The sequence below is a fragment of the Helianthus annuus genome, chromosome 13 (assembly GCF_002127325.2).
Source record: "Helianthus annuus cultivar XRQ/B chromosome 13, HanXRQr2.0-SUNRISE, whole genome shotgun sequence".
Classification (NCBI taxonomy): Eukaryota; Viridiplantae; Streptophyta; class Magnoliopsida; order Asterales; family Asteraceae; genus Helianthus; species Helianthus annuus.
Window position 1 is genome coordinate 88449022 of NC_035445.2, and position 72089 is coordinate 88521110.

The 72089-nt window shown below is 38.9% G+C and overlaps 3 protein-coding genes across 3 annotated transcripts; 2 read left to right on the top strand and 1 right to left on the bottom strand.

The window, feature by feature from the left end:
• Positions 1 to 16802: 16802 nt before the first annotated feature.
• Positions 16803 to 22687, bottom strand: LOC110901262 (probable polygalacturonase At3g15720). The gene is made up of 10 exons (XM_035982047.1): positions 22592 to 22687; positions 22382 to 22507; positions 22159 to 22299; positions 18874 to 19026; positions 18768 to 18797; positions 18255 to 18462; positions 18086 to 18167; positions 17542 to 17650; positions 17338 to 17460; positions 16803 to 17256 (listed from the first exon to the last, which is right to left on the bottom strand). The coding sequence occupies exons 1-10, from the start codon at positions 22607 to 22609 to the stop codon at positions 17017 to 17019; spliced, it is 1230 nt and encodes a 409-aa protein (XP_035837940.1). The 5' UTR covers positions 22610 to 22687; the 3' UTR covers positions 16803 to 17016.
• A 39640-nt stretch (positions 22688 to 62327) lies between these two features.
• Positions 62328 to 64089, top strand: LOC110901261. The gene is made up of 3 exons (XM_022148100.1): positions 62328 to 62973; positions 63063 to 63257; positions 64049 to 64089. The coding sequence occupies exons 1-3, from the start codon at positions 62328 to 62330 to the stop codon at positions 64087 to 64089; spliced, it is 882 nt and encodes a 293-aa protein (XP_022003792.1).
• A 1018-nt stretch (positions 64090 to 65107) lies between these two features.
• LOC110901260 (cold shock protein 1-like) lies at positions 65108 to 65825 on the top strand. Its single transcript, XM_022148099.1, has 2 exons — positions 65108 to 65587; positions 65808 to 65825. The coding sequence occupies exons 1-2, from the start codon at positions 65108 to 65110 to the stop codon at positions 65823 to 65825; spliced, it is 498 nt and encodes a 165-aa protein (XP_022003791.1).
• The last annotated feature ends 6264 nt before the right edge of the window (positions 65826 to 72089 follow it).

Below are 72089 nucleotides of genomic sequence, written 5' to 3' on the forward strand. Positions count from 1 at the left end.
CAGCCATTTTGGCTCTTGTTTCAGATGCATCGACGAAGGAAAAGAAATTGGAGGATATTCCAATTGTACGCGATTACCCTCAGGTGTTTCCTGAAGACTTACCTGGCTTACCGCCTCATCGTCAGGTCGAATTCCAAATCGAGCTCGCTCCAGGAGCAGCACCCATAGCTCGCGCACCATATCGTCTAGCTCCATCAGAATTGGAGGAACTGTCAAAGCAACTGCAAGAGCTCTTGGAAAAGGGTTTCATTCGTCCAAGCTCTTCGCCTTGGGGAGCTCCAGTACTTTTCGTGAAAAAGAAGGACAGTACGTTCAGGATGTGCATCGACTACCATGAACTCAACAAGGTGACGGTAAAGTACCGTTATCCTATTCCACGCATAGACGACTTATTCGACCAGTTGCAAGGGTCGAGCTACTATTCGAAGATAGATTTGAGGTCGGGGTACCATCAGCTGAGAGTCCGGGATGAGGACGTCTCCAAGACAGCCTTCAGAACTCGTTATGGTCACTACGAGTTTCTCGTCATGCCATTTGGGTTAACGAACGCGCCTGCTGTATTTATGGATCTTATGAACAGGGTGTGCAAACCCTATCTTGACAAGTTCGTCATTGTTTTCATCGACGACATTCTGATTTACTCCAAGAGTCAGGAGGAACACGAGCAGCATCTCCGTCTTATTTTGGAACTCCTTCGGAAGGAACAGCTATACGCTAAGTTTTCGAAATGCGACTTCTGGCTTCGTGAAGTCCATTTTCTAGGCCACGTAGTGAACAAGGATGGGATCCATGTCGATCCATCCAAGGTAGACTCGATCAGAAACTGGCCTGCACCGCGTACACCAACGGAAATACGCCAATTTTTGGGTCTGGCGGGTTATTACAGACGGTTTATCAAGGATTTCTCGAAGATCGCGCAACCACTTACACTACTGACACAGAAGGGTGTCACCTATCGCTGGGGAGAGCCCCAGGAGACTGCTTTTCAGCACCTAAAGGATAGGCTTTGCAGTGCACCTATTCTCTCCTTGCCAGAGGGCACAGATGACTTCGTGGTTTATTGTGATGCATCCATTCGGGGACTTGGATGTGTGTTAATGCAGCGCGACAAGGTTATCGCTTATGCCTCTCGTCAACTCAAGGTTCATGAACGGAACTACACGACGCACGACTTAGAGCTGGGAGCTGTTGTTTTCGCGCTTAAGATATGGCGACACTACCTGTACGGTACTAGGTGCACGATTTACACCGATCACAGGAGTCTCGAGCATATTCTTAAGCAGAAGGATTTGAACATGCGTCAACGAAGATGGGTTGAATTACTGAATGACTATGAATGCGCCATCAAGTACCATCCAGGCAAAGCCAATGTTGTGGCTGACGCCCTTAGTCGAAAAGACACTTTACCGAAGCGCGTGCGAGCGCTACAGCTTACGATTCAGTCTAGCCTTCCTGCACAGATACGAGATGCTCAGGTAGAAGCATTGAAACCAGAAAACGTCAAGGCTGAAGCCTTACGCGGCTCACGACAGCAAATGGAACAGAAGGCAGACGGTGCCTACTATGTAACGGGGCGTATTTGGGTCCCACTTTATGGCGGTCTACGCGAACTTGTAATGGATGAAGCTCACAAGTCTCGCTACTTGGTACATCCAGGGTCGGATAAAATGTACCACGACATCAGCACTACTTATTGGTGGCCTAGCATGAAGGCCCACATCGCTACATACGTTGGAAAATGCTTGACCTGTGCGAGAGTCAAGGTTGAATATCAGAAACCAGCTGGCCTACTTCAGCAGCCTAAGATACCGCAATGGAAATGGGAAGAAATTTCCATGGATTTTGTTACAGGCCTACCTAGATCCCAGCGTGGGAACGATACCATATGGGTGATCGTGGACCGACTCACCAAGTCTGCACACTTCCTACCTATAAAGGAAACGGATAAGTTCTCTACTCTCGCAGACGTCTATCTTAAAGAAGTTGTTTCGAGGCACGGGGTGCCCATCTCCATCATTTCGGATCGCGATGCACGATTCACGTCAGAACTTTGGCAAGCGATGCATAAATCTTTCGGCTCAAGGTTAGACATGAGCACAGCGTACCATCCTCAGACCGATGGGCAGTCTGAGCGAACGATTCAAACACTAGAAGACATGCTTCGGGCATGCGTCATCGATTTCGGCAACGGCTGGGAAAAGCATCTCCCTTTGGTGGAGTTCTCGTATAATAATAGTTATCACACCAGCATCCAAGCCGCTCCATTTGAGGCATTGTACGGGCGTAAATGCCGGTCACCTCTCTGTTGGCCAGAGGTGGGGGATAGTCAGATCACGGGTCCAGAGATTGTAGTGGACGCCACAGAAAAGATTGCACAAATAAGACAACGCATGGCGGCAGCACGCGACCGTCAGAAAGCCTACGCGGACAAGCGTAGAAAACCTTTGGAATTTCAGGTCGGGGACCGGGTTTTATTGAAAGTCTCACCCTGGAAGGGTGTGGTACGTTTTGGCAAACGGGGCAAACTAAATCCGCGGTACGTCGGACCGTTCGAAATCATTGAGAAGATTGGCAAGGTAGCCTACAGATTGAACCTACCAGCTGAACTCGGGGCAGTTCACAATGTCTTTCATGTATCGAACCTAAAGAAGTGCCTATCTGATGAAAACCTCATCATTCCTTTCAAAGAACTCACTATCGACGAGCGGTTGCAGTTCGTCGAGGAACCAGTTGAAATCACGGACCGGGATGTGAAGGTCCTCAAAAGCAAGAGAATCCCTCTTGTTCGAGTTCGTTGGAACTCCAAACGTGGCCCAGAGTACACCTGGGAACGCGAAGACAGGATGACAGAAAAGTACCCCCAATTGTTCGCGAACAGTACAACCACTGCTGAGGCTGAAGCTACTACTTCGGAATTTCGGGACGAAATTCCAGATCAACGGGGGGAGGATGTGACACCCCAGGAAAATCAGTGAACAATACAGTTTACCTAGCTTCCTCAGTGAGTGCATATCAAATTTCGGGACGAAATTTCCAATTAGTTGGGGATAATGTGACAACTCGTATTTCGAACCCGTCTGTGTAATAAATGTAACGTAGGTGATCACGTGAACCTTGATGTGTTGAATACTATTACGTGCATGTATGTATGTTAAGTGAATGATTACGTGAATGATATATCTATTTGTTGCGTGTGTTGTGTAAACGCATGTGTATGTATACAATCTAGCCCAATCGCACAATACACACTCACACAAGATCACACAAGCTATTTGGGCCGCACATCATGTGCTCGGATCAATGGCAGCCCAAGTAAGGGCCGGCCCATTGTTTTATGCGTACAAGCACACACATGAGGGGGATTGCACCTCATTTGTTACAAAACATATTCACACCAAAAACCCTAGCTTCTCTCTCTCTCTCCTTCTCGCTCAAACTCGTGGCAGCCGGACTTGATTCCTCGAAGACTCTCTCGTTCGTTATTCGGACTACCTACTTCAAACCGGTTAGTGTGTGATGTTGTTTACGTTAATAGATGATGCCTTGATTATACATGATTACATGATTAATCAATTGCCTTGCAATATGTTGTTTGGATGTTGTTATGAATCGGATTATTTAGATGATGATGTTAGATTGTATGTTTGTTAATCGACTGATGTGTGTGTTCATATATGGATGATATGCTCAATTGTTAAGTTAACGTGTATGCTAGTAATCGGACCGAATCATGCGAGTTGTTAAGATATTGGGATGTTGTTTATGTTTTAATTAGCTTAGGGTTCATGGGAATTAGATGTTTAATTGCCTTGTTTGATCGAAAAAGCATGAAACAAGAAACTGTTAGTGATTATCGCATTTTTGGAAACTTTGAATAATTTCAACTGATTGCATAATAATCGGCCATTAACTCGGTCGCACAAGACCCCTAGTCGCATAAGGGGTCTGCTCGCACAAGACCTGATCCAGTCATACAAGGACCAGTCGTACAACAGGTTCCCAGTCGCACAATATGATCTCAGTCGCACAAGAGTTAACAGATCGCACAAGGTCACGGATCTGATTAACTGATTGGGCCTTAAGCCCAATTCTAGTCGCACAACCCGTCCGAGTCGCACAAGTTATGTTGGATCGCACAATGTCACTTACACGTATATCTTTTGGACCACTTTCTGATGGGTTTAATATTTGGGCCGGGTATGTTTGGGAAACATATGATGGATCGCACAAGATGGTTGGGCTTGTGCGAGCCCAATCTTGATTATGATATAACTGTTGAACATGAGGTTACGTATTTGCCATGATCCGTGTGTGTTACCTATATGCTATCTTATGTGATAATTGTGTGCATTGCTTAAGACAAAAGCCTGACTCGTGTGGTAACCCTGTTAGGACGTGGTTGACCACTGTTAGTTCAAGAACCCTTTCTCTTTGTGTATCTGCCGAGCAAACCAAGGTGAGTTCACACAACCAAGGCATGGGATTCCCGGATTGGGAATTGGGTTGGATATGTTGATATTGAAAGAGTTACTCGTACTTACGCATTCACTAGACTATAGACCATCGTCCTCAGGATAGTCAGGACACGTTACGTAAAGCCTACGTAACCCAGTATTTGCCATTTGTCTCCCGGGTCGGGAGGACACGTTACGTAAAGCCTACGTAACCCAATACCTTCTACTGTCTTCCGGGTCGGAAGGACACGCTGCGTAAAGCCTATGTAGCCCCCACGCGTACCACTGTCCTCGGGGAAGGGCACGTCACGTAAAGCCTACGTGACCCTGTACGTATTCCTGTTCTCGGTAAAGAAGAACACATGGTTGGAAGTTAGTCTAGTAAGTACCACTAATGAGAAGCCCTCATTAGTAAGGATAAACGTGGGAAGCCCCCACCGGTAATATAAACACAAGGTTTGGGAAGCCCCCACCTTTAGCACACACTAGTATGGGAAGCCCCCACTAGTTATACTTATGCACTATGTTATGAACTTACTTTCTGTGAACTCGCTCAACTAGTTTGTTGATTATTTGCTGCATGCCTTGCAGGACCTTAGGTATACTTGGAGCTTGCACCAGAGGAGAAGCGGGTCGTTGTGGACAAGAACACGTGAATGCTTATTAAACACTTTTACATTCACACATTGATACTTATGTTTTGGGTTTTACATTTAATGCTTCCGCTACATAAACAGTGTTTGGTTTTGAACATCAATTATGTCTATGATTATTATTAAATGCTATGTTTGATATAATTGGTGGCTTGATCCTGGTCAGTCACGCCTCCAAGCGGTGGTACTCCGCGGGTGGATTTTGGGGGTGTGACAGATTGATCGAAGGATCATCTATCGACCTGAAACCTGTCGAAGGATCTACATATATCTCGAAGGATGATCTATCGAGGTCCATCAACATCCATCGAAGGTTTATCTTTCGAGCTCATCGAAGGATCTAAACTATCCTTCGATGTGACATCCTTCGACACAGACAAGTTACAATCATGTTCTAACTGTTTGGCCAAGTCAAACCAGGAGGATGGTTGACTTGGTCAAACTTACAGGACTTACAAAGGACATCGTCTTATATCATACAGAATACAGACAAAGTACAGACACAAGTGCACCAACAAAGACTGAACAAGATTACCATCAAGAAAGCCTGCAAAGAGGAGGAATACTGTAAATGAAGTGAATTTGGGATGGATTATATACATATGGTGATGCTTGAAGCATATCTTACCATTTCTTGAACCGATCAAAGGTACCTATAATAACACTTGTACCTTCATTTATAGCGTGTGTGTATATGATCTGAGAGTATATCAGATTATGTGTACATGTTTAGAGATTAACAATATCTGATTAGTTATTAAGTCATAAGCTATAATTAATTATTACGAGCACATATCTTTTTGTATCTTGTATTTAATTATACTATTATGCTACTCGGTGTGGAGGAGGCAAGTCCTTCGAGGATGTCTCTTCACGTCATCGCCACGTCAACATCATAGGAACTAGGAGATACCCCTCCAAGGATGGACCAAAGATAAATGGAGGATGGGCCTCCACATTTTTTTTATTTATTTATTTTTTAAATTCAACATGTTTTATTATCATTAATTAATTTCAGAGTTAATTACACAGATGGACCCTATGGTTTATAGCTAGTTTCACCTTTGGGTACTAAATTTTTTTTAACAGGTTTAGGTTTTATGGTTTCAATTTTGTAACACATTTGGATACTAACACCAAAATTATCAATATAATGACTAAAATACCCTTCAATTTTTTTTTTAATTTTATCAATGTAACATCTTTGGATACTAACACTTAATTTTATTTAAGTTTAAATCAATTTTACAAAGAATTTTAAATTAAAAATTATTTTTGTCTATACAATTTTAAAAAAATTGAATGCCACTTCAATTACCGTGTAACATTTTTTGTCTAATTTTATTAAAGTTTATAAAAATTGAATGCCACTTCAATTACCGTGTAGCAATTTATTACTTTTAACTATTTTTTTACACAAGTGTAAGTTTCAAGGATTTAACATAACAAATTGGGTTGATAAACATTTTGAGTTTTTATTTTTTTAAACATTTATAGGGACTTAATACATGAAAATTTGGTTCAATAAACTTTTTCAAGAAAAATAATAAAGTGGATCCTTTTTTTTGGTCATATTAATCAATAAATACAAGACTTGAATCTTAAGCATTTCAAACACAAAAGGATCACTGGATGCGGAGTTTCATCTTTGTAAATTTTTAGTCATTATGTTTGACAAAAATTGTTACACGGTAATTGAAGTGACATTAATTTTTTTTAATTGTTATAGACAATAATAATTTTAATTCAATTTTTTTTTGTAAAATTGATTTAAACTTAAATAAAATTAGGTGTTAGTACCCAAAGGTGACACATTGATAAAATTTAAAAGATGGAAGGGTATTTTAGTCATTATATTGATAATTTTGGTGTTAGTACCCAAAGATGTTACAAAATTGAAACTATAAAACCTAAACCAGTTAAAAAAAGTTAGTAACCAAAGGTGAAACTAGCTATAAACCATAGGGTCCATCTGTGTAATTAACTCTTAATTTCACCATCATCTAACCGCCATTAAAGCACAAAACTCCTCATCTTCATCACTTACAGCCACAAAACTCCTCATCCTCATCTTCATCTCCGGCGAAGAAACAGATACATATACAAAACTCCTCATCCTCATCTTCATCTCTGGCGAGAGAGAGCAAATAGATCCCAAGTCTGTCATGGTGTGTGGGATGGAACAGGGTGTGCGACAAGGTAGGGTGGTGTGGCTGTGATGGTGTGCGGCGTGGAACGGCTGACGTGGCGGCCCGACTGTAACTTCTTGGCCAAGACGAAGAGGACAACGATGACCCCTGGAAATGGTGTTAGGGACCCGACGCCGGGCTAGACGGGCCAGGGCCGTCCCCGCACTGAGTAGCCTTAATGATGATAATAATAACAACGATAACAACAACAACAACAACAACAACAACAACAACAACAACAACAACAACAACAACAACAACAACAACAACAACAACAACAATAATAATAATAATAATAATAATAATAATAATAATAATAATAATAATAATAATAATAATGACAATAATAACAATAATAATATACCTATAGTGGAGAGTTCAAATGAGAAAAATTAAAAATTAAGAATAAAAAGAATAAAGGATACAAAGGTAATTTGAACAAATCATTTAATGAGTCTATTATTTATTTTTGCTATTCAAATTAATGAACTCTAATCATTATGAGTCTAACTTATAAAATAGTTGAGCACCTTACACAATAAAAACAATCATGCACATGATCTTACATTTTCAGCGCTTCCTACACCATTAAAACAATATTTTGGTGTAGGATACAGAATGTATAGGACTCAAACACTTTTAAATAATTTTGCGACTCATAATAAAATATATGTAGGACACAAAATTTTAAATAATTTTGTCACTTCTAATAAAGTTTGTGTAGGGGCCAATACATTAATGATGGTGAAGGAGGAATTTATGGTTGCATTAATAAGACTTTCATAACTCTTTAAAATATTTATTAATATTCTACATGAAAATGTCTATAGTACCCTTAGTAATTAAAACATTAATTAAAAGTGGACAAAAATGATATCTTGATTCACAACCATTGATCAAAAAATATAAGGCCTAGATTAATTCAATTTTTTTTCTTTTAAGAAGATTCTTCTCAAATGAACCTCCCCCTAAACCTATATATATATATATAGGGAAGGGTTAAATAGAAAACCATTTATTAGGGACAAAACTGTAAACCCAATAATGACTATAGATCAACAAGATCTAATGGTTGATAAAATCATATGCTTTTTTAATTTGTTTTATTACATTGTTATTGTGTATAAAGTGTCTGAGGGGTGTTTTGATCATTGTGTTAAGAACATAAGGTACATATATAATAATATAATAAGAGTTCAAATCCCTGTGCATAGTATCTATCTCAAACAATGAGCCATTGAACCACCAAACCATATGTTAGGGACATCAAAGAAGATAACCTAAAATTATAACCCTTTCTCTTATCTTGGGCTATTGTGTTGGTGCTGTCGCTTGTTCTTAGTTACGTTTCTGATTGTACGGTCTTTGTTTAACGTGTCTATACAGTTTTGGTCGAGTCGACCAAGTCAAGATATCCTCCTATCTTGACTTGGTACGACATTTATGTTGTAATGTTGTAAAACAGCTGCTGTCTGCAGTCTTTTAGTTTGTGTTTGTTTGTTTGTTTGTTTGCTGAACTGTCTGTTTCTGCATATGTCTATCTGTTTGCGGCCTACCCACGCAGAACTGATTCTTCGTGGGATTTCATCTTCACGAAACATATCTTTCGCCCATGTGTGATAGTGACGAAGAACCCTTCTTCGTCACTTAGTTATTCGTTGGTTTGGGTGACGAAGAATCACATTCTTCGTGGACTTGAATGTTTCGTGAGCGCAGTAACATTCTTCGTAGTGTTACTGGGTCTGGGCCTATAAATAGACAACATATGTTCACAGTTTCAGTAAGAGAGGACTCAGAGTCTGTCCAAACATTGTGTGTATGTGTCTGTACTTGTTCTCTTTAGATTAATCAAGATAGTGAATCTTTGGTTACTTGTGTTTGTTCTACTTTGTTTTGGTTTGCATACTTACGTGGATTCCACACTCGTTAGTGTGTTATAAAACAAGGAAGTAGGTTTAATCTTGATCCTCTAAGTGGACCTACAAGTGGTATCAGAGCTTTAGCTCTCTTCCTTGTTTAAAACCAAGCATAGTGTTATGCTTGAGCAAGTTGTAAAGCTTCTTGGAAGTGTTCTCGAGCTTAAAACAAGAAACTTGAGTTTTTACAAGTAAAATGGTTTAAAACTTAGGGAAATCTTGTTGTTTGTTAAAAATTTTGCCAAAAACCTTGTTAAGATACATGGAGACATGTTAAAATACGGTTTTTCTTGAAATTTCATGCAAAATTTAAGTTTGACAACTTTTCCGGTGAAGTGTTTGGCCGGAAAAGTCACTGGAATATTCCTTTTGTTGAAATATATTCTTGTACTTTGTCTGTAAAATTGTTTTTTGAATGTTTGTTGGTTAACCATATCAGGATATACACCTACCAACTTTTTAAACATCAGAAACTAGATTCTGTCTTTTAAGGAAACCTTTTCACCAACCATTTTACGAAAAACCAAACCTGCGAAGTTTCATATCGACGAAGAACTGTAGTCGACGAATAACATCAGTTCTTTGTTGATTTAGTCCTCCACGAAAGATCCCTCCTGCGAAGAACTAAAGTCAGCGAACAACCTTAGTTCTTCGTTGATTTAGTTTTCTATGAAAGATCCTGTGTTCTTCGTGAACTTAAAGTCAACAAATAACTTTATTTTTTCGTGATGTGGCGTTCTATGAAAAACCTAGTGTTTCGTGGACCAGGTGTTTCGTGGAATAGAATTCTTCGTGGTTCTTCACAGTTGCAATTTTTCACAGAAGCTTTACAATTCATATTAAACTTGTTTAATTTGGTTTTTCAAGCAATTGTTCTTAAATAACAAACAAATATGGGTACAAATCCTTGGGATTGGGGTAGTAGCTCGAGTACAAGTCAAGATCCATCACAATGGGTAAAATCTTTAATGCCTCAACAAACGATTACCGCTAGTCAATGGGCATGTGTTGAAAATCAAAATCAGAGTATTCAAACTCTTCTCATGAGCGAGAGTGAAACCAGAAGCAACAATCGTCCACTAAAGTTGAATCACATGAACGATTATCCATCATGGAAAAGTCGCTTTCATACGTATGTTCTAGGTTAAAATATCGAGTTGTGGACATGCTTTACTACACCATACAATGAAGCTCTCAAAGAAGCAGGTTTCGATCCACTTACTTTGGCAAGAATGGTAGAAAGTGATAAGAAGGCTTATGATCTTGAGAAGAAGGCCTTTGCTATCCTTACACAAGCACTTCATAAGGATATCTATCATCAATTCGTGTATTATACCACTACGAAAAATTTGTGGGACACCTTGGAAGCTAGAGGGGAAGGAAATGCAGAAACAAGAAAGATCCATCGTGATCTTTTAAAGAAAGAGTTTGAGGGGTTTTTGTTCATGGAAAATGAAACACTAAACGAAATGAATACTCGATTCTATCATTTGCTTAGTGAGATGTACTCATACATGGTTCATGCATCACAACAGGAGATTGTCATGCATTTTGCTGATGCTTTACCACCTAAGTGGAGTCAATTCAATGACTTGCTAAAGTATACCGGTGTTTTAGATGGGCCCAGTATTTATGAATTCGTTCATAAGCTTGAGAACATAAATGAAGAAGAAATTCGAAAGGCAAAACGGATTCCAGTTCCACAAAACCCTGAGATGTACTTTGGAGGTATTAACACTGCTGTTAGTACCAATAAGCAACCGAATCTCCAAACAACATTTATGTCAAATATAAACCCTTTTCTACCACCAGCCAAACCAGGTTCAAGTGCTCAGCCTTATGGCGAAGAATTTGATCCAAAAGTCTTTCTTCCTTACCCATAAGATGTTAAACCACAAACCCAACAACAAGCCTCTCAACAAGCTTGTTATGGTAACAACAACTATCAACCTTCAAATCCTAACACCGTCAGACTTGATACCTCAAACCTTACTAAAGTCAGTGTGGAACTTGCATGGGAACATATGGAACTTCTAAACACAATGATAAGTGCTTATTGTAGATTAGTTTCTGGCCAAATTGGAAATATTAATTTGACAAATGAATACTATCAATAGACAAGGATGAGATGGAGCTGATGGATACCAAATGGGCGTTTGCAAGTGCGGTAAGAAGAGCAAAGGATTACATGAGTAGAACTGGGAAAACAAGCTTGGAGAGTAAATGGGATACGAAGTATGGTTTTGATAAGGATGTCGTTACATGCTTCAACTGTGGTGAGAAAGGTCATTTCAAACGAGAATGCACTCGACCTAGCAAACAAGGAAACGACAATCCTTTCCGAAATCAATCAAGCTCATCCAACACAAATCATGTTAACAATGAAAGGAGTATCATAGCAGTTAACAACCCAAATGACAATCCTTTCCGAAATCAATCAAGCTCATCCAACACAAATCATGTTAACAATGAAAGGAGTATCGTAGCAGTTAACAACCTAAACAACTCAAACCAGTCTGGGCCTTCAAACTCAAACAGAGCCTTAGTAGTTCAAGCAGACGAAGGATGTGATTGGTCAGTTCAATTGGGAAATGGAGGAGATGGAGGAACTGCTTGTTATGCTAAGATCATCAATCATATCAAACATGTCCACAAAGAGCAATTTTCTGAAGATGATGATAGTTCTGGGTATAACGGTAGTTCTGATAAGGAAAGCTCAAGTGCGGGTGGTTATTGTTCGGATTCGGATGTAAAAGAAGGAACTGATGCTGAGGTTGATAGTTTGCTGAGAGAAGCTGAGGAGCTGAAAAGCTAGAAATCTGTGTTGATAAGGAAAGCTGAAGTTGCATCCAAGGAAATGGAAAAGTTCTTCACCGAGGATGGATCTTTTTCTTATCAAACTGCCTTTATGGCTAATGTTGCAGCTTCGACAAGTCAGGTACAAACCGACACTCGTAGTATATGCAATGATTGTGCAGATTTAAAGCATAAGCTTGAAATAGTTAATAGTCACAATCAAGGGTTGGTAGTTGATCTTTCTAAATGCAAGGAGGCAAATCTGGCTTTAACTCGAAATGAAAAGGAATTCAAATATGTAATTGAAACTCTTAAGAAAAGTGTGTATGAGTTAACAAAAACAGTTTTGAACATACAAAAGGGTATTAATAACTACATTAATATCATTGAGGAAACGGAAAAGGAGTTAGCCATTGCCAAATGCGAGCATGATGCTATCAAGCTCAAATTGGAGAGTTATTCTAACTCCCGATATGTGCTAGATCACATCATCGAAGTTCAAAAACTCAAAGGGGATGTCAAGTGCATTGGTTATAAATCGTGTCCACCGCCGTTGAGACACAATTATACCAAATTGCCTGACGAGGAGGATATGCCACGCTTTGAACCATCTCTTAATCCTGAAGAGTTTGCAGCAGGATTAGGGTTCAAGCCAGACATTTCCTCAGAGGAATCTGAAAAGACAGAAAATTCGTCATTTGTTACGGAACAAAGCCCTCCAATAGTTGAGGATTATGTTTCGTCAGATGATGAATCAAATGTATCTGATCAAGATCAATCTCTTGACAAAAAGAAAGGAGTAGAAATCCCAATTGAGAATCATATCTTATGTGATCCTCCTACTCCCGTTGTGCAATCTGTTGCAAAACAAAAGATCGATCTGATCAAATCTGTCGAGGAACTTGTTTCTACATTTAAAAGCGATAATGTGTTGTATACCTTGATTGGTGATGATAAAATTTACTCAAACAAGGATTTCCCAATCAAAAATGTCAATCCATCCTTGATTGATAAAGTTTTGGAAGATTCTACTAGTAAGTTTTTGGGTAAGTCGATCCCAAGAGTTATAGTAACTCAGTGTGATCCTATTCCAAAATCCGAAGTTAGAAAGCAATACGGGAATAAAAAATTACCAATCAAGCAACAACCAATTGCTTCTAAAAGTACACAACAAGAAAACCGAGCTAAAAAACCTAAGGTTACACAACCAAAGGTTGAAGCAAAAGGAGCTCGCAACAAGAAAAATGGAAAGGATGTTACATTTGTAGCCTCAAATGGTACGGATAAAATTGAGACTTTTAAAAACACATCAAATCTGGATTTTGTTAAACAAGTCAAGATTTTGAAACGAGACAGTTAAAACAATTACACTCAACACACGAATGGGTGTGATGTTGGATCAAGTACCTCAAGGCCAACAAGTTTAACATCAAGTCATCAAACCGAATCTCTTAAATTCGTTGAAAGGAGATCATGTTTTAAATGTGAGGAGTTTGGTCACATAATTAAAAATTGTACAAACCCTCCAAAACCAAAGTTTGTTGAAAATGCCCCACCTGAAAAGGATTACCAACGTCGTTCTATGTCACCTAAACAAGACAAATGTATTGTTAAGGAACAAGAAGCAAAACAAAGACGTAAAAATATCAAAGTAATCGAGAAGGCTTTAAAACCGGATGTTGTGGAAAAGGAACCAAGTTCGTCAAGCTCGTTAAAACTAATAATGTCTAAATCTGTAAATAATAATCAATCTGTTAAACGTCAACAATCTTGGAAACCAAAAACCAGTATTGTTTTAGGGGGAGGCACACCATTTCCAAATAATCAAGAAATAGAAATCACATTTCTTGATGATAAGGGTCGACCCAAGACCACTAAGGCTTGGGTCCCCATCTCAAACTAATCGTGTAGTGTAAGGTGCAGGGTGTTCCAGGAGGAACTGTGAATAGTCATTGGTGTCACATCCCAACCGATGGCGGAATCATCGGGGGGGCGTGGCACTGAGTGAAACAAATTGTTCAAGAGAATCAACACAACTATTAAGTGACAATATTTATAAGGTTTAAAAAACGAATCCATTCCGACAACTCAAATTTTATTTGGAGAGTTTCTAGACTTCCTAACTTGTTTGCAGCATAGCATAACATCCACATCAACTTGTCACATACGTTAAAATAAAAGTCAATACATAAAGTAAAGGTCAGTACACAAGTTTGCATAGATAATAGTATGAAAAGCGTTTACGCATAACCAGCATGTAACACTTAACGGGCGAAGCATGTAACTACCAACAATGATACAACCTAACCACGAGACTGCGTTGTAGAGTATGCGCGACACATGTTCACCGAAGCAAACACGTGAAGTAAAGTAATGTGATCCCTAACAACCCTTGTCACACAGGTGCTGAGTCCAAACTATAGTAATATCGTTGCTAGAGGCGGTCTAGTGTAACACTGTGTAAGCATAGTAACAAGCATACATCAAATCACGTATAGCATGCGGGAACGATTAGCGTTTAAAGTGTTTGCGTTGTGTGTTCTGTTTTTATAGAGAACGTATGTAACACCCAAAAGTGTGTTAAATGAAAATGGGTTCGAGTATACTCACAGTGTGTATTTAGCAAGTAAACACAATCTGGATATGACTGAAGGGAGCGTGTCGGGTCAGCCTGTGCACGGAAACAGAACCATAAGTCTTCCTCAGGGCTGAATGGTTGTAAACAAAATGTTGAACGGCTTAAGTGCTCAACAGTCTATCCGAACGGATGGCCATTCGGATCGTTTGTGGGTGTTTATGAACCGTTAAAATTTTCGAAGTTTTGATTTAAAATGTTTTAACGGATATTATCAGGGTCGGGTCATCCGAGCGAATGGGTTCCAATCCGGACGGATGGCCATTCAGGTGGATGGCTGAGTTGAAGCTTTTGTAAAAATTTTCTAAGTGAGAAGTTTTAAGTTAACTGAGACGGTGTGACGACGTGTTAAACAACGGAAAATACCAAAATCCAGTTCGTCCGGCCGGGTGGGCCCAGCCCATTCGGACAAACGTGTTGTTCTTGATGAAGATTCATGTTTGACCCGTTAGTCGGTCCATCTTTTTGTTGGAAATCAGTTTTCAAGCCGGCTTTCGACTATGGAACGAGTCGAGAGTCTGATTGACAGTGTTTTGTAAAAATCAAAGAGAAGTTTCATAAATAAGTTGAAAAATCTCGATTAGCAAAGTGCACCTTATTTTTTAACGACAAGGAACGACGTGTCAACCATCGTGACACCAGGCGCTGTGGCCAAGGTCGACTACTCGACCGCCGCCAGCCTCTTGGCTCTCCCAGATGTGCGGAAAATGATAGGGAGAGTAGGAGTCGAACCTGAGTCATAAGAAACATCAAGTTTTTCCCCAACCACTCCACCACTGGTAGCAAAGTGCACCTTACTACCTGGATATATTGAATCTGTCAACAAGAGCTTTCTTGAAAACAGAAATAGAGAATTCAGGAAGTTTTTTGATTTGAACAGATAAAGTGTACCATAATTCTAACTCGGAAGGCTATATCTTTATAACAGAGAATTCAGAATTCTGATTATTTGATTCGAACAGAATACATCTTTTTTAAACATTTTCTAAAGATTCCACCCGTTTGTTGCAATGGAGCATTTGATTTTGGAATTGATGCGGAAGATTTTTGAAATTGCCAAACACCGAATTGGGTGGCTGGGTAGCATCGGAACAGCCAAATTTAATGCCATAATTTCGATGCTTTTGGAATTCCTATAGTCGATTGAGCGTACTCTTCTCTTCTGAACGATTATTCTCGCAACCGCTAACATCTGCTAACCCTGGATTTTTTTTTAAATGGAGGCCCAAAGCCCTAGTCTCAAAATACTTGGGCTTGGGCCGACCCTGCTAGCTTTTATACCTCTAAATCATGTATTCCATATTTTATACCTTCATTTCTTGTATTTATACTTCTATTTCAAGTATTTACGCATCCATTTCATTTCATGTACTTAAGCCTCAATTTCATGTATTTCTAAGCAAAAGTTTTAGCTCAAGTTTGATTTTGGCTATTAACCGAAATTAAACGAATCGAACCAAAAATCGTTAATCTAACCGAATAAACTAAACTGAAGAGATTACTAACCGATATTTTTGATTTTGGCTTCAGTTACCCTTGCAGTGTTTGTGTTTCTCGTCATATCGTATGGGCACCTTTCTAGTTTATTAAGAATTATTATATAGATTATTTAGACTTTGTTTTCGATTTTTGTTTTCAGATTCCCCCAAAATAATATGGATAAGGCTTCTCAACAACTAACCAAAGGGGAAGTCTACAGAAATTTTCATAAATCACACATTATACCAACACTATTGAAGTATGGAACTCTAGAGCTTGCATGACTCGTCTAATTGGTAATTTCTGTAGTAGACTCACAGTAATCTAATTACTGGTCAATTACGTTACAAAATAATCAACAGTAGTGGAGAGAGAAACTCACTTGGCTACCCCTTGTGTATGACATTCAAAGAAATAGGTAAAATGTATTATGAGGTTTTAACATATTAGTAATAACCGGAAGCAGTCTTTATATTCATATGGGTCTACATCTTACATTTCTTAAAACCTACCTTAGCTTTGCAATTTACTGAGTATGATGATGATGAACATATTAGTAATAACATATTAGTATTTCTAAAATATATATTTGCCAGAGTTACGTATCCTTTTAACTGATTAAATTATTTTTACCGATTTTAAACAAACGCTTACTTCAGATAATTGAAGAAGAGAATCAAAGATTGGAAAAGGCCTTTAATTTATATTCCCCTTTGATAAAATATCTAAACATTATCTTTCATTTCTACTGTCTAAAGTTTCTCATTTTTTTGGAGCTTTTAAAGCTGCAATCTTTAAGCAGCTTATTTCTCAAAGTAACTACCTAGCTTTATAAAATCAATAATCTCTGTATCTATTCTTTGATAACATTCCTATGTATGGGGCAGCATGAATCTAATAACAGCTAACACTTGGAGTGGTATCAACAAATTCTCCTTGAACGTTTTTGCAGTAAGCTAGATCTTCACCTCCAGTATCAAGATCTGCATCTCCAGTAATATGTACGTTGTTTACCACGATATTAGTACATTTATATATCTCACTGCAATTGAAAACAATCCCAAACTTTGATGCTGAAGATCCGTAGATATTCGTATATGTCACATCGCTCACTTGCACTGCTTTTGTCGACGACTAATACAGTAAAAAATAAATAATTACATGTTGGTTACGATAGCGAAGAACTAGATTGTTTCTATAGAATACAAGACTCACCTGTGGTGGGCAAACAACATTACCAGAATGGGTGCAGTAATATTGATCAATTATGATTGGATTTTGGACATTAACGAGATTAATGTCCTGAAATCGGATCCCCTTAGCATATCCGGTCCCATTCTACAATACAAAGAAAGAAGTTATATCAAATGGTATTTTAAAATCTATTAAAATGTTGTATCAGTTTATATATAATATTACCGGCACTGTCTTGATTCGTAATCCATTGCTGGTTCCTGTGATGTTACAGTTTTGTACAAGGACTTGTTCAACGGTGTCATGACCCCCATTTTCCCCAAGGCTTCCGATGCTGCCAAAACATATACATTGGTACTAAGGATCGTTAGATACTCTGATACCATGAAACAATTAAAAAAAACTTAAAAACTCTATTGGAGATATTATTTTTATGTGTATTGTATAGTTGGAAATTAGAGCTTTTTATTTAAAGATAGTATAATAATAAACCTAACCAACTAATGTTAGTACTAATTCAGCTTTTTATTTAAAGATAGTATAATAATAAATCTAACCAACTAATGTTAGTACTAATTCACTAATGATAGTTATATAATGGTTGATAAATATCTTAATATACAAACTAGAGATAGAATAATCACTAAGAAGCTTAAAGATAAATGATAAACAAAAAAGTAAAAATTATAATAGATAATAAACTCGGATAACACATGTATTCAGTTTTCTTTTTGTTAAAATGATGATTAAGCTATAAATATTTTGGTACCTTATGCCATGACCAGGTCCACACCACACATTTGTCACATTAATATCAACGACGCCACCGTTTATAGCCACACAATCATCACCTATTTATGTGTATCTCCATAATTAAACATCACATCGATCATAGATGAATGTTAGTCGCTATGAACTAAGACGTATAAACTCTGTACCAGTTTGAATATTAGAGTCATGAATATTAACATGTGAAGAATCACTGATGTCAATCCCATCAGTATTGGGGCTGTTTCCAGGTGCTTTGATTTGAAGATTTCCGATATCTACATCTTGGCATTCCTTGATACTAATATGAAGAAATGGGCTGTTAATATGTGTTGTGCCTTTCAGCCGAAGACCCGGGCACCCATTAAAATGTATAGCCTAAAACAATACGTTGTCGCATATCAGTGTTTGCTAAGTTGATATGTATTCGAGATAAATTTGAAAAGGGATAAATTGCCATTTAAATTTTATTCTAGTTGTTATGATCATCTTTTCTGTAAATGAGTAAAATGTTGTATTAATACTGAGTATTTATAAGGTTACAGTTACCTAGAGACATTCTCCTATTGACAAAAAAAGAATCATAACAACCACAAAAAATTTAAAAGATAAATATTTTCAAGTTTCTCTCTAATAACATTCATTATAATTCAATTCTAAAATGGAAAAGGCAGATATCTTACCGTTGGACGATCACAAGTTTCAGTTTTCTCCTGCAAGAAGAAACAATGAGTCCAGATCTTTTTATGTTGCTAGATATTGAAACCGAGCCCGAATAAAAAACTTAACCTTTATCCTCCACCAGGTCGAGCCTTGCCCATCAAATCGGCCAGGTCCATCAATGGTGAGTCCTTTCACCGCTACGAAAACTATCCAAAACTGTCTGTGTACACAATCTTTCCATCCATCGAGTGTATTTGGGGCAGTGATAGTGCCCAAAAGCTACCAGTCGAAAAAGAAAAATGACATGATCACGTTTTATAGATAGAACTTATAAACAATTTAGGGGTGTTCATTTATTTTGGTTTGAGGATCTTTTTTGTCGAAATTGAACCAAACTGAATTCAGTTTCAGTTTATGCTTCAACCTTATAACCTGAAGATGAATTTCAGTTTATGTTTTCCATAATTTCTTATTGGATTGGGCTAAATAATATTGGACTTATATTGTTGGCATAATTCCGATAGAATTCAAGGGTGGAAAAGATTGGAGCCAACAATTCAAAATCAGAACATAAAGATAAAGTTTGACTTTCGAGTTTAAAAGGACAAGATTAGGGCTGTAAACGAACCGAACGAACACGAACAAGGCTATGTTCGTGTTCGTTCGTTAAGGAAATTGGGATGTTCGTGAACTGTTCGCGAACACATGACGAACAAAAGTTTGTGTTCGTGTTCGTTCGTTGAGGAATTTTGTTTGTTCGCGAACAGTTCGTGAACACTAACCACGAACGCAAACGGACACAAATGAACATTAATTTTGAAAATTAAAAAAAAAGGCACCGTTAAGGCCACATGGGTTATTAGTTTTTACTAATTTTTTAATATAATTAGTGTACTGAAGTGTAGGAATTAGGCGGGAAAGTAAAAAAAGGTGGGAAAGGTAAACAAAAAGAGAGGGAAATAATACTTATGGAAGAAAGTAAAAAATTAATAAAACATTAAAAAACTTTTAGAAAAATAAACATAAAAGACCAAACACGAACGAACACGAATGGACATAAACGAACGAACACGAACGAACATAAACGAACATATTACCGAACGTTCACGAACGCAGTCGAACGAACGAGACCTTTGTTCGTGTTCGTTCGTTAAGCTTATCGAACGAAATTTTTTGTTCGTGTTCGTTCGTTAAGCTTATCGAACGAACATAAACGAACTTCCCGCCGAACGGTTCACGAACTGTTCGCTGAACGTTCGGTTCGTTTACAGCCCTAGACAAGATCACAAGATCATGAGAATACTCATTATTCTTGAGGAAACCAAAAAACTTCATACTACACATGCAGTATATAATATATTACACTGTATATATGCAGTATTATACATTGCATATATGCAATATATACTACATAGATCATAGATGCAATATATCCAAGATATATGTAGGATGGAGTTTTTTAGTTTTCTTACGAATGAATGAGAGTTCTTTCTCGAGCCTTCCCATCGAGTTTAGATGATTAAATTTATTGTTTTTTTAGAAAGGCATCTAAGTTTATTTTTTTTAAGGTATTTACATCCCCAAGTCGGGGACCCTAACCAAGTCTGTCCCAGACTTACGTTGTCTTAACCGGGTCCGCACTGGGAGTGGTCAGACTTGGCTAACGGCGTTCGCCCGGAAACCGCCTCCACACGAGACACCTCGCTGGAGTAACGGCCGGATTAAAACCGGGGCGGCTCAGGCTCGAACTTGCGCAACATTGGCTTACAAGCACTTACCATCATTGCCTGGTCCCCACTCCTTTGCTACACCCGGGAGTCGAACCGGAGTCTCCAAGGAAACAAACCGGCCCAACTCCCAACTGAGCTGGGGTGGGAGATAGGCATCTAAGTTTATTGATTAAGAGTTATTTTGCTTACTATATTAGGCTAGTCTTGTTCTAGTATAAATACAGACTAATTTAATCAATTTTGGTGTTATTATTATAATTAGTGTTGAAAGAGAAACGTGTACATACGAAAATGGTTAGGGTTTATTGCCTTGTGAAAAGTGTACAGAACAATGAAAAATAAAAACAAACTAGTTTTTTTTACGTCGCGCGTTGCGGCGAAACCAAGCAAATGATAATGTAAAACAAACGTGATTCGAAAATAAAACATGTTGTCTAGAAAGTCAAACCATTAGAACGGCTTAGTTTATCATCGTACAGTTTTGAGTACAATTTCGTTTTTAACAAAACTTCTAGCGGAATGTCGAGGGGAAAAATCAAGCACAACTACGTACTTAAGTTTTTAGAAAAAAAATTATATATATAAATTATTAAAGAAGTATCAAATTAATTGATAAATATAAATTATTAAAGAAGTATCAAATTAATTGATAAATTAATAGATATTCTAAAAAAAGAAAAAATAATTATTAAAAAATGGAAAATGAAATGTATGGTTTTAGAAAGAGAAAAAAATTAAAAATATGTTATTAAAAGCAAATATAATAATAAACTATTATAATATACTAAATTAAAATAATAATAATAATAAAAAACTATATATTATTATAAAAATAAAGTTATTATTAATCAAGCTTTTTCAACAATATATATATATATATAGTGTAAAAATGGCCTAAAATGTGAGAAGTGTGAGAAGTGTATTATAACACTATATATAATAGTATATAACACTATATAAACACAGTATAACAATATGTAACACCATATAATACCATATAACACTATGTAATAATATATAACATTATATAACAAATATAACACTATACATCTATCATAGACATGCTATCAGACAAACTATAGTCAGGAGGTTACGGTCACGGGCTTACTAGTTAACGGGTCAAAGCCCACAATTAAACTGAACTTCTTTATTATGATAACAATTAGATCATAGTAGGCATGGCCAGGCTTAAAGGTGGGCGGGGAGGACCATTGGGCAGGGCCCGATATTTCGAACGGCACGTTATTTTTAAAAAAAACTCCGATATGTATATGACATTAGATTTAGACCTTTAGTGAGCACAATATCCAATTTCGTTAAGGCCTAGGGCACGTTTTTTCGAGCTCGAACATGGTACATGAATTCTCGGGGCCGGCCCTGATAGTAAGAATGGGTTGCTTAAAAAACCCTCGTGTTAGTCATGTTGGGTTTGTATTAATCGGATCTTGGAGCTACATATATATCATATTTGTTATTCGGTTTGAACCAAATTTAGATTTTGGTAGCCGAAAAACCAATCTGTAAATTCGTTTTGGTTCGTAACTGAACAAAAACCAAATCTAATTCGGTTTGGTTTGGTTTTAAACAACTTTAATTTGGATTCAGATTTAATTGGTTTGAAACCAAATAACAAACACCCGTAATTAGATATGATATTATCTTGAATGGAGTGTGATTTTACCTTGATATTTATATTAAGGGATTTGCATGACGAACCATCGAATGTCAGCGGGCTTATTAAAAATGTCATGCCTGATGGTATGATTAATGTTGGGTATGTCGAATCATCACCACACAAGTCAGCCCATGCTTGAAGGAAAGCCTGCAAAGATGCACATAACTAATTAGAAAACAGCTAACTAACTGGTTAATTTGTTCTTCTTTTGCATGGAACCATGGTTTACTTGAGAGTCATCTGTACTCCCATCGCCCTTTGCACCGTAAGATGTTACATCGAAAGTCGCCGCACTTGCGATTTCCAGGCTAAACAATAGGTAAGAAAAGCCGAACAAGACTACCACCAAGAAACCCTGCAAAGAGAATGACAACGAGTGTTGTAACTAATGCATTCATCTATAGACATATGACTTCTTGCACGGGTTTGGTTTACTTACCTTTCCTGTGAAAGCCATTGAAGCTGGTGAATCTGCTTTAGTGTTTCACTACCCCTTCCTGTAGATTTGAGAATATGTTAGATAATTTTTTTTTTCCTTTTGTACGAGAAAGTATATTTTGATTATTTGATTTCAAGATATGTGTATATATAGCATTAGTATAAAGAATCTTGTCATATCTCTTTATATATTAACGGATTGATGTTACCATAATCATTGTCTAAGTATATGGTAACCTTATATCAGTTATCATTTTGCCCGTATTGGCTATAGGGTGTGGTCATGACTCTCATGACCACCATGACCCTCCACATAGGCGTCATGTCAATATGTCATCGATCTTTAATTCACCACTCAAAATCACTACCCTAAGGTTGTGGTCATGACCCAAACCACTATCCCCTTTAATTTTTTAATTTATTTTTGTCTTAAAATTATCAAATGGGAGGGTCGTGGTAATCGTGATTTAATCCATGAAAACCACCAGGGGATGGTGTACCATTTAATTAATGATCCTGTGTGGAAATAATATTCCAATCCATGCCCCTCATACCCCATATATAAATAAAGTTTCTGATTTGAGATATATATGTCAATCCGTTTCTCTCTTTATCAAAGTTTATCTAGTTTTTGAACTTCTGGCAATTTAAAACTAGATAAACTTGCTAACAAATTAAATAAACTGATAATTCAAAAACTTTCAAACTAATATTTAAAAACTAATAAATCAAACTTAAAACTTTAACCTCTTCAACTTTCGCCAATGATCTCTAGATTAAGTGGTGGAGGGCTCGCATTTCTCTTAAGAGATGCAGGTTCGACTCCCACTTGGTGTAGAGTGAGGCACTAGTGGGCAATGATAGGAGACCCAGGGAAACCTGGGTTGGATCCTTGAGCCAAACGGGTTTTACCGGTAATTTCATTGCCGTGCCTACGGACGGGTGGGTTATCGGGTTTTCCCAGGAATTGGTGGTGGACTCGGGTTACTTTCGGAGTACTCCGTTTGTCCAGTGGGTGCCCCGAAAGTGCTCGGGATTGAGTTTGTTGGCTGTTAAAAAAAAAAAAAAACCTCTTCAACTTTCTTTATGATCCATTTCAGAATTAAAGTCAAACAGTTTTCTCCTTAATCTTGAAACAATTAACCTGTTTGTTCTTCATAACACTGTTATCGACATATATCTTCATGAACCAAATTCGCTTCCTCCTTTTATCCTCCCACTTGGTGCATTCATTCACAAAGTGATCAAGTTCACCACATTCCTAGCACCTGAACTCGCTTTTGTATTTAGTTCCTCGACCTGTACCTCTTTCACGTCCTCCGCCAAACCTCTTTCTTGACCACGACTTTGATCAGCTCGTCCCTTTCTATGATGCCAGCTTTTAGGATCATTGACCTTCAGATTACTTGAATTTGCCATTAAAAGCCTACCTCATCTTGACTTCTAAGATCGTCTTCAAGTGCTTTTATTCTTGTCACTACTTCCTCAAATGGCATTTTGTCAAATTCTGAATACTACTCGATAGATGCCACGATAGGTAGAAACTTCTTTGGAACCAAGTTAAGCAGTTTCCTTACAGTTACCTTATTTTGCACTTCTTAACTTATCCGCAAACTCATTCACAGTCTCGTTCTCTTTCATTTTAGGGTTTCTTGCTCATTCCTTGGGGTTTGTAGACGTGCTTTCTAAACTAAATCGGCTCCAAAACCTTCATTCAATTTTATACCTCTTTTGCGCTTGGGTATTGTGCAACTTGTAGCATAACATCTTCTAGTACAGTTTGGAAAATTGGTGCTTTCTCGTATGCCTCTTCTTCTCATCTACTCTTGTTGCCATTGCTGAATTGATTGTCTTCCAAAGACTGTAAGCCTTCGACATCGTCTCCATCAAGATAGCACACATGGTTTTCTTAGTCAATATTAGACATTGCAGAGACACCTTTCCTTTCTCATTTAGTGGTACCATCACGTTGTTACCTTGTGGTACCATCACGTTGTTAACTTTACTTTCTTAGTCAATTTTGGACATTGCAGAGACACCTTTACTTTCTTAGTCAATTTAAACATAGATGATATACTTATTTGTAATTTCATAATTCTTTATATTGCATATCGTTCATGGTATCAACCACTTCCTGACTTCCCTCCTCTCTGCATCCGATTCCTTCCCCTCCCCTTCTCATTTTCCGTCTTGCCCTACCTCTTGCTTTCCCGTGGCTGGTTCATCTTCCCCCAGTGATTCAAGCTTTGCGATGAATACGATTATCCACATGTAGTGGCGAAGCTTGAGATTTCCGAACGAGGGGTCGAAAACGTATATACCAAAAATTTCTATAAAACCGGAGGGTCAAAAACGTATATACCAAAAATTTCTATACGAAAACTACATACTCTCCGCTAACGAGGAAAACAAGGAAATTTCCTTTGTAAGGAAGATTTTGTTTCTGAGCTGTGCAGTCTGAAAGTAGTTAGAAGGATCTAATCAATATGTTAATGGCCTTTAACAAGTCTGGTACAATTATGGGCTTGACGGTACGAGACTTTAGACTTAATTTTGAAGGCAATATTTTGGAAAACAACTTACTTAGAGAACAAGCATTCGCATGTCGCTAGCACCAATCCATCCTCTAAACTTATCCTCTCTATATATGATTCTATTGTATTTGTAATAATAAACTTCTACAGCAAAAAAGGTCGTTGATAAATAAATATCTTCGATTAAATCACATGGATTAAGTAAACTATTTAAATTTTGTGACCTTTTCCTTTCTTGCAAGTTTTATTTGTGGTTTCCTTTATCATGTGACCGTTTCATGATCTAGTATCAATACAATAGTGAGACTTAAGCGCCTCCTAATCTATATTATTTTATTAGATATATTAATATTAATATATTAATATTAATTATTTAGGGTTCAATGTAATTATCTATATTTATTTACAACTATAGTTATCTCTTTATATTTTTCCTTATTTTATACGTGGATTAATAAATATACATTAAAGGGTATTCATTATTTATTCTAAAGAATTACTTGAATTGAACCCTTTAATTCGTGTCCATGTATCAGAGATTTGGTCTAGTGTTGCTAATATTGGATGGGATATATTTCTCTTTATGTCTTTGTTTATTTGGAAAGTTGGTTCATGGGAAAATTAAGGCTAGCAAATCATGTCAAACACGACCTGTTATGACACAAACACAAATTACTGAGATGTGTAACGTCTTGCTTTTTGAAACCTTTCTTATTTAGAAAGATCATTTATATTCCTATTTTGGAAACTTATATCCGTATCGTATTTGTATTTTACTTCCAGCTTCGTAATTCGCAACGTCAATCGTAATAAAAACGTGATCATTTTATGAGAATTATACCTAGATTACGCATACTCGTTTTACTTTCAAGATACATGTTTGATATACATGCATCTCACGTGAAAACACATACTTGTTTTACTAACAATCGATCGTAAATACGTGATTTAATTCATTTTATACATACAAATACTTAATTATATATTCACAATACTTGAGTTATACTTTTATACTTAATTCGTGCTTAATTACATGTTAAATATATAAGAAATACCTTAAAATGCGCCAAAAACCAAAGTGTAAAAAAAAAGTTTCTCCGGAGTCAATCGGCCGCGACACGCGCATGGTTCCTATTCCCCGTGCGCGACACGCCTGTGATCCCGATCCATAGCCACTTGATTCTTGCATGCGCATTGGTCCATTATTCACTCCCAACTCTCATCTAATCACATTTAAAACCTCTTTAACACTAAACCTAACTTTCCCACTATAAATACCACCTCCCTAACCCTTATTTTCACTTTACAAACATTAAAATCACACTCAAATCCTCTCAAAACTCTTTAGAATTCTGATTTTTTTGGGCAGAAAGTTTGCAAGACTTTTAAATGAGTTCTAGCTCACTTCACTACTCATTTCTTCTTGTTTATTCTATCATTTTACTTGGATAACCTCTAGGAAAGTTTTCACAAGTTTGCCATGGCAAACTAAGGTGAAACCTCACCATATTTGAGGTTCAAAGTAAGATTAAATTATGTTTTGTTCAATGTTCTTATATCTTCTATTTCCTTTCTAAACTTGGTGCAATCTTGTACCCACCAAGCTCACAACTTAGGCCATAGTTGTGGGTTTGTGTTGAGGTTGATTCCATCAAGTTGTGAGTTCAAAAACTCTTTACTTTAAGTTCATACATGTTATATTCAAGTGTTGAAAACATTCACGATTCACCATCTTCCATATGGTTGAACTTGTGTCTTGTAAAAGTGTGAACCATGGGAGCTTGGGCTTTCCAAGCTAGTGGCACTACCTCACTTGTGAACCTTGTGTATGAAAACTCAAGTAGCTTTCTAGTTTCAAAGTAACTACCCCGTCTAGCCTCCAACACTTAGTTAACTCTTTCCATGGTGTGGTGGTTCACCTGGTTTAGGTCTTACTTAGCTACTTGATGATGTATTAGTTAGTTGTTTATTTCTTTTCATTCATGTCCCTCTGAATCATCCTTGTGATGATTTGTGTATGAGATTAATCCTCCATGCTTGACATACATGACAACCTATGAAACTCATGATGGACTTAGCTTAGATTTATTATTATTAAAACTATATAAACACACACACACACACACACACACATATATATATAGGTACGGAATTAGGAGAAAATGGTGAAAAGTGTGAGAACGGTGAGAATGGATCCTGGCCGTCCATGTGGTATAGCGCTCTAAATTATGTGTGGAGTACGATTGTTATTGTCCACTTCTTGCTAAATAACGGCGTTATGATTCCGTTGCAAAAAAATTTAAATAGAAATGGCGTTTTCATCGTTATGCTAGTTTTTGTAGGTCCCGATTTTCGGAGGATCGATTACGAAACCAAACCCTTGTTTATATCAAACACGGTCACGAGTGTGGAATCCCCGTGACGATGCCAAACCAAACACAGATAGTAACAAGCCGAAGTAACCAACGAAACACAATCAATTCATTAAAACGGATGAGAACAAGGATCAAACAAATACACACAATGTTTGACAGTAAACTTTTACAGTAGGTATGCTCTCATGGTTTCACACAGAAACCATGTTGTGTTTATATAGGCAGCCCAGCCCAAGTGTTGACGAAACACAGAATGGGCTTGACGAAACACCAATGTTTCGTCACTGTTCATGGCGAAACTTGGATAACCATCCAAAGGGTGTTTCGTCATACATCTACTCGACGAAAGACATGTCTTTCGTCGAGGGCTGCAAAACTTGATATGCCGCAAACAGACAGTTTGCAACAAACAGATAAACACACACATAAACATACCAAATATGCAACATGCACAGTCTTAGAACATTACAAAACAATGATACAGATGTCAGACCCAAGTAGGATAGGAGGATATCCGACTTGGACGACTAACGGACATACAAACTCGATAAATAAAGACCGTAAATTACAACGCTTAATAAAGACAAGTTGCAGACACAAAACGATGCACCAACAAACTCCCCCTTGTCTGTTACTTGGTCTTTGGTCTTCAATCTTTAGTGCTTCAGCGACCAGGTGCTTCCAGCGTGAATTCCTCGGTAAAAGCAGTAACAAGCGACGTGTTGAAATTGTAGCGCTTGATGAGCGTTCTTTTCTTCATAAAATATATCATGCCAAAAAAGCTTGCTGATGTCGTTCGCTGACATATTCACGATCCACATTGGATCTAGCATCCGAAAATTCTCTCGATCACCCTTAAACACAATCACCACTTCATGACTATCCGAGTCGTAACACCACAACGCCATTTCTTCAAGAAAGTTCTGTTCCATAGGCATCAATGGAATCTTGTTCAAGACCTTCGTCGGCTGGTATATAAGCTTGTATCGAGCCGTGTTAGTCGCTAGATCCAACGTGAACTTGATCTGTTGATATATTGGAAACCGTGGCTTGTACGACGCATCCTTCCATCCTTTCTTCCGCTCAAACTTGATTTTCCTTACAAATAATGTTGCGCCGAAGTAGTTTGAACGATTAATGATCTCCAACTTCGATAAGGCAGCAACAACATAGAACGGTAGAGATACGATACTCAGCATGGAGTTGAAGTATTGGATACCGTGTTCGCGCTTGATCGCAACACAATGAATTTCCTTTACGAACATCCAACTCAGAATTTTCCCATGCGGCTTAACTTTCTCAAACTGCAGAAAATCAACCTGTGCTTCCGGAGGCGTAGGCTTTTCAACCTTTGACAAGAATCGTTTTCTCCATTCTTGGAATGAATCAGTCGGATTATCAGAAGACGTACGATTCTTTAACTGCTCATCAATGTCTTCTTGATTTTCTTTCATCCATTCTTCATCAACGGATCAAACTCCATTCCGTCGGCACGAACATAAGTTGATTTGCCTGATTCGCCTTCAAACATTATTTCTTCAATGTTTTCAACATCTGCAGTCTCTGGTTCAACCGGCATTTGATCAATCACGGAATCTTTAACTGATCTCATTTCGTTCAAGGCAAGCAGCTGTTCTTGTGACAGATCCGCAACAAACTCTCCTTCTTCAAGATCTTCTCCAGTGATAGGATGAACAGCCTGCAAAGCAAGATCAGCAGTGCTAGGAACAGAAGATGTATCAGGCGAAGAGCTTTCAATGTAAGAATTGCTTTCAAGCTGTTGTATCTCTTCAACGGCTCCATTAGAGGTTCCTTGTTCAGATTCAAGCTGCGAAGGCTTGAAGACAACGAATTGAGTAGAGGTAGTTGCTAGCGGTTGCTCCGATGTGGCAGAAGGGTCAGGGTTACCCGGATCCTCAGCATCATGATCCTTTTTCTGTAACACTTCTTGCTGTTTGCATCGATCGACCCACAGAATATTGACGCGCTTTCTAACAAACTCAAAGCCTTTAGTGATTCTCTTGACTTCATCAACTATCGTGGTATTTCGAGAATGCACCACTCCTTCATATAGTCATGCCTTTCTTTGAGAGCCTTGGCTAACCTCTGAAGCTCAAAGCATCTTTCTTTCACATGGATCATTTCAATACCACGAGTATTATCTCTTGCTCGCATCTGTTGCAACTGTCATCCTCTCTCTTAATCTGCAGCTTTCAAACAAGCATTTTCAGCTTTCAATTGCTCTATTTCTGCTTATTGGCGAGTGATCTCTGGTTGTTGTCGACCAACAGTGGAGTTCAACATATTTATTTCCAACTGTTGTTTGATCATGTCGCCTTTTGTTAGGTTGATCACTGCCGAATGTCTATTGATTTGACCTGCAGCAGCCTGCAATTGAGAAAATAAGAAGTCTATCTTTTCATCTTGTGGCATCTGAGAGAATCTACTTTGTCTACGCTCTGAGGCCGGTTGAGAAGTCGTTGCATGAATGGTCGATGCTATGGAGGGAGCTGGTTCTTGAGGAGTCACTGTAGGAGTTTCAGGAGCTGAAGTCACTACAGGAGTTGGTTCTGATGACCTTGGAGGAGAAGACATAAAAGTATCAGCTTTATTGGCCGTGAATCCAAGGTTTGGATCCATTTATGCTTCTTGTGTAGGTTCTTGTTGTGGAATGGATTGCTGCACAGACGAAGAACTACTGTTCTTTCTTGCCCTTTTCTTTCGACGTGCAACACTGTTGATGCATGGGATGTCTGTTGACTACGTCTACATAAAGTCTTAGGTCAAGATAGGTCAACAGAGGGTCTAGATAGTCAAAATCATGTTTTAATGATGTAGGTTCGCTTTTATGTACAAAATAGAAGTAGGTCCGCTCTTAGGGTTGTTTAGGTTCGCTTATGTGACATCAGGCAGGTCCGCTTATGCGTCAATGATGTAGGTCCGCTCATATGGCTGTCCATATGAGCGAACCCCTCCAGCCTATAAATACCTGATGTGCATGTTCATTCGAGCGGACGTATCTGTGTGCTTGTGGAACGGAACTCTGTCAAAATCATTTCAGAAAGCAATAAAAAGCATAGGAATTGAAAGAACAAGCTGTGTAACTTCATATATACTGATTCCGCCTTTATATACGAAGATGAACTGTCTCGGCTGACTTTTCGGGTCAAAACAACGGTCCAACAAGTAACAAGCTGTGTAACTTCATATATACTGATTCCGCCTTTATATACGAAGATGAACTGTCTCGGCTGACTTTTCGGGTCAAAACAACGGTCCAACAAGTGGTATCAGAGCTCAGGACGAGGAGTTCATACTACTACAGCTTGAATCTGCAGAAATCTCTCTTTTCTACTCACTTTCTCTCATACTTTTTCGGTTTACAGTGGTTCCTACGGTTGAAATTGTCTGAAAATTGAGTATAACGTGTAAAACTTACTAGTAACAAACCCTAGGAAGTTTCAGGCTAAAACTCGGACTAAAAATGGTTAAAACAAGGTAAAAACAGTGATCCGCTTTTTCGAACAAGAGATTCGCTTTTTCGGACAAAAATTGAATTAGGTTAGCTCGAAACTCAACAGGTTCGGTTGAAATCATATGTCTGGTTCGCTCATTCAGACAGTTTCACTAATAGATTCGCTCGAACGGACACATACAGGTCCGCTCGAACGTACTTGTTTGGTCCGCTTATTTGTCCAAGTGCTAGATTGGCTCATCCGGTTCGCTTATCCGGATTGTTATTGGTTCGCTCGAACAGACATTAGTAGATTCGCTCGAGTGGTTCGCTTTTAGGCATTCACTTATTAGAACATTGACTGGTCCGCTTATCTGAACCATACAGATTCGCTTATCTGTCATTCTTTCAGATAGATCCGCTTATTAGTCTGTGTTGTTCAAATATTTCGAAAAATTTTTCTAAGTGTCGGTTGATTTTGCAGGTACAGTCAAAATGGATGATATTTTCATGAATCCGTTCAGCGATATGTACGTATTCACGGGAAGTTCCGGAAACAATGATACGTCGTCGAGCAATACGAACGAGGATCCACCGAAAGAGAAAAAGAAAGAAGCTTGGGAGTCCGAGAGTGCATTCGGAACATTTAACAAACCTCCGAAGCTTATGGCAATCGAGGAGTACAGCCGTTGGTCAAGAAAATTTGAAGATTGGTTGATGGCGTTTGCTTTTGCAAGTTGGAAAAGTCTGAAAAATGGGTACATACTTGGAAACAAAAGTGGAGAAACTTTATCATCAGCTGAAGAAATTGAATCTTTTGTAGCCGAACAGAAGTGTGTAGCCTTGTTGTTCCAATCAGTTCGGGAGGATATTATTTCTTTAATAGACTATTCAAATGCGAAATATTTGTGGCATAAGCTTGAAAAGAAGTGTTTAGGAAGTTCGGAAATAGTGAAAAACAAACGAAAGCTTCTTAGAAAAGAATTTGATCTTTTTGGATATCTAAAGAATGAATCGGTTTGTAAAATGATAGAAAGGTTCGGTCATCTGAAGCTGGAATTAGCAAGACATGAAATCAAGTTTTCTGATGAAGAACTAGTTGACAAACTGTTCGATTCATTACCAGATGAGGTTGATTGGAGATATTGTGCGCTTATGTTGAAAAACACTATTGCTCTTAAAGATTTGACTCCAGATTTGGTGATTGAGAGACTTGAAAGTCACGAGCTGGAACTGAAGAAAACTTACAAAGTCAATCACTCTTCTTATCAGCAGAATTTGGATCTCTATTATCCAAAAAGCATGATGCCAAAAGCAACTTCTCCAAAGACTGCATTTTCAGCTGAGAATGCTTCTCCAGCAAGCAAAGAAAGTCAAAGCAGTCCAAGCAGCGGAAGTCACAGTGGTTATCACAGTGGATCTTCGTCTTCTGCAAATCGTTTTGATGCGAAGTTTTCTTGCAACATCGCGATAGATCTGAAGAACGCACAGAATTTTGATGAGGAGTCGGCTAAGCAACAGATGGTCTTTTTGGCATCTGTGTTAGAATCTTATGAAGGGTTGGTGGCTGGAAAGATCGGGAATACAAATCTGATGAAAGAAGATTACGATCAGATAGATCCCGAAGAAATGGAGCTGATCGACATTCGTTGGGCGATGGCGAGTGCTGTTCGACGTGCTCAGCGTTTAATGGAAATTACCGGGAGGAAGACGATCGGTGGTCCGTCTACAAAGCTAGGGTTCGATAAATCGAAGGTGACGTGCTTTAAGTGTAAGCAGAAGGGTCACTTCAAACGTGAATGCAGAAATGCTTATGCGGACGAGTCAGAAAATCCTTTCAGAGATGATTACTACAAGAAGGCGATTTATCATCAGAATAAATCCGAGCCACCTAGATTGAAGCAGCCTGAAGACAACAGAGACAAATCTAGAGCTCTTGCAGTGATCTACGATGATGAGGGGTATGATTGGAGCAAAGAGGTTCTACCGGAGGAAGACGCAGTTGGTTATGCTTTCATGGAAAAGAATGAACCTATTCCGTGGAAAGATAATCGAACAGAGGATCAGAAGTATAGATACCGAAAAATGATTGCTGAAAACAAAATTATCAGAATTTCTGGTATCTTTCTGGAAGCTAGAAGAGCGAAAAGATGGGATCCGGACAGAGAATGCTACCTTGATCCGTATGGCAACATTGCAATTGATGATAAGACACTTGATATAGAAGCCATCATCAAGGAGTACGAAGAAGAGGATGAGTATTGGCAACACAAATGGTGGGGAATGCCAACCAAGAAAATGATTGAAGAAGAGAAAGAGAAAGAGAGAAAGGAAAAAGAGGAGAAAGAGAAGATAGAAAAAGAAGAAATCGAGAAATCAAAGAAGGTTGATACGGGCATCATCGATACTACGCAGGAGTTGACGGCAGAGAACCTGGGAAAAAGGGCTGACAAAGTGCTAGCTGTGAAAGCACTTGAGGTAGACTCTAATTCTGTGACTGAGTCTAAGGGCCAAGTCAGTCCAAGTGCGTCAACAAATGCGTCAGGTAAAAAGATCGATGGAAATGCTGACTGCAAAAATTGCACCAAAGAATGCAATTTTTGTAGCACTGTCACGTACCTCAACAGTGAGAAAATTAAAAATCTGACAGCAAAGGTTAGAAGTGTTGAGGATCAAATACTTGGTCGTGACAAAACTGTGAAAGCTTCAACTGAACGGATTAGAGAATTAACTGGTCAAATTGAAAAAGATAAAATTGATCATGAAAAGATTAAAAATGAAAATGAAAAGTTAATTCATGAAAATCATCAGATTTCTGAAAAATTTGAAAAACTCAAAAGTACTGTTAAAGAAAGTGATGATCGAAATGGTAAAACGTTTAAAGAAAACGAACATCTGAGAGCTGTGGTAAGAATAAAAGAAGAATCAATTAATAAACAACTGGATGAAATCGCTAAATTGAAACTTAAAGTTCAAGAAGCTGAAATAGAGAACGAACGAATTCAGTTGAAACTTAACAGTTATAGCTCCGCAAGCTTTGTGTTGCAGCACATTGTTCCTAAACCTATAGGGAAAAACAAAGCTGGCGAAGATGTGTTTTCTGACGGTACCGGTGTAGGGTTTCACAAAGTTCCACCGCCGATTTTGCATAATTACACTAAAAAAGAATCTGGGTTGGTTGAACTTGAGGAGGGAAGTGAAGTGCAACTTCCTGAGAACATTGATGTCATGTTCACGTCTTCCAATGACGAGAGTGTCCAGAATGATGTGGTAAAAAGTGTGGTTGACAAAGTGCTAAAACCGGATTGTGACACTTCTGAGGAGGATGGGTGTTTTCTGGACAAATACATTCCGAAACAACAGTCCAAAAACAACTTAAATGAAGAATCATACCTTGTCATGTACAAGATGATGGGTTCGGATAAGTTGTTTTCGGATTCAGAGTTTCCGATCGAGAATGTTAACATGAACAAATTGACAAATGTTTTCAAACTTGTTGAAGTTGAGTTGTCAGCAGTGAATAATCTGTGTCAAAAGAAAGATAAAATGAAATTTGTGAAAGAAAAGATTTATAACAAGAAATCTGTTTATCCACCGCGTTTTTACAATAACAACAGAAACAACTGGTCGGGTGGTTATCAGGGGGGTAAACCGTATCAGAAAAGAAATGTTCCAAACAAGACATTTGTCGAGAAGAAAAAGTTTGTGAATAGTTCGAATTCACTTGCTGATGAAGAAAAGGAAACTTTTTCAAAATCAAACAAAGAGTTTTTTTGAGAAGAGAGTTTCACAGGCTCAGTCTGAAGGCACGAGTCGAGTAGCTGATACTCGTACTTGTTTTAGCTGTGATCAGGTTGGTCACATTGCACGAAAGTGTACATTTGAGAAGCCTAAGACTGAAGCTGTGAAAGTTCAACAGAAGAAGGTTGATGTGAAGGGTAAAGCACCGATGAGTGTTGAGAAAAAGGTTGTTGAGAAGAAGAATGTTAAAATTGATAACATCAAAGTGAAAAATGAACCCGTAAAGAAGTTGGTAACTCAAAATGATAAATTTTACAAAAGGGTTGTAGTAACTCAACAGGTGTGGAATCCTAAAATTGAATCAAAAGTTGAGAAGAAAGTTTCAACTTCTGAGGTGAAAAAGGGTGAAGAATCAATTACGGTTGATTATGATGCAAATTTTCCACCACTCAAGGCTGAAAATTTCAAAATTCAAATTGCGAGAGTCAAGGTTACACCTAAGGCTGATGAGGCCTGGGTGGACACCATGTTTGACTAAACAGTTTGAATTGCCGGAGCTTCCTGGATCGCGAAGCATGAATCGGCATCTTTCTTGAAGTTGTTTAAGTGATGATTTGTTATGTGCAGGATCTTCCAAAACTTGTATCCAGGTGGATCGTGGATAGTGGAGCATCGAGACATATGACAGGGAAGACCGCATTGCTGTATGATGTGAGGAACATTAACGGTGGTTATGTGGGTTTTGCGGGTAATCAAGGAGGAAAGATCATAGGTGAAGGAACGTTATCGAACGACATCGTAACGTTTGAGAGAGTTAACTACATCGCTGAGCTGGAGAACAACCTGCTGAGTATCTCCCAGATCTGTGACAGGATGTATACTACTCATTTCACTGACAAAGAATGTTTGATCTTGAAACCGGGATTTGTGGTACCTGAAGAATGGATCATCATGAGGGCACCAAGGGTCAATGATCTGTACGTGTTGGACATGAGCGTAGCTACTACAACCACGGGTCAGGCTCATTGTTTTGTGTCCAGAGCAACGTAAAAAGAGTCAAGATTGTGGCACCGAAAGATGGGGCATATTCACCTAAGGAAGATGAATCATTTGGTGCATAACGATTTGGTCACAGGAGTGCATGTCAAAGATTTTCATCTGGAAGGGGAGTGCATAAGTTGTGTCAAAGGCAAACAGAAGAAAAAGTCACACACTACAAAGCAAGTCAATTCAGTTTCAAGACCTTTGGAAAGACTTCACATAGATTTGTTTGGTCCGGTGAACGTCAAGAGTATAACAGGAGATTACTACTGTTTGGTCATGACTGATGATTATTCCAGATTCTCGTGGGTTTCATTTTTGAAATCAAAAGACGAAACGTTTGACAGCCTGATGGCATTGTTTAAAAGAATTGAGAATCTGTACCAGAAGCCTATCTGTAGAATTCGCAGTGATAATGGTACTGAATTCAAAAACAGTAGTATGGAAGAATTTTGTGATGAAAGAGGTATACTGCATGAGTTTAGTGCTCCGTACACTCCGCAGCAGAATGGAGTTGCAGAACGCAAAAACCGGACGCTAATCGAGACAGCCAGAACAATGCTTGCAGACTCTAAGTTGCCAATAAATTTCTGGGCTGAAGCTATTTCTGCTGCATGCTATACTCTCAACAGAGTTCTTACTGTCAAGAAATTCAACAAGACATGTTTTGAGCTAATCAATAACCGCAAGCCGAATTTGAAGTATCTAGAACCGTTTGGGTCTCCCTGTACGGTGATAGAGCCTAATGGAAAGTTTGGTCCGAAGAGCATTGAGGGTATCTTTGTTGGCTATTCAAGTCCTACACGACGTGTCTTTGTTCCAAGCGAAAAGCGGATTATTGAAGCAGCGAATGTTGAATGTCAAGGTTACTCTATGCCGCCACAGAATCCTGGTGATTCATGGCGATATCATTATGAAAAACTTTGGGATTCGTTTGACATGAGAGAAGAATCAGAGGAAGAAGAAGATTTCTTTGATGAGCTGGATATTTTGCGAGAGTATGAGTCGCAGCTCAGGTTCCCAGCAGAGTATTCTGAAAGACCTCGGGAAACTTCAAATGACGATGAAGCAGGTCCTAGTAATGCTGGTGAACATGATGATGAAGTTGCTCCTGGTAATCAGTCGGAGGTGAATGATGATCAAGAAGCTGATAACATGCCAGTATTTGACCATGGTGATTCAGATCTTGAGGGGGAGCAGATTCAGTTGTCAAGTCAAACAAACCAAGTTGGTGAACAAGATGCAGAGCAGAATGTTACTAATCTGGAGGGAAATGTAGATGTTCCAAGAGAAGTGATGCCGCGAACTCTTTCTTCTCATTCAGAGGAGTTAATCATAGGAGAATTGCAATCGGGTGTTCGCACGAGACGTCAAATTGACCAGGGCTTAACATGTTTTTATTCTACAGTAGCACCTTTACAAACTGAATTTTCGCAGGTTGAACCGAGAACTTACAAAGAGGCGCTTACTGAAGACTCTTGGGTCATAGTGACGCAAGAAGAGTTAAGTCAGTTTGAAAAGTTGGGAGTGTGGAAGTTAGTGGATTTGCCGGATGGTCAAAGGAAAATCAATACAAAATGGGTTTTCAAATGTAAGAGGGGCGACAGAGGAGTGGTTGTAAGGAACAAAGCTCGACTCGTTGTTCAGGGCTTTAGTCAACAGGAGGGGATTGATTTTACAGAAGTCTATGCTCCTGTCGCACGACTAGAGGCTATCAGAATTTTCCTAGCATTTGCGTCTTGGAAGAATTTCAAAGTATATCAGTTGGATGTAAAGTCAGCGTTTCTTTATGGGAAGGTCAAAGAGGAGGTTTATGTTGGTCAGCCGCCGGGCTTTACTGACCCAATCCACAAGAACAAAGTTTATTTGCTGGACAAAGCATTGTATGGTCTACATCAGGCACCGAGAGCCTGGTACGAGACTTTGTCTCAACACCTACTCGCTAACCAGTTCATACGTGGAAAAGTGGATGCCACTCTCTTCACTAAAGTCGTTGATGGTCATCTTCTGATAGTACAAATTTATGTGGATGATATAATTTTTGGGTCAACGAATGAGAAATTGTGCAAAGATTTCGAACAGGTGATGAAGCAGAAATTTGAAATGTCATCAATGGGGGAGATGAAATTCTTTCTGGGTCTACAAGTTGAACAACTTCCTGAGGGAATTTTCATTCATCAAACGAAGTACGTGCATGATATTCTAGAGAAATTTGGAATGTCAAGTTCTACTCCAGCTGCTACCCCACTTGCGAATAATCATGGGATTCACCCAGATCTGACCGGAGACAGGGCTGATGAAACGTTTTATCGTTCCATGATAGGTTCTTTGATGTATCTGACTGCTTCACGTCCTGATATCATGTACCCAACGTGCCTCGCAGCAAGATTTCAGTCTAACCCGAGAGCTTCGCACATGATCATTGTCAAAAGGATATTTCGTTACTTGAAAGGCACACCCACATTGGGGTTGTGGTATCCTAGAAAAGGAGATTTTACGCTCGAGGGGTATTCCGATTCAGATTTCGGAATCTGCAAAGTCAACACGAAATCAACAACTGCAGGATGCCAGTTCTTTGGACCTAGATTGGTTACCTGGCAGTGTAAGAAACAAACATCTGTGGCGCTATCTACATGTGAAGCGGAGTATGTTTCTGCTACCAGTTGCTGCTCTCAGATCCTGTGGATACAACAACAGATGCGCGACTACGGTTTGCAGTTTCTTAACACACCTTTGTTTGTTGATAATGAGGCCGCAATTAATATTACTAAAAATCCAGTACATCACGCTAAAACTAAACATATAGAAATTCGTCATCACTTTATTCGCGATTGCTTCGAGAAAAAGTTGATACAAATTGAGAAAATCCACACTGACGAACAAAAAGCTGATTTGCATACCAAAGCTTTTGATAAAAATCGATTTCAATATTTGTTAAAACTTAATGGTATGAAATTGCTTTCGGTGTCGGATGGGATTGTGAGCGTTGATGAGAGTACTGTTGCGGATGAAGACGAGAAACAATCTGCAATGGTTTGTCGATTTTTTACGTGTTTTGGTATTTAGGGGGAGATAGATAGTTGTACATAGTTTATTTTCAGAAAATACAAAAAACAGTAAAAAAATGAAAAATACAAAAACATGATAAGATTGAAAAAGAGCTTGTGTATATAGGGAAAATGATTGTACATCAGCTAGACAATTACAGTATGCTAAAGATTTGTAAAGTTTAAATGAGTTAAACAGTCTCACTATTGATGTGTCAATAGGTTTTCATACATTTAGTAAATTTATTCGGGATATAAACCTAAAATTTCAAACTTGTGAAATTTGTGGGGAACACTGCTTGGATATATAGGTAACCCCTGAAATCTCGTTTGAAAGGTCCCATATTCTGAGATACTAGGTCTTTATACTCAGTGGTATCTGGGGTATTATTCCGGGACTTCTCCTGTATGGAAGTACTGACCTAGTCCCCGAATAATACTTTCTGCAAAATGCTTGAAACATAGCATCACCCTCAGCAAGCTGATGAAACAATAAAATTGATAGTCGCTGCTGTTGTAACAAAAAGATCCTCTAAAGGGGACACACCAAAAGTCGAGCCGTCATCTCTCTGCTGAACGGAAGTTCTGACCTGAGCCCTCACGGTTTCGCATTTAACCCCTTACAGATATCATCTGTGGTATACTCACCTGTAAGACTGAATATCTGGGATTCTGGATACGGGAATATATTCAAGAGGTGGGACACATGAATTGAACTAAGTTCTTAAGACACTTAAACTGTATCCTGAATAGATTGAAGTTTGTGTGAAAATTTAAGATGGATCAGTATATCGACAATCGAGGTGTATTGTTTAAATCTGAGTATGAAATGTAGCTTAACGGTACTAGTAATTTGTCTGTAAAGCTGATATGATTCCCTGACACGCTCGCCAAAAATAAACTTGTAAATAGTTTACTTTCTGCAATTTAAGTTTTCTGTTATTTCATTTCTTAGTTTAGATCACATTAAAAATCCAAAAAGATTTTATTTCTGCTTTATTTTAGACAAACCAGAGTGGAAAGTTAATTGTCAGATTCTAGAAAGATGAAGCAGATGCAGGAGATTCTGAGCTGAAGAATGAGGAGAGCTTACTTTGTTGGAAGTTTGATTGTTTTCAAAGTCAAAAACAAGTTCATTAACTTGATACTTGTTATTTTCAGAAAAAGTTGAAAATGATTTTACTAAATCAGTTTGATTCGTCAAAAGATCAACCAGGGTCATTCAATTGAACTTGGTAGATTAATCAAGTGATCAGGGTCATTAACTTGAACTTGAATACTTGAGTGGATGTTTATAACTGATTGAATTTGTGTTTATTGTTAGAAAAGATAGATTGTAATGTTATTGGTTGAGTAACAGGTTTGGAGACTTCATTATTCCCAACGGAGGCAAATTGTCAAAGCTTGATCCAGAACAAGACCTTAGATCCCAGTATACTGAGAGGGGGAGTCTGTGAAAGGGGGAGTCTGGATCAACTGCTAAAGGGAAGATGGAAGTTAAAGTCAGGTGTTAATTCTGGAACCTATGAAGAATGCTTATGAGGAGAAGACAGAGTCGGAGAAAAGACCAAGACTGAAGACTCAGGACCTAAAGTCTGCTGAAGACTACGTCAACATCCAAGGGGGAGTCTGTTGATGCATGGGATGTCTGTTGACTACGTCTACATAAAGTCTTAGGTCAAGATAGGTCAACAGAGGGTCTAGATAGTGAAAATCATGTTTTAATGATGTAGGTTCGCTTTTATGTACAAAATAGAAGTAGGTCCGCTCTTAGGGTTGTTTAGGTTCGCTTATGTGACATCAGGCAGGTCCGCTTATGCGTCAATGATGTAGGTCCGCTCATATGGCTGTCCATATGAGCGAACCCCTCCAGCCTATAAATACCTGATGTGCATGTTCATTCGAGCGGACGTATCTGTGTGCTTGTGGAACGGAACTCTGTCAAAATCATTTCAGAAAGCAATAAAAAGCATAGGAATTGAAAGAACAAGCTGTGTAACTTCATATATACTGATTCCGCCTTTATATACGAAGATGAACTGTCTCGGCTGACTTTTTGGGTCAAAACAACGGTCCAACAAGTAACAAGCTGTGTAACTTCATATATACTGATTCCACCTTTATATACGAAGATGAACTGTCTCGGCTGACTTTTCGGGTCAAAACAACGGTCCAACAAACACTTTCCTTTTTCTTTAAACGTTCAGCTTCGGTATCCGAAGGAACGTATTCATCATCATCATCCTCCCGTCTAATCTTCCTGACCTACCTTACACCACGTTCATCCTAATAGAATTCGTACCCAGGCTCAGGAACATTGTCATCTGATTTAGTATCCTCTTCATCATTACCAGCTGAAGTAACACCAGTTGTACCAGCAGTCGATGCACCCACACCAGATACACCAACGACACCTACATTCACCACCATCACTGTCACTGTCGGAAGAATCCAAATCCTTTCGCCCAAACTTTTCTTCCATCTTTTTCTTTAACTCCGGCTCTTCATCATCAGATTGGCTGTCACTGTGACGCCATTTGTCCTCTTCTGGAGCGATGTAGTCGGTTTTATCAAGAGCACCGAACAATTTCCTAGGCGACTCGCTTTCTTTGTATCTCTTTATTGCAAGGCCCCTGAATATCTTCAGTGAATGTTCGATCATAGAATCTATCTTCAAGATGTCATCATCGGCTTTTGGAAGATTGGGATGCTGGAAATTCATGATCATTTTTAGAAAACGAGGATACATCCAGAACTTATGCCCAGTTGTTCTACCACCAGTTCTTGTCATGTTCTCCTTCATGTTTGCAAAGATGTACTTTGAAAAGCTAAACGGTTTGTTCAGCACTAATGCCACCATGAGACCCATGAGATCGTTGCCTACCATGTCATAGCCAGCTCGCCTGTTGCTAAGACATTGAATAAGTACGTGTAATAAAAACTTGTACCACATGGCCAGATCTCCCTTGATGATTTGATTGCTAAAGATATCACCAATACACTTCATCCTTAGTAAACAACCGCGAGTACACATGATTGGAATAGAGGACGGTGCATTTGGATCGTCTTGTAGTTCTAGAACGGTGTTCAAGATTTCCGGTGAGACATTCACATTCACATCATTCACTTGCCCTTGAATAACTTCAGTTCCATCAACTTGGACAACGCTTGTAGAAATCCAGAATGCTTTGACGAGCGACTTGTAAACTGGAGTTGAAAAAGTGACAGCTTTGTTTATCCGCGACTCCCTTATCCACTGCGTGATCTCCTTTAATTCAGTGATCTTCCCTTCCAGATCAAGATTGGCAATCATATTGTGACGCCTTTCGGACATCACTAGTTCTTCCGGTTTGTCGGTTATCTTTGTCGCAAGCTTACGTTTCTTCTCTTTTGGTGCCATCTGTATTCGAAAATGTCCACAATAAGTTAAAGTGTCATATTATGTGCATTACACATAAGTCTATGCAAGTTCAAGTATCAAGTGGACAATTAACATTCAAATACACATCTTCTGTGAAAGGGCATTCTAAGTGTTGGACGATGAAACATTAGCACTTTGACGAAACACTCTTCTTCATGGCGAAACACCCTTGGTCAAATCAAGTCAACATTGAATTTTGACCACTAGTGTTTTGTCGAGAGTCTCTCGATGAAAGTTACTCCTTTTTTTAAACGGGTGTTTCGTCACAGGGTGTTTCGTCGTTTTTAGTTTGAAGAAACATAAGTTTCGTCGTCAAAGGGGCTTCGTCGTCGGCAGTTAGGGTTTCGTCGAATTGGGGGGTTTTCAAATTCAAAGGGGTTTTTCGCCGACCGGCGGTAAACCGATGACCGATTCACAATCAAACCAACATTATGACACTTTGTTTCACCCAAACCTGAAGAAAACAACCCAGAAGTACATCCGACACAATTTTGGCCGTAAAACATACCCAAATCGGTTACACATTCAATAATAATCCAACCCCTGTTTTTGTTATAAGAAACCCAACCCAAATCAAAGTATAAATCATACCAATACTGGTTCTATCAGTTTTCATGAAAAACCAAGACAACAAGAAGTTATTATACGAACAAATCAAATAATGAGAGGTGTCCGAGGTTTTTTGTAACAATCGAGCAAACACAGAAGGTCCCTTATGATTTGAAACATGAAAATATCCTTTTGAATACCTTGATTTTATGAAAAGTTTTGAGAGAAAATGAAGGGTTTTGAGTCGGTTAAAAGGGGGAATGGTGGGTTGAGTGTGGAAGAAGGTGAACAGGGTAGTGGGTTTGAAAAAGTGATACCTCTGATTGAACTAGGACCCCTTTAAATACCCTGACCCCGACGAAACTTCATCCTCGACGAAACTTGTGTTGGGCTCGATGAAACACTTGGTTGGGCTTGAACAGTAAGCCCATGACGAAAGTTAATGCGACCCAATGGTGTTTCGTCGTGACCTCGATGAAAATCATGAGTTTCGTCGCAAACAAATTCAATTTTCACCAAGACTTGAAAACAGTTGACCAAGAAAGGTTTTTCGTCGACCTATGGGTGTTTCATGAACATTTTTTTCCCCAAATTTACCCAGTCCTGAAATTTTGCACACTTGAACATATTTTGTTTATTTGAACAGATTTTCATTTTGATTGAGTTTACCAAATGTAAGGACATTTATGAAGTAGGTTTCAGGCTTTCGGCAGATAACTCCAAGTTACAACTTCGGCCAATCAAAAACGAACTTTACAATTTAAACTAGAACAGAAATTAAAGTGCGGTAAACTAACGAAAAACTATAAAAAGCAGAAAAACAACTAAGTTTCAAGGAAAAGGAATCATACCAGCTTACGGTCTTACTCAACATGGTTTTGTTCGGTTTAAAGCTTTGGATAAGTATACTACCATGATTATCGGTATTGTTGTCCACTCAAGCTCAACTGATCAGATGTAATCACAATTAGGAGATACGATTTATGGTAAGGATTATACTTACAAGTCGATGTTCATCCACTCACGACACATTCCCGTATCAAGGTATGCACGAGAGTTCATCTTATCAGTGAGTATACTGTTTATCATCTGTTTGACCGTATAAAAGAATGTGAGAAACTCACTTATTTTGATTGAAAACAAGCCCTGTGTGATAGAATCACTTATTGAGGAGGAACTTGATTTTCATATGCATGAGGGCACATGAGCAAGTCCGTGAACAGGTCCGTACATCGTACAGCAGAGAGACGAACTTGACTCCCGGATAAATGTGATATTTTATCACTTATTTTGTTTGGACATGTGATTTTTGATCACTTATTGAGGTCGAATGCAATATGTACACGTATGTATAGTATCATGGAAGATCTAGACTTTGTCTCCGTTATTTTTTGGTAAAAGATACAACCATGATACCCAGATGATAAAACAACATAAAGACCGAATATCTCAGAACCTCGACAATCAATCAAATGAATTTTCGGTACCAAGACCATATGCCAATGAATGGTTCCCACCTAACTTGAAGTCTGTTAGGTTTGTATCATCCTGCACATTTTAATCTGATTATGAGCCTACCGATACATCGTTAGTAGAGATACTTATCATTTCTCAATTTTTGTTTTACACATTTTTTTAAACACGTTGACCGACCACACCAGTGAATATCATCATTTTCCTTTATCTAAGAAACTCACTTTTGGTTTTCTCATTTTTTTGAATTTTCCAATTTTTTGAATTTTTTTTAAACGTAAAGACAGAAAGTAAAGACATATTTTTGGATTTTTGACTTTTTCGAATGTTTTTGTATTTTCTTGAAATTTTCTCCCCCTAAAATGCTAAAAGGTTACGAAATTGAAAATCTTTTTGTATTTTTTAGGGTTTTTTAAGAAAATATTTACAAAAGCGATTAGCCAAAGAAGTTTTACTCGGGTATCACCTTAATGCCACTGACCAAAAGTAGATAATCAAAATGTGATTTATCAAAACCTTTAGTGAACAGGTCGGCACGTTGGTGATCGGTGTGGACTTTAACAACATCGATGAGTATTTTGTCATTTTAATCACGTATGAAGTGATATTTAATTTCAGTGTGTTTGGTCTTGGAATGCTGTACAAGATTTCTAGTGATCTGTAAGGCCGCATTGTTATCAACAAAAATAGGAGTAGATAGGAATTGAAAACCGTAGTCGCGCATTTGTTGTTGAATCCACAAGACTTGGGAGCAACAACTAGATGCAGCAATGTATTCTGCTTCACAAGTTGATGTAGCAACACAGGTTTGCTTCTTGCACTGCCACGTGACCAGGCGATTTCCTAAGAATTGACATCCAGCTGTTGTTGATTTGTCGTCGATTTTGCAGCCACCAAAATCAGAATCATTAAACGCGATCAAGTCGAAGCTATCATCCCTAGGGTACCAGAGACCGGTGTCCGGGAAACCCTTCAAATAGCAGAAAATCCTTTTAACAGTTGCCAGATGTGAGGCCTTCGGGTTGGCTTGATATCTTGCAAGCAGGCACGTCGGATACATGATGTCGGGCCTCGATGCTGTGAGATACATGAGAGATCCGATCATAGCGCGATAATATGAAGAGTTAATGCTTTCACCCTTCAGATCCGGAGTAATCTCGTGATTCTGCAGAAGTGGGGTACCGATGGGCGTTGCGTCAGACATCTGGAACAGGCTCAAGATGTCACCAACATATTTAGTCTGATGGATGAATATCCCAGACTCGGTTTGTTGAACTTGTAGGCCCAAGAAAAAAATCATTTCCCCCATTGCGCTCATCTCGAATTTTTCTTGCATAACACGCTCGAATTGCTTGTACAAAGAATCATTAGTTGAACAAAATATTATATCATCAACGTATACCTGTGCCAACAGAAGATCTCCATCCTGTTCTTTAATGAAGAGAGTGCAATCAATAAGACCTCGCTGGAAACCATTTCCAATAGATAGTTAGATAAGGTTGCATACCAAGCTCTCGGGTGCCTGATGTAAACCATAAAGAGCTTGGTTGAGCAACCAAATCCGATCCGGATGAATATGATCTTCAAAACCCGGAGGTTGTTCGACGTACACCTCTTCTTCAACCACACCATGTAAGAAAGCACTTTTGACTTCCATCTGGTAGACTTTGAATTCTTTAAATGAAGCATAAGCTAGAAAGATCCGAATAGCTTCCAGACGTGCAACCGGTGCATAAACTTCATTGTAGTCAATGCCTTTGATCTGATGAAATCCTTGAAAAACTAATCTCGCCTTGTTTCGAATAACTACTCCACGATCGTCCTTTTTGCATTTAAAAACCCAACGTGTGCCAATTTTCTTGTAATTTTCAGGCCTTTCAACAAGCATCCAAACACCCAGCTTTTGAAATTGTTGCAGTTCTTCCTGCATAGCTTCCATCCAAGAATTATCCTTTAAAGCTTCTTTCCAAGACTTTTGGCGCTCGTGGGGAGGGCAGGACTCTTCCATCATGATGTCCTTCAACTCGTCCCACGTCAGCCCGTAAGCTGCATCATTCCCTATTTTGTTTCTCTTGGCCGTCCACCAGTCTAAAGCACGGGACTGGAAGACGCCGATGGCGTTAATAGTTCGGAGATTATCAGGATAGTTGCTCTGACACAAGGTGACTTCTATCGAATCAAACCATTGAAACATGGTCGTAGGACCATCTTCTCCGATAAATTCTTTCGGGCCGCAAGCTTTGAACTGCTAGAAGCTAAAAGTAGCTTTGGGCGAATCTGTTCAGGACTCTTCAGACGATTTGCTAGCATTTTCATTCAACTCGCTAATGATCTGCGGAATGACTTTCGCAATCTGCTTAGCAACCAGAGAGGCGATGCGTTTGTCATCATGATTGCGGCGAGCTGAGCGCGAGTGAAACGATCCAAATGACGATATTGTCGGCAACAGACGGCGTCATAGGATTCAAAACGCTATATAATCGAATCTCACTTCACACGTACTACTACTAAAGCGCAGGAACACATCAACCATACAAACACATAATCCCATAAGCATATAATCACAGAACACATAAGCACGTAGGAGCACGTAAGCACGTAAGGCACAGAAACACATGAAGGAGTCAAAACGCAGAAACCTATCATTCAAAGTTCACGCATTCGAGAAATAGCGATTGTGATTATCGAGTACACAACAAGTAGCATAACATAAGTGAGTAATTACAACATGCGATCATCCATATGTTGTAACGATTTGTTAGCGATTTGAGATAGATGTGAAGTGCGATTTGTGTGTCAATCAAAGTGAACAACGGAAAGCTTATAAATCACCAAAAATCGAAACACGTAAACAGGCAAAACCACATAAACACATAAAGTTCCACACAAAACGACAATTATCAGGGTCATCAGTTGTGGGCTCAGAATTGAAACACATAAAATCAGCGATAACGAGCTTGAAAATCGAAGATAGATTGTCTAAGGCTAGATAGACATTGACTACCCAAAGTGATCCGACTATTCTCAATGACTACAAGTATACATTTTGGCTTAATACACTGTGCTCTATCACCGATGCATGGTGAATGGCATGCATCTTCTTGGTTATTCACGCAACTTGAGTTGTTGGAATCCATCGGGACTTCGGTGAGAGTTTTGTAAAACCAAAATAGCGAACAGAACAAGTCGTCTAGGTTCGGGTTTCACCCCTAACTGAACAACTTTGTTCCTGTTTTGATAAAGTAGGGCGGAAAATCTGCGTCGAAGTGCGGATTTCACTCCTGATTCAACGCAAATTCTCGTGTTTACTGTAAAAATGCGGGTCGAACAAGCGATTTAGTCAAGAGTTTGCGGTTTTCACACCTAATCTTGATCAAATCACTGGTTCATTTTCGAAGATAGTGTAGTGCAACTACCTTAGGAAAGGTTGTGTGATAGTGTAGCGTGGGTGCGAGTCGATCGAGGAATAGCAATAGGCTCGTACGAAACCCCTAACAGGTTTGCACAAGGCGGTCTGTTGGTACTTAGACTATAGACTAGGTCGTTTCTAAGACAGCGACCCGGACTAGGTCGAGTCTTGCCTAATTCCCTATAGTTATGGCTCTGATACCAATCTGTCACACCCCAACCGATGGTGGAAACATCAGGGCATGACACTGAGCAAAACAGATTGTCCAAGAGAAATCATAACAACTAATTTACCAGATATTTAAATATTATGTCCCATACCATAACATACCAAAGTAAATAATTATTACAGACCAAATATCTCAAAGACAAAGAACATGTTTCGACAACTCAGATTTAAATTGTTTTTGTTTCTAGACTCTCATCCCTACTTGATTCCACAAAAGCAGGTAAAGCACAGCATCCTAGGTACCTGTCACATACGTTAAAATAAAGGTTAATACACATAGTGTAAAGGTGAGCATACAAGTTTAATAGTATATTGACTTTGACTTTCGTAACACGGGGTGTTACAACTTCTCCTACTTAAGGGAATTTCATCCCGAAATTAGGCTTAAGCCGTAACAAACAACTGCGGGTACTTTGCCTTAATGTCACTTTCGAGTTCCCAGGTGAACTTTGCGCCTCGTTTGCCTTCCCATCAAACCTTCGCAATGGGAATGCGTGAGTGCCTGAGCTTCTTGGTTTCTCGATCCATGATCTCGACAGGCTTCTCCACGAAGGGTTATGTTTCGTCCACTTGGAGATCCTCTAGCGGAACTTATAAATCTTGCTCGGCTAGGCACTTTCTGAGGTTCGATACATGGAAAGTCGGGTGGCCGTTTCTAAGTTCCTCCGGTAGATCGAGTCTGTAGGCCACTTTTTCGATTCTTTCCAGAATCTTGAAGGGTCCAACATATCGAGGCGCGAGCTTTCCTTTCTTGCTGAATCTGACCACACCCTTCCAATACCTTTAGGAGTACATGGTCACCAACGTCAAATTCAAGGGGCTTGCGTCGTCTATCGGCGTAACTTTTCTGACGACTCCGAGCTTTCAGCAGACTGTCTCGAATTTGGTGGATCTTGTCAGTCGTTTCTTGCAGTAGCTCAGGACCGATTAGTTTATCATTTGATGAGTGGTATAAAATTCAAACCTTCAAATCTAAATAAATACCAATTATTAAAATCGTTAAATCTTTTTTTCTTACAAGAGTGTATATATAAAATTCGTTTGATGCTTACTAATCTTTTAAAATCAACTCCTATTTATAGAACCCTTATATTCATAAATCAAAGTTCACTACTAATCAACGAGGTTAATATTTAAGAACAAAAATAAATCATACCTTTAGACAATTGACGGTTTACACATTTTTACAATCAAAATAGAATAATTAGAAGTTTATTGATGGAACTCAAGTCTCATAGTTGAGTCATATGACTATACAATATATCACGAGACGACTGATAAACTAACTGTAAACTAACAGACTGGTTTGATTAATTTGAAGCTTATGGTTGTGCTTTTGTTGGCTTGGCGCTGTTCAATTTGTTTACATACTTTTAAAACTCTTTAAATCCCCATGACCGGTTTTGAAGTACCTTAACCAAAAATTTAGATTTTTGTTATAACCCAACTGAACTGAACCTTCTCATGCACACCCTTAGAATTACTAGCAAGTGTTGTGTTTTCCGTTGCATCGCGAATTTGCTTTTGGTTATGGCTCAAAACTGAACCGCCCCATACATAGCCGTAAACTCACCAACCTAAGTGATATGTTTCCTGCCGCATCGCGCGGGTAAACGGTTAGTATATATATATATATATTATATGAACTTGCCCGAATTTGTAATAATAATCGGTTTATGATTATTCGTCATGAACCTAGGGCAACTTATCTATGATTCTAAGTCTCTCATTGTTGATTCGAATGGGCAAACTAGGACCAATGAAATCACATAAAACTTAGTGTCAAAATGTGTACTTAGACTAGATATACTTTTATGCACAACAGACTTTTGTACTTGAATTCTAAATCCTAATTCTAATCACTCCATAAATGCCGTTTGACCTTACCTTCGATTCCCATTCTAAAACAACTCGTCACTCACGGATAATCGGAAAGCTTTGCAAAATTGTGAGTTTACTCGACACCCTTTTTCGTTTACATTTTTGGGTGCAACATGTTTACATTATACAAACTTACACAAACACACCTTCTTTATGCAATTACACAGCAATCCAATACATGCATGCTAATATGTTATACTTGATTCGTTATTCTGGGGTTATTCTTTTTGTGATAAACTTGTCATTAACTTCGTACGAGTCTACCCTTAAAATGTATAACGCTATAGGAGTAACGCATCGTCCGCATTCTTGAGGTCATGTTAAGTCATTCATTCATACTTGCGGTAATCTTTGGGTTGACTTGTTTATTCAGATGCCAGTAATGCGTTAATCTTGTTAACTAAGTTTGTCATGTGGATTGTTTAGTTTTTATATACTTATGCTAGTACTCAAACTTGTATGCTCGCCAATACTTTTTGTATTGAACTATACTTTAATACATGTTATAGGATTATGGATGATGATGATGCACGAAATCTAGTAGGATGCCTATAAACGCACCCTAAATTCAAATACTTGTTGTATTTTACTTGTTTCAATCTTGTTGTATTTCTATTTCAAACTATGTAATTGATGTTAGTAATGAAATGAAATTTGTTATTAAATAGCTGTCACAATTTAGTGTTATAAAGTCTCGAGCAATCTCGTTTTTGTCTCACTCCGATGATTCCGCCATCGGTTGGGGTGTGACAGATTGGTATCAGAGCCATAACTATAGGGAATTAGGAAAAATTGCCATGCTTTTGACCTAGTCTATAGTTAAGCACCATACTCGACCATACTTGATTTATGTGCTAAATTCTTGAAACGTCTTTATGTGCTCATATTTATTTTTCCTAATTCAAAACATATGCTTTTCCTAAGGCAACTTTACACGATTACGTTAAAACATGAAAACACTCATATTATACAAACGAGATGACTTCACCAAAATATGCTGAAACCAACAATTTGGTGAACGACTTTCAATCTGCTCGTTCGTTTTTGCAGAAATTCGCCATCAAGTTAGGAGCGAAATCCTTACCTTGATGGAAAATTTCCATTGCAAATCTAGTGGACCCTCGTCAACGTGTCAGAATTAACTTTCTTGACCCGACGGGTACTAACCACACTTAGGGTACGATGTTGCCAAGTTAGGGATGAAACCCGCATCTTGTCAACCAGTCTCACTCCTCGATTTTGAAAATCCCGACAAGTCTTAAACTTTCAATTGATTAGGGACATGTAGTAACCGGAAGGGTAAATGTCGTTAACCGAAATTCCGGCGAGAGTATTCTACCTATTAGGCCAAAGCATGCTTTCCAAATTCAAAAGAACTTTCGACCACTTTGGTTTAGTCAAAGTTCCGTTTTGGAACAATCCAAGTTTTAATCAAACCTCCATTTTACGAGTATCAATTTTACGTGAGCAATCAGAGCACGAGCTGCTTCCCAAACTCAAAAGAACTTTCGACCACTTTGGTTTAGTCAAAGTTCTGTTTTGGAACAATCCAAGTTTTAATCAAACCTCCATTTTACTAGTTCTTGCAATTCTCTCGGTGCAAGACGATAAGGAGCAAGAGCAATCGGAGCTGCTCCTGGCGTAAGTTCGATCTGGAATTCCACTTGTCAGTATGGAGGTTGTCCTAGAAGTTCCTTGGGAAAGACATCGGAAAAGTCACGAATGACTATAATGTCTTCGATCTTCTTTTCCTAATACTGAGTATCAGTAACGAGAGCTAAAATTAACGGATAACCCTTCCCTAAGCACTTCTGGGCTTTCGGAGCCGAAATGATGCCAACCGTAGCACCACTCTGATGACCTTGAACAGACAGTGAATCTCCACTAGGGAGAGGGATACGAATGATCTCTTTGCATAGAATTTTCGCTTGGTGTTTGGACAACCAGTTCATACCAACGACTACGTTAAAGCTATCTAGATTGATGGGAAGAGGGTCAATGTCAAACACTTGACCTAGAAGGTCGAGTTTGCACCCAATATGAACATGGGATGCTTCAATTGGTTTACCATCAGCCAATTCTACGATATGCTTGGTTTCGAGAGGTGTTGGGGTCGATCCTAACAGCCTACCGAATTTCAAGGACATGTAACTCCAAACGGTACTGGAATCGAATAAGACAGAGGCGAAAAGATTGTTCATAGAAAACGTATCGGTCACGACGTTGCCACCATTCCTGGCGTCAACCGAATAGTGAATGTCCTCCCGCGAGCACCATTTCCACCGTCGTTACCGTTGTTAATGTTATGATTCCCGGCATTGTTGTTGTTGTTGTTGTTGTTATTGTTGTTTCCTATGTTGTTCGAGTTCTGGTTTAACTGTAGGCAATCTTCTTAAAGTGACCCTCACTTCCACCTTGAAAGCACCCCTCTGGATTACCCTGATTCTACTATGGCTGTTGCCTCTGTTGTTGCTGCGGCTGTTGCTGTTGTTGAGGTTGTTGTGGTTTCGGGAACGGAGCTCTGTAGTCGTTCGCAATTGGTTTATCACACCTCTGACATGTTCGAGTGCAATGCCCATCATGATGGTAGTTACACTTGTGGCACTTTGGTTGCTTGCCCGCATAAGAACCATGATTCTGATTGGTACCTTGGTTTTGATTTGCAGCCGAAGACTGTTTGAAGTTGCGATTATTGCCGTTGTTAGCCTTCTTCTATTGCCGACTGGAGTTGGAGGCCTTGTCTGAATCATTCCACTTAAGTTTGTTGTCGGCAGCAGAAGTAGTCACGACATCACGCTCTGGTAGTGTACCACGTTTGACCTCTTGATCTGTAATTTTGTGAGCCAAATGAATGATCCGTGGTAAGTTATCAAGATTCCCTGAAGTAACCGTACTTTTGATCTGCGGCGCTACACCATTGATGTACAACTCGATCCTCTTGTAGGGTGGGTTCGATAAGTTAGGGCACATATTTGCAAGCTCATGAGAACGTTTCGTGTACGCTTCAATCTCTGATCCACCATCTTCAAATGATAATACCCGTTCTCCAACTTTTGAATCTGTTCACGAGGACAATACTCCTCCCGCATTAATTCCTTGAAATCGTCCCAAGTAGTAGCATTCGCCATGTCTATTCCCAACATCTGAACTTAGGCGTTCCACCAAGTTAAGGCACCATGCTCCAGTGTGTTTGAAGCAAACTTCACCTTGTCCCCAGCTGGACAGTTACACATAGCAAACGCTAATTCGGCCTTCTCAAACCAGCGAAGGAGTCCCACTGCTCCTTCAGTCCCACTGAAAGTTTGTGGCTTACAATCCATGAATGTCTTGAAAGTGCAGATGTGCGGATTATTCTGATTCTAGTTCACGTGTTGACCTGAAGGCGAAAGAATGTACAACACATGAATGAGAATTTGAATATACGAATAAAGAACAAAACTATCTTGTTGTGAATGTTGTACGAACTTGCTGAGCTACTAAAGCCTTAGCCACACGTGTGTTGATGAGATCCGTGAACTCCGACTGAGTCATGACGATGTTGCCACGTCTACCACCTCGACCACCACCACGTCCACCGCGTCTACTCATCATTCTGCATCACAAGAAGAGTGGAAAGAGTAAGGATCAATATTGAGTAGAAGTCAATCATCGCTATAACTCCTATAGATTGTTGAATCCCCAATTATGTCGGATAATGGGTCCTAATCCTTTACACTTGCTAGGTCTCACTCGGACTCACATGCACCCCAAACTATTATTACATGTGCACCCATAATGATAATGTGATTTGCATGTTCATCTCAGTTCCTCCTAACTTGTATCAAAGATCCCCAGATTCTAGTGTCAAAAGCAGGTGTTGTCAAAATGATAAGGATCACAAAAGGTCTAGAGATCATGTCATACTAACGGTGCATCAAAATGTAAACAAGTAACACATGCAATTGTACTATAATGCTCGGTATGCAACTATATGGAATGCAATGGAATGCATATGTGTACGCTAGATGTATAATGTATGCGATAAATAAAAGACAGACCTTGCAATCTGGATCATAGTGTCATGGTCGCTTTCGGAACTGATTCGGTTATAGTCTGGTTTTATAAAAGCTTTTTAAAACCTAGTTAACTATAACCAGTAGCTCTGATACCAAACTATCACACCCTCAAAATACCACACGCGGATTTCACCGTGAGGCGTGTGATGTACCAGGATCTAGCCACTAATAACATTAAACTAACAGTAGAATAATAAACGCATAATCTTATTCAACATGAAAAGTGCATTTCAAAACATTTGATTAAAACAAGTAAACATTCAGCGGAAGCATAAATCATCGTTCAAACAACCTACTTCATTTTGTTTGGAAAACATAAGAAAAAACGTTAAATGTAGCCTCAAGCGACACGACCCATGACAACTCTAGCTCCACAGACTGCAAGTTCCATTCCGTGATGTACCTATTGACCTGCAAGCATGCAGAAAAAGTGTGTCAACATAAAGTTCGCGAGTTCATAGTTTTGTTTTACGTCAATTGATGTGTGGAATGTATATTAATTAAATTCAACAAGTTTTAGAAATTGGAAAAACCGTAAACCACACACTACCGGCAAGGGTACCAGTCGTAAGTAGTAAAACAAGTAAGTCCGAGTATCGAACCGTGGACACAATCTAGTGACTCTTGATACTAAACCTCTATCGACCCATAGCCTAATAATTTGGTTTTGTTTTGAGAAAAAATATTTTTAAACTAAAAAAAAAAAACAATTTAAATAAGTAGACGACCAAACAGCAGCCAACGCAGACAACTAGAAACTGGACTAGAACTCAAGTATGAGAAAAATAGGTTACCTAGGTAAGAATCCCTAGACTCAGGAATAAAATCCTAACCTTGGTTTAGAATGAAGACTATGCCTAACCCGATCAACCCCGGAAGGTAAATCGAACCTGACAGTATGACAAGTGATGAAGTGCTAAAATGGACTGACTCGACTTATCGACCACCAAGTCCCACAACTATCAGGTATAAAGTAATTTATTTACTAAAACCCTCAAATTATGAAGCAGAAATAACAAAGAACACCGAGACCCTAGGAAACTCTAGACGCGAATAAACAGATGAACCGAGTTATCGGCCACCCAAACTGCCAAACAACGCACGGCTAATAACCTAGCAATTCTAGATTAGATTTCTCACCTGTAGAAAAGATTGCACGTTTTAATTAATCGGTTTTAATAATTATTAAACTTGAATTAGATTTCTCACTTTCAAGGTCTAGACCGTAAGATTACAATCTAGACTAACTCCCACTCTAAAGTATATTTCTAAGTATCTAGAGCAATGGAACCAACAAATAAATTATCAAACCAATCAAAACCAACACACAAATAATTAGACTCGAGTTCTAAAATTTATAACATGTAAATCATCACATTCATTCAAAACCAAAAATTAATCATTCAGACAATCATCTAGTTTATCAACCCTAGGCATCCGTAAAAAGTTTAGCTACTCATAGTAAATAAAAACACATAAACAATATTTAATATAACCGGATATATCATGTTTAAAAATTAAAAAAAAAAACAAAATTTAGTGTTTAAATCTACCCGGGTTGCGAACTAATATATTCAAAATCAAAATAAATAATAACAATAACATTCTTTTTCTTGTTTTTTCTTTTCCCTTGCGCCAAAGCAACCAGCCCTCTTCTTTTATTTTTCTTCGTGCCCTATGCCTTCTGCCCAATGCCTTCATGTCCCATATATATGTATATAATGTGCCTTTAGGGTTTATTAATCCACTAAGTTGTTTCACAAAAGCCCAAAAAGAAAACCAATACAATTCCCCCAAAATATCTTGTTGTGAATTATGCATGGATGTGGAGCAAGTTCTTTTTTTGGCGGCCCACTGAACAGTTTTGCAAAGATGCCTTTTCAATGGAATCCAAATTCCTTCATATTGGTGGCCCACGGGCATTTCTTCCAACTTGACGCACGTGAGTTTCCAACAATCAACATATAATACCTTTATTCTTTATTCTTTCGTTGATTGTGATAATCTCTATTAGCTTTCTATAATATAAAGACAAAGTGGGTTCGACCCACTCATGAGAAATGACTGCAATTTTTATTTGGTCGCTGGCGGTCTACTCTACTCAACTAGCTAGATATCTCTTTATTACTCGTCTTCACTTCATTTACACCAGTACCTGCCAAAACACAAAATAATATAATATAATACTAAAAATAAATAAAAATAAATAAAAATTATACATAAATTATAAACTTTACATGGGACAAATGTGTGTATTTTACCACATATCAAATAGCCTCACACTTAACCTTTTGCTTGTCCCTAAGCAAAATCCCAAGCAACAAGTCCAACTGAAACACTTAACAATAACGCAAGTCTCGAACAAATTATCACGCGAACTACGAAATCATTAAACACAACGGTTTCGCGAGACTTACAGCGCTCAAAAAGTTGACGAATCATAATATTTAAATGAAAATGGGCCTACCTAATCAAGTTTTTCTTACCTTCAAGCAATCAATTATGCATTCTCCACACCCCTCACAATGTCACTCATCTCTCGGCTAATATATATGTAATTTCGAGTGAACTCTCAAAACCGTACTATGAAACATACTATCATAAGCTTGTACGTCAATCAAATCTCAACCTAAGTGTTAGAATTCGACACGGATCAAGAGGGCTTTAACATGTAGGTAAGGGCTAAAGGTAGGTTATTTTTGCTTAAGAAAAAATGGCTAAACACATAATCACACGATAAACCGGATAACCACTAAACAGATACTAACATATTGGTCATTTCAACCCACAACTTTATTCTATTTTATTTTACGTTTTTCTTTTTTTTCCATTTATTTTATTCCTTTTCAAGATAAAGATAACAAAAAACACAATACGATCCGTTTATCACAACAACAATGGGTAACAAACGAATGGTTTTAGGCTCAAAGTGGTGTCTAAAGGTGATGGTGAAACAGGTCAAACACAAGGCTACACAAATAGGGTAATCCTAATGCCTCTATCACATCCATGTCAAATCCTAACCGAAGGTCTCAAACTGTATCAAAACGCACAAGTTCTAAAGTAATGCAACAAAGTCAGTAAACACACATGAAATGCAAATAGTGATCGAGTATATATATATATATATATTTATATATATATATATGACATATAAAGGCTCAAATCTCACTATCATGTGGAAAATAGGGCTACCGATATCGACAATGCACAACCAATTAACTCTCCGGCTCCATCCACTATCCTAGGCATCCCAAAACCTTTTACTCCCCAAAAACCGATTCAGTCAACCTACTATCCCGCAACTTAAAGAAACATGCGCTCTCGACTCGTAAATTCGACCATTAAACCGTATGCTTCATCACGCAACTCCTCTAACTCATGTATCTGGAGAAATCGGTTTTTACCTGCGGCGTCTATATCAAGATTTACCTTTCGCAAGGCCCAATACGCCTGGTGCTCCAACTCAACCGAAAGATGGCACAGTTTCCCATAAATCATCCTAATGGGTGTGGTCCCGATATGTGTCTTATACCTAGTGCGGAAAGCCTAGAGTACGTCACCTAAATTGTTGGCCCAGTCAATACGGATCTGTCCGACAGTCTTCTCCAAGATACGATTAATGCCACGATTAGCATTCTCCACCTGTCCACTCGTCTGAGGGTGATAGGCAGCCCAAAGCCGATGGATGACCCCATAGCGTTTCAACACCTTCTCCATCTGCGAGTTACAGAAATGGGTGCCACGATCACTAATGATGGCCTTAGGAGTGCCGATCTTAATAAAAACTCTCTCAGGAACTTCACTACAGCCCTAGCAATATTAGTGGCCAAAGCTTTCGCCTCTACCCACTTAGACACATAATCGATAGCTACAAGGATGTAACAACTCCCACGTGACATGGTGAAGGGTCCCATGAAATCGATGCCCCAGATATCGAAAATCTCAACTGGATGGGGTTTTGAGACATCTCATTCTGGGATGAGATGTTGCCGAATCTTTGGCAAGTATCACAGCTACGGACAAACTCGTGAGCGTCCCTAAAGATGGTTGGCCAATAAAATCCCGAATCAAACACCCGCTTAGCGGTATACGCTCCCCCGTAGTGGCCACCAGCCGGCCCCGAATGACAATGCTCAAGAATACTACGAGTTTCGGGTGCAGTCACACACCTCCTAACCATCTGATTCGCACCTATCCTAAACAAATAAGGATCCTCCCATATGTAGAATTTAAGGTCGGCAAATAATTTCTTCTTCTACTGATATGTCATCTCGTGCGGAAGCTCTCCCGTGGACAGATAGTTCGCAAAATCTGCAAACCAGGGATAGCCCTCCTCCTGGGCCCTCACATACAATGGAATCGTCTATCGGCCCCCCGCTAGCCAGCTCACTCTCAAGCCTAGATAGTGTGACAACCCTCACAATTACAGTTATCCGTACAATTAATTAATATTAAATTTGGGATTAATGACTGTGCTAAATTCCAACTGATGATTAAACTGCTATCTGATTTCTGTTACATACATACATATGCATCACATTTCATATTGTCACTCCATCTATTACATACAAACTTTAGTGACAAACTTGGTGCACAAAGCACAATTAGCACAGTGAGCGGATAATTCAGAAACATGCTGATAATGCCAGCACATAGACAGACAATGTATTGAGGCCAATATGAGCCAGAGTCAAGGTACTACACTAGTATGGAGTGTAGGGAAGTAAGGACCATAAAACTGCGTCACTAGGTGATAGCTTAGGTGCCGAAAAGTGCCTAAAACCCTCTAATAATGCAAATTTTTGCATCTATTAACAAAATTCAGCATTTTAATATGCTAGTCACTTGCAAAAATATGGCAAAATGGTCCTATATGCTTTCCTAAGTGTCGGGAATTAAATGGGTCACTAAAAGTTACATAAAGGACACTTTACGATATCACTTAGCACTTTAACGGAACGGTATCTAACCAAACAACCGGACATTACCAAGAACACAAAAATATTGTTATAAACATTGTTTCACTTTTCCTGAGCTAGTATTGCTCCCCGAACACTTAATCACACTACATAAGACATGGTACACACTAAACACTAACACTTACACTTAACACCCCATTAATCACCTCCTTACCCTCAAAATTTTCATCTTACCCCCCCCCCCCCTTGTGTGACCGTCCCCAAGGGCCCCCACCCTCACAAGATTTGATTTAAATCACCAATCTTTCTATAATCTTTTCTTGGAACTAGTGAGATTATGATATGATTATGTGTGTACTTTAGTTGAAATCTTATCCTTTGGACAATAGATCACGGGGATTATAAAACACATAGCATCTTCACTAATCACCAAACTTCCTTCTTCTCTCCCTCTAAACAAAGCTCGGCCGAAACCCCTTGTCACCACCATATTTTTTCAATTTTGATAAAAGTATTCCAAGACCATCCCAAGGTGTATCAAGGTGAATCACAAAGTGTGGAGCTCACCGATCATCAAGGACCTCTCTCGTGTGCCTTTATCCACTCATTTTCTCTAGTGTTTCTTCCCTAGCTTAAAAGCTAGTAGTAAGCTTCTTTGATTCTCATTTGCTTCATGTTTATGGTGGTTAATAGTAAGATTATGATGAAAATACAAGAACACTAAAAGACCATAAACCTAAGTCTTGAACATAATGCTAATATGATGATGAAATAAGATGAAATCATGATGAAATAAAGTTGTTTTGTCATGTTGTTGAGTACTTGATGTTTACTTAATGATTACTAGTAACATGATGTTGAACATCATGGTTGAACTTGTTAAAGTAAGATTAAAAACTTAAGTTAACAAGGTCGGAGGTGATTATTGATCTACATAAAAGAATCACCTCCATGTTTCAACATAAACTTGGTAACAAAGTGATTTCTAAAAAAATAAATAGGTGAACTAAGTGAGTTGATGATCATATGGATCCGAGGTTTACAAATGATTTCTCTAAACAAACCAAGTTAAAAGACGGATTTTTGAAAGGTCATGATTCTTACACTATTTTTGGAAGGAAATAAGTATATGAATATTAGTAAGACTTGAAAATATTGTGAATGGATATTTTTGTAAAATAAGTTCACAAGTTGTGAACATCTAAAAATCCAGAGAGCAAGATTTTAACAAAAACAAACACACTTTGTAGGGTAACTAAACCCACTAAACACACCACTAAGTTACTACGTGTTTTTATGAAAAACCAAGTTCATGTTGTTATGTAAAGTGCATTGTTTTTGCACTTGGCTAGTGTAATGTTGTTTAGTAACATGTTGTTGATTGATTGAGTGATTTCCGAAAAGAAAATGATATGCTGATGAGCATGGACGCCTCCATTTACAAAGGAAACTCTGGCGAAATTTTCTAAAATTCCAACACTTAGAAAATACTTTTCTAGCAAGTGTTTACTAATATGTTTTAACTATGTTTTCAAAATAAACTTCACCATGGGTTTTGTTACAAAATACCAGGTATCAGAGGTTGGTTTTTGTAAATAAAAATGGATTAATATATATTTAGAATATATATTTTATACTAAAACGCTTGTGTGAATATTTGTTTACTTTGTGAACTAGTTATATAATTTTTGGGTAAAATGATATAACTTGACAAAACACCTTGACATTTACAACTCCAAAATAATACCAAAAATATCAAGGAATAAAATGTTTAAGTTACATGTATAATATTGTGAAACCGAACAAGAATACGTAACTTATGAGTTATTCCAGAAAATACTCTTACACATATATTTTTGAGTAAAATATTATTTTGGAAACTAAAGAAGTGAAAATATATTATTTTTGGGAAAAATACATATGTTTGGAAATATGTTATTCTTGGACAAATAAGTTATATATATTTTTCGTAAATGGGACATAAAATATATCTTTCGAAACTACAAATATACATGTATAAAATACCCCCATCCTTGGGAAGAAAATGCACTTATAAAATACTTGAGAAGTATGGATACGAAATAGTTGCCTAACTATTATTCCTAAACCCTAAAAACAAAACTTAAGTTAAAGTAATTATTATTATTTTAACAAAAAGTTATAACTTGGAATAATATCAAAGTAACGTAACTCAAACCCGTAAATACAAAAGCAAGGCACGGCCCGTTCGTCTAATAGACAATAGTACATTGTAGGTTGTCGTGTAGAGGACCAAGTTTGAGTTGACGATAAGATTCAGGAGACGCACTACTGTGAGTTCATGTCCCCCTTTTCTCTTAACTGTTTTAAGTTTTATACTTCGGGGGTGGAATACATGTTACAAATTATTACAGACATTTTTATACAAGGTATGGTTAGCCTAAGGAGGGTATACTACTTAGATCATGTGAGTGGTGGGTACAACACTTAAGGCCATTAATCCTCGTCGTAGGACCGAGGGACATGAGTGATAGATCTATTTGGGTGTAGCGAGCCCACACCCATGAGGCCAGGGTGGCCCATAGTGGTGACTATGTCTTCCAGCCGGAAGCCCAATGCAACTCCGCTAGGTTTGAGTTTTCTGCATCACTTCACACATACCAGTGGCTTTGCAACCCATTGGTGATCTCTTTTTCCTTATTGCTACATACCAGGGACTTTTATACATACAGACATACTTTAAAGGTTTATACATACTCACATACACATGAACTCGCTCAACTTTTGTTGATTTTTCAAACTACATGTATTTCAGGAAACTAAGGGATCTGGCAAGTGTCTGCATACGTGTCAAGTTGGTTTGAATAAATATGTCATCCAAGGTAGTAGGTTTAGGAGGTGTAACCCTTACCTGGACGGGTTACATATCTTTAAACCACGTTTTATTTAAAGTCTTTTGTCGTGTCTTATGAACACGTTTTAAACAAGTATGGTTTGTAACTTATCTTAAGTGTCGACATTTTCAAACAATGATGTTGTGGTATTATCAAACTTAATGAATGGGTGAACATCTTGTGTTTTATTTTCATATAGCATTGTTATGATTGTCGCTATGGTATTAAGAAGTCACACCAAATAAACCACGCTTCCGCAAAAGCCACGATGTGACAGCTTGGTATCAGAGCCTCGATCATAGCGAACTAGGATTCTTTCTCGAGTCTAGGCTATGATCACTAGGGCTCTCACGAAAACAATTTTACATTGCATACGCAAGCGTCCAGATCCAGGGTACAAACGTTTTTACAAACAAAAGGCACAAATACACGTTTCAAAATTTATATTTATAATTCAGTCTTAGAGACTGAGGGAGTTCAGCCTTAGAGGCGGGGGGAAGTTCAGTCTTAGGTTCAATCTTAGATATTGGGGAGGTTTAGTCTTAGAGACTGGGAAGGTCTGGTCTTAGAGGCCAGGGAGGTAGTCTGAGAGACTAGGGAGTTCACTCTAAGAGACTGGGTGGGATAGTCTGGGGAAGACTAGGATGATTACTTGCTTACATTGATTGTGACTTACATGCTTATTTGATTACATGTTGATATATGTGCATATGTGTGGTTGTGTTACAGACAGCATGTCATCTTCGGATATCGGAGTGTCAGACACGCTTGATCCTATGGCGGTAGTCTCGGGCGACGAGATCCTATCTGAGAGCGAGGTTTATACGTCAGATACTACGAGCAGTGATGAGGAAGACTTCCATCCTTTTGCCCTACCAGACTTTGTGGATGATATGCCTCTAGCTGATGGTCCTTTCGATGGGGATCTACCTCTTATTCAGGTCCCTGCTCCTTTCCCACTCGCTGCAGTTCCTGTCGAGGATCTGCCACATGACGAGTTCGCTGATGATGACATCGATTTATTCATTGAGGGTCCACCGGAGGGTGACCAGGATGGTGTGGCCCTTATGGATGACGATTTCCTTCCTACTGATGTTCCCGTTGATGACCATGTTGTTCCCATGGTTGAGGTTCCTGCTGATGTTCTAGTTGCTGACCCTGTTGTTCCTGTTGAGGCTCCTGTTGAGGAGGCCTTATCCGATCCGTCTGATCCAGACTCGTTTGAGTCTGTAGCGTCCGGTTCACTTCACACCCAGGGCGTGCAGTACTACTCATTCGACTCCGATTCAGACATGGCGATGTCTGTTGCGCCCCTCGTTCCCCACGACGTTGACCCAGATCCTGAGGTCGAGTTCGTACCTACTGAGCCTGCTCTAGTTGGCCCAGAGCCTGACATTGCCCACGACCCTATTGATGCCCCAGCTATTGCACCTTTGCATGATCCTTTTCCAGAACCTGATCTATACCAGTCCTGGCACCACCTATTGTTGATGCACCAGTCGTCGTACCACCGGTTTCTGATGTTCCTATTGTTGATGCACCAGTCATCGTACCACCGATTTCTGATGTTCCTTTTGTTGATGCACCACTGCCTGATCCTGTGCCGGTGTTTGTTGACCGTGCACCTTTTGCCACACATGTCGATCCGAGATATGCTGACACCCGTAATGGGTGGGTCGAGGATGGCGATTATCCTTCTTTTGTTGTACCAGTCACACCCACTGCTGCACCTGTTTTTGCACCGCTTGATGTTTCCCAGTTTCATCCACACATATCTGATGTCCACCGCACGGACCTACCCATTACTTTTCTACAGGACATCCCTTTTCCCCGTCCAGGGGAAGGACCTTCCACATAGCAGCCCGATCATATGCCCCATACGACAGAGGCTTTTTCATTTATGCCTCCTTTTACACCTGCCCCACACACTACTTTTCCTGCTTCGGCACCTCTGGGCGAGCCATTTTTGTGGTCATCGCCCAATGTTATGCCTCTGTCAGACCTATATCATCCTTACCATGTCGGATATACCACAGATGACATACTTATATCCCTACAATTACAGCAGGATGCGTTGAGCCGTCGAGTCCAGGAGCTGGAGAGGACTCCGCGTCCTCCCCCTTGACATTGTCAGTCTCCTTTTGCTACACCACCAGCTCCTCTTCCACTACCCCCTGATTCTGATGTTCATTTCCTCACTCTTGAACAACAGATTGCTTACCTGCTGCGCGTTATCCATGCACTTGAGGAGGATTGGGTGCGTTTGCGCCGTTTGATTTTCTTCCGTCCTCCTCCTCCTCCCCCTCCCCCATCAGCATGAGGATTTTTGGTCTGTTGCAGGTAGCGTTACTTTTGGTGAGAAGACAGCTATTGAACCGACTACACAGCATTTTGAAGACCGTATTTTGACATCATGATTTTTGATATTTGATTTTTGGTTGTTGTATATGACTAGATAGTTCAGACGAGGGCGATGTGGCCCTTAGCCGCTTTTGATGTACGATATAGTTATAAAACTTGTAAACATTGTATTGTGGTCTTGATTATATGATAGCTAAATCGCAGTGTTCTCATTATATGCGTTGTTGAATTATTTGTTTTATAGCATGGGATGTTATGTGTTATTATGTTGATGAATGTTATTACGTACGCATATTACTTACTTAATATAACCTGACCAATATGATCTCCTTTTAGAAGATGCCTCCACGACGAGACACACGTTTGCCTACCACTGAGTTGTCGCAGCAATAGCACAGTATGAGGCCTCCCGCGCAAAGACTAGCGGAGGTTCCTCAAGAAACAACAACAACAACCCACCCAATGGTAATGTCCAAGTCGCTTGAGACACATTACGATACATTTGGATATTTCTTGCACGACCGCTAATACTATCTATAAATGTTATCGCTTGTGCAGGCTGCACCTATAAACAATTTCTGGACTGTAAGACCTTAAATTACGACGGCACTGGAGGTGCTGTTGCCTTCGTCAGGTGAGCAGAAAAGACGAATTCTATTTTAAGGATGAGCAAGTGTGCTCCAGAGCAGCAAGTTATATACATCTCTGGGCTTTTTCTTGATGGTGCTCTATCATGGTGGAATCTGCAAGTACAGACCCTGGGAGAGGCGGCGGCGTATGCATTAACATGGATTGAGCTGAAGGAGCTCATGAGGAAGAAATACTGTTCACGGGCCGAAATACAAAAGCTGGAAACGGAATTCTGGAACCTAAAGATGGACGACCCAAAAAACGCCGAGTATGTTCAAAGGTTTCATGATCTGTCCCATGTGGTGCCATACATAGTTACGCCTGAATTCAAATACGTAGAGCGTTTCATCTGGGGATTAGCACCCCAGATCATGAGCATGGTAACGACGTCGAAGCCTCCAACAATTACCGAATCCATTGATCTCAGCGTGGCGCTTACAGAAGAAGCCATTCGGTTAAACAAGTTTTCAATTTCTGAACCAAAGAAAAAGGAGACACATGTCGAATCCTCAGGAGAGAAAACATGAGGAAGTTCTCCAAATTTAAGAAGAGCACCGGCAATGCCAACAAGAGGAAGGAAGTGAACCCACTAGCGGGGGCTAGGGGTGGTGATGAAGCCAAAGGGTATATGGGCACACTGTCTAAATGTGAAATATGTCAGTATCATCATGCTGGCCAGTGTAGAGTTAGAAAATGTGAATCTTGTGGGAAGGTTGGCCATTTAAAAGAAACGTGTTGGGTTGGTACTGGCCGTGGCGGTCAAAGGGGTTTTGGTAACAATAACCGTGGGGGTAATGGAAATGGAAACCGCCCACAAGGAGGGAACGGTGGAAATGGTAATCGAGGAAATTTTGGAAATCAAGTTGGAGGTGGGAATCGCAACCAAAACAACGCGCAAGGCGGTAATGGAGATGGTAACGGTCGAGGATCGGGATGTTTTAACTGCGGAGACATCGGGCACTTCAAGCGTGAATGCCCAAAACTCAATCAAGCTCGTGGGAGGGTATTAAACATTGGAGCAAGGGAAGCACGCCAGGACCCGAATGTTGTCACTGGTACGTTCCCTATAAACCAAAGCTTTGCATCTGTACTATTTGACACTGGTGCCGACTATAGTTTTGTATCACTAGAATTTAAGAATATGCTTGGGTTAACTGCTAGTAAGTTAGACGTTCCGTACTCAATTGAATTGGCTAATGGATAGCTAGTTGAAACAAATGAAGTCATTAGAGGATGCATGATAGAGCTGGGAGAACGCGAGTTTGCACTGGATCTACTGCCAGTCAAGTTGGGAAGCTTCGACGTGGTAGTAGGGATGGACTGGTTGTCCAGTAATCAGGCCGAAATTGTATGTCACGAGAAGACCATCCGTATCCCAATGGCAGATGGAGAAACGATTGTGGTTCACGGAGAGAAGCGCGATACGACCTTAAGGATCATTAACTGTTTGAAAACTAGAAAGTGTTTGGAGAAGGGATGTGTTGCCTTCTTGCCACACATCGTTGATAAGGAAGCCGCTGAGCTGAAGTTAGAAGATATTCCAGTCGTGAAGGAGTATCCTGAAGTCTTTACAGAAGACTTGCCAGGATTGCCACCGCAAAGACAAGTCGAGTTTCACATTGACTTAGTTCTAGGCGCCGCGCCTGTAGCTAAGGCACCTTATCGACTTGCGCCTTCGGAGATGCAAGAGCTGTCAATGCAACTCCAGGAGTTACTGGATAAGGGATTTATCAGACCAAGCTTATCGCCTTGGGGAGCTCCAGTTTTGTTTGTTAAGAAGAAGGATGGTAGTTTTCGCAAGTGTATCGACTACCAGGAGCTGAACAAGTTGACAATCAAGAATAGATATCCTTTGCCAAGGATTGATGACCTATTCGATTAGTTGCAAGGTTCAAGTTTTTACTCAAAAATAGATCTTCGATCAGGTTATCACCAGTTGAGAATACAAGATTAAAGTATTCCCAAGACTGCTTTTAGGACTCGTTATGGACATTACGAGTTCCTGGTTATGCCGTTTGGGCTGACAAACGCACTGACAGTTTTCATGGATTTGATGAACAGAGTTTGCAAGCCGTACCTCGATAAGTTCGTGATTGTTTTCATTGATGAAATTTTTATCTACTCGAAGACGAAAGAGGAGCATGAGCAACATTTAAGAGCTATTTTAGAGCTACTTAAAAAGGAGAAGTTGTACACACAGTTCTCGAAGTGCGAGTTCTGGTTACGCGAAGTCCACTTTCTTGGTCATATGGTTAATGGAAATGGAATTCATGTGGATCCCACAAAGATCGAGGCGATCAAGAACTGGGAGACCCCAAAGATGCCAACCGAGATTCGACAGTTCTTAGGTTTGGCTGGTTATTATCGAAGGTTCATTGAAGATTTCTCGAAAATCGCTCAACCTTTGACCTCCCTTACCCAAAAAGACAAGAAGTTTGATTGGGGAGACAAACAGGAAGAAGCATTCTAGTTGTTGAAAAACAAGCTTTGCGACGCGCCAATCCTCTCTCTGTCCGAAGGCACGAATGACTTCGTGGTATATTGCGACGCCTCGCGTCAGGGTTTAGGCTGCGTGTTGATGCAGCGACAGAAGGTTATAGCATTTGCGTCTCGCCAATTAAAGGTCCAAGAGAAAAATTATACCACGCATGACTTGGAGTTAGGCGCGGTGGTATTTGCATTGAAGATCTGGCGACATTACTTATATGGCACGCGATGTACAATCTATACTGATCACAAGAGCCTACAACACATATTTGATCAAAAAGAGCTTAACATGAGACAAAGACGCTGGGTTCAACTATTGAACGAATATGATTATGAGATCAAGTATCACCCAGGGAAGGAGAATGTGGTCACCGATGCCCTGAGTCGAAAGGAAAGGATCAAGCCCATAAGTGTTAGGGCTTTGGAAATGATCATACAAACGAACCTCTCATTGCGCATTCGTGTCGCGCAGAGAGAAGCACTCAAGGAAAAGAATATTGAGAATGAGTATCTCCGTGGGATGGAGAAACAGTTGGTACAGAACGGGGAAGGGACGTTGTGCTTCATGAAACGAATTTGGGTTCCCTTGCTTGGTGGTCTGAGAAATGTTATTTTTGACGAAGCTCACAAATCTCGGTACTCGATTCATCCAGGAGCGGATAAGATGTACCAAGATCTTAAGGATTTCTATTGGTGGCCAAGGATGAAAGGCGATGTTGCGGTATATGTTGGCAAATGTTTAACTTGCGCCAAGGTAAAGGTCGAATACCAGAAGCCTTCAGGTCTTCTGCAGCAACCGAAAATACCCCAATGGAAATGGGAACAAATTTTGATGGACTTCATAACGAAATTGCCAAGGACGCCCAAGGGCCATGATACGATTTGGGTAATTGTAGACCGTTTAACGAAATCTGCACACTTTTTGCCCATCAAGGAAAAAGACAACATGAGCAAGCTAGCTGAGCTATACATGAGAGAAATTGTTGCACGACATGGAGTACCTCTCTCAATTATCTCTGATAGAGATGGAAGATTCATGTCAAGGATTTGGCAGTCCTTTCAAGAAGCTTTTGGATCTCAGTTAAATCTGAGTACCGCATTTCACCCGCAAACAGACGAACAGAGCGAACGAACGATTCAAATTTTGGAAGACATGTTGCGAGCTTGCGTAATGGATTTAGGTGGAAGTTGGGACACTCACCTACCATTGGTTGAATTTTCATACAATAACAGTTACCAGGCAAGTATTCAAGCCGCACCGTTCGATGCTCTTTATGGACGCAAATGTCGATCACCAATTTGTTGGGCTGACGCGGGTGATAGATAGCTAGTTGGTCCTGAATTGGTCCAGGAAACGACCGACAAGATTGCACAGATCCGAGAGCGCATCAAAGCGGCTCGTGATCGACAAAAGTGTTATGCGGACCGAAGAAGGAAACCTCTCGAGTTCGAGGTGGGAGATATGGTTTTGTAGAAAGTTTCACCCTGGAAGGGTGTGGCACGCTTTGGGAAGCGTGGGAAGTTGAACCCTAGGTACATTGGTCCATTCAAAATTCTGAAGAGGGTTGGTTTTGTAGCATACAAGTTGGACCTACTTGCTGAAATTAATGGCCTTCATGATACATTTCATGTATCCAATCTGAAAAAGAGTCCAACTCAAGAAACAGTAGTCATTCCTGCCGACGAAGTTCATATTGACGACACACTCCACTTTACTAAAGAACCCGTCGAGGTTACTGATTGGAAGGTTAACAAGACACGCCGGAGTAGTGTCAAACTCGTCAAAGTTCGATGGAATGCACGACACGGGCCAAAATTCACGTGGGAACCTGAGGATCGTATGAAAGAGAAGTACCCAAATTTGTTCCCCTAGACCCCTGCAGCTAGTAGCAGAACCTAAAATTTCGGGACGAAATTTTCTTAACGGGGGGAGAATGTGACAACCCTCACAATTACAGGTATCCGTACAATTAATTAATATTAAATTTGTGCTTAATGACTGTGCTAAATTCCAACTGATGATTAAACTTCTATCTGATTTCTGTTACATACATACATATGCATCACATTTCATATTGCCACTCCATCTATTACATACAAACTTTAGTGACAAACATGATGCACAAAGCACAGTTAGCACAGTGAGCGGATAATTCAGAAACATGCTGACAATGCCAGCACATAGACAAACAATGTATTGAGGCCCATATGAGCCATAGTCAAGGTACTACACTAGTATGGAGTGTAGGGAAGTAAAGACCATAAAACTGCGTCACTAGGTGATAGCTTAGGTGCCGGAAAGTGCCTAAAACCCTCTAATAATGCAAATTTCTGCATCTATTAACAAAATTCAACATTTTAATATGCTAGTCACTTGCAAAAATATGGCAAAACGGTCCTGTATGCTTTCCTAAGTGTTGGGAATTAAAAGGGTCACTAAAAGTTACATAAAGGACACTTTACGATATCACTTAGCACTTTAACGGAATGGTATCTAACCAAACAACCGGACATTACCAAGAACACAAAAATATTGTTATAAACATTGTTTCACTTTTCCTGAGCTAGTATTGCTCCCCGAACACTTAATCACACTACATAAGACATGGTACACACTAAACACTAACACTTACACTTAACACCCCATTAATCACCTCCTTACCCTCAAAATTTTCATCTTACCCCCCCCCCCCCCTTGTGTGACCGTCCCCAAGGGCCCCCACCCTCACAAGATTTGATTTAAATCACCAATCTTTCTATAATCTTTTCTTGGAACTAGTGAGATTATGATATGATTATGTGTGTACTTTAGTTGAAATCTTATCCTTTGGACAATAGATCACGGGGATTATAAAACACATAGCATCTTCACTAATCACCAAACTTCCTTCTTCTCTCCCTCTAAACAAAGCTCGGCCGAAACCCCTTGTCACCACCATATTTTTTCAATTTTGATAAAAGTATTCCAAGACCATCCCAAGGTGTATCAAGGTGAATCACAAAGTGTGGAGCTCACCGATCATCAAGGACCTCTCTCGTGTGCCTTTATCCACTCATTTTCTCTAGTGTTTCTTCCCTAGCTTAAAAGCTAGTAGTAAGCTTCTTTGATTCTCATTTGCTTCATGTTTATGGTGGTTAATAGTAAGATTATGATGAAAATACAAGAACACTAAAAGACCATAAACCTAAGTCTTGAACATAATGCTAATATGATGATGAAATAAGATGAAATCATGATGAAATAAAGTTGTTTTGTCATGTTGTTGAGTACTTGATGTTTACTTAATGATTACTAGTAACATGATGTTGAACTTCATGGTTAAACTTGTTAAATTAAGATTAAAAACTTAAGTTAACAAGTTCGGAGGTGATTAGTGATCTACATAAAAGAATCACCTCCATGTTTCAACATAAAGTGATTTCTAAAAAAAATAGGTGAACTAAGTGAGTTGATGATCGTATGGATCCTCTAAACAAACCAAGTTAAAAGACGGATTTTTGAAAGGTCATGATTCTTACACTATTTTTGGAAGGAAATAAGTATATGAATACTAGTAAGACATGAAAATGTTGTGAATGGATATTTTTGTAAAATAAGTTCACAAGTTGTGAACATCTAAAAATCCCGAGAGCAAGATTTTAACAAAAACAAACACACTTTGGAGGGAAACTAAACCCACTAAACACCCCACTAAGTTACTACGCGTTTTTATGAAAAACCAAGTTCATGTTGGTATGTAACTAAACACCCCTCTAATAGACAAAAGAAAGGCGCGGCCCGTTCCTCTAATAGACAATAGTACGTTGTTGCTACAAATGATTTCTCTAAACAAACCAAGTTAAAAGACGGATTTTTGAAAGGTCATGATTCTTACACTATTTTTGGAAGGAAATAAGTATATGAATACTAGTAAGACATGAAAATGTTGTGAATGGATATTTTTGTAAAATAAGTTCACAAGTTGTGAACATCTAAAAATCCCGAGAGCAAGATTTTAACAAAAACAAACACACTTTGGAGGGTAACTAAACCCGCTAAACACCCCACTAAGTTACTACGCGTTTTTATGAAAAACCAAGTTCATGTTGTTATGTAAAGTGCATTGTTTTTGCACTTGACTAGTGTAATGTTGTTTAGTAACTTGTTGATTGATTGAGTGATTTCCGAAAAGAAAATGATATGCTGATGAGCATGGACGCCTCCATTTACAAAGGAAACTCTGGCGAAATTTTCTAAAATTCCAACACTTGGAAAATACTTTTCTAGCAAGTGTTTACTAATAGGTTTTAACTATGTTTTCAAAATAAACTTCACCATGGGTTTTGTTACAAAATACAAGGTATCAGAGGTTGGTTTTTGTAAATTAAAATGGATAAATATATATTTAGAATATATATTTTATACTAAAATGCTTGTGTGAATATTTGTTTACTTTGTGAACTAGTTATATAATTTTAGGGTAAAATGATATAACTTGACAAAACACCTTGACATTTACAACTCCAAAATAATACCAAAAATATCAAGGAATAAAATATTTAAGTTACATGTATAATATCGTGAAACCAAGCAAGAATACGTAACTTATGAATTATTCCAGAATACTCTGACACATATATTTTTGAGTAAAATATTATTTTGGAAACTAAAGAAATGAAAATATATTATTTTTGGGATAAATACATATGTTTGGAAATATTTTATTCTTGGATAAATAAGTTAAATATATTTTTCCTAAATGAGACTTAAAATATATCTTTCGAAACTACAAATATACATGTATAAAATACCCCCATCCTTGGGAAGGAAATGCACTTATAAAATACTTGAGAAGTATGGATACGAAATAGTTGCCTAACTATTATTCCTAAACCCTAAAAACAAAACTTAAGTTAAAGTAATTATTATTATTATTTTAACAAAAAGTTATAACTTGGAATAATATCAAAGTAACGTAACTCAAACCCGTAAATACAAAAGCAAGGCACGGCCCGTTCCTCTAATAGACAATAGTACG

Bases quoted from the DNA above. Each gene is read 5' to 3' on its own strand.
- LOC110901260 (XM_022148099.1), top strand. From the start codon at position 65,108: ATGAGGAAGTTCTCCAAATTTAAGAAGAGCACCGGCAATGCCAACAAG.
- LOC110901261 (XM_022148100.1), top strand. From the start codon at position 62,328: ATGTCATCTTCGGATATCGGAGTGTCAGACACGCTTGATCCTATGGCG. The intron at 62,974-63,062 runs GCCCAGAGCCTG...GATCTATACCAG, and splicing joins TACTGAGCCTGCTCTAGTTG to TCCTGGCACCACCTATTGTT. The intron at 63,258-64,048 runs GTAATGGGTGGG...GTATATGACTAG, and splicing joins TCCGAGATATGCTGACACCC to ATAGTTCAGACGAGGGCGAT.
- LOC110901262 (XM_035982047.1), bottom strand. The intron at 19,027-22,158 runs GTAAAATCACAC...TTCGACTGGTAG, and splicing joins CCCTTAATATAAATATCAAG to CTTTTGGGCACTATCACTGC. The intron at 17,257-17,337 runs GTGAGTCTTGTA...TTACTGTATTAG, and splicing joins ATGTTGTTTGCCCACCACAG to TCGTCGACAAAAGCAGTGCA.